General features: G+C 37.5%; 5 protein-coding genes and 1 long non-coding RNA gene across 7 annotated transcripts in view; all 6 read right to left on the reverse strand.

The window, feature by feature from the left end:
• Nucleotides 1-7,387: 7,387 nt before the first annotated feature.
• On the reverse strand, nt 7,388-20,407 carry LOC103703613 (protein pleiotropic regulatory locus 1-like). The gene is made up of 17 exons (XM_008786522.4): nt 20,196-20,407; nt 19,999-20,023; nt 19,417-19,537; nt 18,305-18,386; nt 18,151-18,213; nt 16,148-16,232; nt 15,261-15,353; nt 14,618-14,681; nt 14,422-14,507; nt 14,221-14,322; nt 13,969-14,052; nt 12,518-12,578; nt 12,363-12,429; nt 12,163-12,240; nt 8,244-8,308; nt 7,992-8,069; nt 7,388-7,884 (listed from the first exon to the last, which is right to left on the reverse strand). The coding sequence occupies exons 1-17, from the start codon at nt 20,336-20,338 to the stop codon at nt 7,712-7,714; spliced, it is 1,470 nt and encodes a 489-aa protein (XP_008784744.1). The 5' UTR covers nt 20,339-20,407; the 3' UTR covers nt 7,388-7,711.
• A 3,343-nt stretch (nt 20,408-23,750) lies between these two features.
• On the reverse strand, nt 23,751-24,939 carry LOC103703614. Its single transcript, XM_008786523.4, has 3 exons — nt 24,785-24,939; nt 24,565-24,655; nt 23,751-24,207 (listed from the first exon to the last, which is right to left on the reverse strand). The coding sequence occupies exons 1-3, from the start codon at nt 24,852-24,854 to the stop codon at nt 24,063-24,065; spliced, it is 306 nt and encodes a 101-aa protein (XP_008784745.1). The 5' UTR covers nt 24,855-24,939; the 3' UTR covers nt 23,751-24,062.
• An 11,979-nt stretch (nt 24,940-36,918) lies between these two features.
• On the reverse strand, nt 36,919-37,480 carry LOC120110077. Its single transcript, XR_005510833.1, has 2 exons — nt 37,440-37,480; nt 36,919-37,328 (listed from the first exon to the last, which is right to left on the reverse strand). It is a non-coding gene; the product is annotated as an uncharacterized LOC120110077 (long non-coding RNA).
• A 1,245-nt stretch (nt 37,481-38,725) lies between these two features.
• Nucleotides 38,726-39,552, reverse strand: LOC103703705 (pectinesterase inhibitor 6-like). Its single transcript, XM_008786654.4, has one exon. It carries the CDS (start codon nt 39,506-39,508, stop codon nt 38,921-38,923), a length of 588 nt encoding a protein of 195 aa, XP_008784876.2. The 5' UTR covers nt 39,509-39,552; the 3' UTR covers nt 38,726-38,920.
• A 3,498-nt stretch (nt 39,553-43,050) lies between these two features.
• LOC103703612 (putative E3 ubiquitin-protein ligase LIN-1) lies at nt 43,051-55,959 on the reverse strand. 2 transcript variants are annotated; one of them, XM_039124540.1, is made up of 17 exons: nt 54,639-55,959; nt 53,855-53,927; nt 52,533-52,793; nt 51,828-51,895; nt 50,545-51,720; nt 49,593-49,734; nt 48,777-49,022; nt 47,741-48,038; nt 47,163-47,284; nt 45,268-45,387; nt 44,733-44,864; nt 44,520-44,642; nt 44,183-44,293; nt 43,902-44,048; nt 43,698-43,823; nt 43,483-43,599; nt 43,051-43,390 (listed from the first exon to the last, which is right to left on the reverse strand). In XM_039124540.1, exons 1-17 carry the CDS (start codon nt 55,343-55,345, stop codon nt 43,373-43,375), a joined length of 3,987 nt encoding a protein of 1,328 aa, XP_038980468.1. In that variant the 5' UTR covers nt 55,346-55,959; the 3' UTR covers nt 43,051-43,372. The 2 variants fall into 2 exon arrangements, with proteins under 2 accessions (XP_038980468.1, XP_017697411.2); XM_017841922.3 differs by lacking the exon at nt 52,533-52,793 and having other exon boundaries at nt 54,639-55,956.
• An 11,325-nt stretch (nt 55,960-67,284) lies between these two features.
• The window catches only part of LOC120110208 (mitochondrial zinc maintenance protein 1, mitochondrial-like), an 8,680-nt gene continuing 3,875 nt past the window's right edge, over nt 67,285-72,089 (reverse strand). The window contains exon 2 of the mRNA XM_039124543.1: nt 67,285-67,875. Within this exon, the coding sequence (XP_038980471.1) occupies nt 67,799-67,875 (77 nt within the window). The 3' untranslated portion in view covers nt 67,285-67,798. The remainder of the gene's footprint in view (nt 67,876-72,089) is intronic.

Below are 72,089 nucleotides of genomic sequence, written 5' to 3' on the forward strand. Positions count from 1 at the left end.
TTCTTTTTTTTCTTTCCCCCCAGGTTCTCTTTTATAGAAGGATATTATGTTACCTGAGAGGTGACGGGGTAGATTGTCTCTTTGTGATAATTGGGCACGATCATGCTCATTAATGGCGTTGTGGAGAATAAGACTGGATCAGACCGGAGTCAGCGAATTGTCATGGTTGATCGGACCTGTTGGAGTGGTTGAACCGCCGGCCATGGTGGGCCTGGGGTTCGTAGATGGCAAGTGCATTGATTGCTGAGTGAACCGGTGATCAGGGAGAGCCATACGCTTTGATGGTCCAGTGATCCGGAGATCATCTTGAGCCGTGTTCATTTAATGGTTGAGTGCATCGGAGGCCCGCAGGGGTCACATGCATTAATGGTAAGGCGTGCCGAAGGCCTGCGGAGGTCACGTGCCTTAATGGCTTGAGGACGGTAACAGAGTACGGTGGAGTCGGGTATCTAGTTGTCAGATCCTCTAGAGGATTAGGCGGGGGTTAGATATTTGGTTAAGGCATGGGCTCGGCACGGGTGCCGAGCCGTGCCAGTTGCTCAGCGGGGTGTCTCTAGTTTGAGCGCTCCTTGGTCGGGCGCCTTTCCGGTCGGCGCTCCTTGGTCGGGCGCCTTTCTGGTCGGGCGCATTTCTGGTCGGCGCTCCTTGGTCGGGCGCCTTTGAGCTGGCATGACTTGGGTTTTCCCCCCAACAAGTTGACATTATGCTATCTAAATCAATAACTACATGGATCAAATGGACTGTGAAATTCATCCTGAGCTTGCAATTACAAGTTAATCAATCAAGGGGCAATGAGTTTTGATCTTTATCCACCCATTATTATCGGTTGTTCTTGTTGTTGCTGCTGTTGTCTTGTTTGATTAAGAAATCAAATTGTTTTCACAAGGTTGGATCTCCTTCCTCAGAAGTTAGGACTCAGAAGACTCTTCTATCAAACTAACAAAAAAAATCGCAGCAAACAAAGTCGAACTAGCTGACTTATGTTGCAGCCAAATTTCCCCATCCTCTAGTTTGAGCAAATGAAACATTATGGAAGAGACACCTACCCAGTATGATTCCCAATTATTGATACTATATTTCACTAGTGACTAGCTGTAACATGGCAATGCTTCTGATAATTTAAACTTAAAAAACATCCTCCAAGTAAACATTCCTTGAATATGTTGTTTTTTTTCCCCTGTGCAATAGAAACCAATACACGAAAGTTGCAACCAATTTTTTACCTCCTAGTTTAGGCCATAAGATACTAAGTTGGAATCAATTAAAGAAGCACACAAGGTCTGCCACCTTCCTACCTCTTTCCCCAACAAACATTTATTCTAAAACTAAAGAAATCATAGGTGGGTTATCATCATCCTTTCTTCTTCTTCTTCTTCTTTTAGAGTATTCATGTTCATCTGCAACATACATAAGGAGTTGGTATTTAGTATTCCAAACTAACAAACAAATTTGAAGTCTTCAGTGAGAACACAGCCAATGTGTTTGTATAAGGCCAGTGGATTGGAATGTAGTGCAAGTAAAGAGTCATAATAAACTATTCAGTCAGCAGAGACGGCACATTCTCGGACAGCTCTGGGAGCAGTTAGTTCTAGTACTCTTGATGAATGAAATCTTCTGTCTCTGAACTGGCATTTCTAGTCGTCGCTTTTAGATCTCTGCATGTCAAAAGAGAAGGCTCACAGGTCACCTTCTTAGAATGTCTATATTTCGGGTGGACTTGGTCTTAAAGAATGCAGATCCTTGGTCTTAAATTATAGTTTCGGAATTGAACTCAGAAGGGATGAATACATTTAACTCCAATCGTTTAATTTTCAATCTTCTGCATTGCATGGTCAAAAAAATATGACGACTTCAAAAGTTATGGATGGTTGTCAGAATTGAGTGAACTTAGGCACTCAAATACAAGATAAATTTAGCATTTTGGCCTTTAAATCAAGTATATATATTTCCTTCCTCTTCTCGTTAACTTTGCACCCCCTCCATTAGCATTAACTTTCCCTTCATCATCATGCTAATACGACGAAATTTTGAAGCATTTTCTCGATAATTTTAACAAGAGTACACCAACATATGGTCTGGTTCGATGTCGGTTCGGTAAACTAACATTGCCATCTGGCTTTGCAAAAATTAAAACAAGAGATGCTTCATAAATATAATAAAGGATTGTACCGAGGACAATTACTTTATGTGTAATAAGTTTCAAAATAAAACCATATGATCCAGAGCCTATTTAAGATATATACTTTGGTCCGGTGGGTCAGCACGTCGGCTAATCGCCATATTTTTACTCACATGTTAGGTGCTTGTACATATTATAATGATATATAAATCGTGATGGACATGATTCTTCGCAAACTATATGATGATGCTTGTGGAAGATACTACCACAAACTTGTTCACTTTATTCCATATAATTGCAGTGAGGGCTTGGCTTCCACTCTCTCATATCACCTGAGGCCACTTGATATTAAAAGAGGACTCTTGTTTAGAGTCCAGTCCAAGCTTTAAGGCCGTTTTATTTGATTGTTTTCATGCATCTCTTTTGTTTTGGCTTTAAGAATTGTAATAGAAGGCAAGAAAGAGATGGGGGTATTTGGGGTTGTTATGGTATGTACTTGGGGGAGGCAGCAGCCCCAAGTATATTTTCCACTATAATGTCTGCATCATGATGAGGTTGGGACTTGGGAGTTTTACTCATTGCAGCCAACTGTTCCACGCAATAATTATTAAAATTTTCACATTTCTAAATCATTAGGACATTGGTTGGGAGGTCCCATCTTTCCCTTTCCTCCACCTTGCAGAAAGAATTCCTTCTTTGAATGTGATTAATGTGCTAATGAAGGTGGCTCAGGTAGTACGGGTCCAAATCAAAATCTAGTCTGCAATATGGATTCTATTTAATGGGTTTACTTAACAAATTTGTGTTAGATTAGGTTAAACCCTTCTCCAAAGTTTTCTTAGGGATGTAAAAACAGGTCTAGCCTGGCCTGACCGCATTTTATACGAATGCTCGAATTAAGATCTAAGATAGATTCGAACACTAACTATTTATTAAATTTAGCTGAAATTAGCTCCGGCTCAAAATATGGATTAGGCTTAAGATTAGGTCTCATCCTCGTGGACAATAATTGCATTGGTGGCGATTAGCAAATTGAAATTTAATCCTGAGCATGAAAATAAAGGTTTTTGATTGACCGGCGGGACGTCTTTTCTTCCCTTTTTCCTTGTAGTATAGTAATTATTGTCCATGTTTGGCCTAGCTTAGAAAAGCTTGGGAGGCCATTCCAGTTGGCAGGTTGAATCTAATTTGTGACCTACCCAGACACCTAGGCTTACGTCTTGAGTCAATTATATGAATTCAAAGCGATGTCCATGTTTCACCATCCATGTGGCACATGTTCAAATCATTTTCTTATGTCTTAGGTGATTATATATTTTATATAAAAAAGAATTTCTAATGCTAAAGAAAAGGAAAGTGCAAGGCGGCAGGGCATTAAAATATTAACGTTAGTTAAGGTGACCTTTTCCATGCAATTGTATTGGACTTGAGAAGCTTCCAAGATTAGGCTTAGGGGAAGAAAATGTGGCTCGTGGTCACTGGTCAGGCACTCCAACCTACCTATCGTATTTATAGGCAAAAAAAAAGTTTGCTTAGTTCTCTCACAATGTCAAGCATGACAGCCACTTTGAAAGGTGTCTTTGAGCTGTGTTTGAGAACCCAGCAACAGTACTATTTTTAACATTTAGCAAATGCGCATGGTAGGTTGATGAACCAAGGAGTGTTTTCAAAGATGCGAAGGAGTTAGTTCGTTTAAAGCTGCCAACCTTTTGTCGTCATGTTGGCATTTGACTAGTTACCTAGTTTGTCCGCACAAATTTATGCAGGTCACTTAAGGCCACGTCTGTCGATGTAGTTGATGGAAGAGACTTCCAAGTGAAAAGAGTTTAACAGATTTACAGTACAAACTACAAAGAAAGGCCCTCCCGAGAAGACGGGGAAGAATCTTTGACAATCCGGGCATATGGTAGAGTTTGATAAGTATAACAACCTAGAATTTTGCACCAGAATTTTGCACAAAATAGCTAATCGAAAAAAATTATTTAAGTTTTTTGATTATGTATAAATATTCAAGATCTATGCAATGAATAACCGATGTGAGACTACATACACGCTCGCACGGATCCTCACATACTCCTCTCATTTAAGCCCTGACGTTCTTATCAGGCTAAGGGTTCAAATCCATTCAAATCTAATCACAAGCACCACGATCGGCCTATGGTCAGCCCCAATGAATCTGTGCTATAGTGTCCTCTAGTCCACATAGATTTTAGATCAGGTCCGCTCTAATACCATTTGTAATAATTCAGGATCTCATCCAAAATTGCTAGTCAGAAGGTATTGTTTGGATTCCTTGATCTTGTATAAGTACCCAAAATCTACCCATTGAATAACTAATGTGGGACTAAACACATATTTCAAGAACGAAAATATCTTAAGGGGAGGGGGGAAATGTAATAGCCAATTTTTTTTCGACTAATGGGCCGGCCCGAGAGGATCAATCGAGCCCTTGTTGCTCGCGATTGGGAGAAGGAGAAGACTCCCGACTGGAGTCTTCTTCCTCCTCCATTATCGCCGGACTCTGGGAGTTCTAGAGCGATCTAAAAACCAGCCACAAACCCTAGGAATCATCTATTTAAGGCCTTTTCCTTTGAGTTTGAGTTTGACCATCGAAATCACCAAAGATCGTCATCGATTCTAAGCATATTTTCTGAGGTTCTTCCTCCGATTTTCATAAGAAAGAGTCGCTAGAACGCCTCGCCGAACTGAGATAAGAGTAGTTCATCTTCTTCTCCTCCTCCTTTAATGTTTTAGGCCTTCATTCCCTTTAGTTTGAGCCGGCAATCGCCGGAACTTCTTCCAAAATAAGGCACCCCTGTTTCGATCTTCTTCCACCGAATTTGACCGATCTTCCAAAATCGCCGGAATTTGCCCTCTGTTGCCCGCCACCGCGACCATGCCGAACCACCACGACACAACCACCAGGTGCCCCCTTTCTCTTCTATTTTGCCAAGAAAGAAGAAAGAAAAAAGAAAAAGAAGAGTAATAAAGAAAAGAAGAAGAGGAGGAGAGAGAGTCATCTCTCTCTTTCTCGCTCTTGTTTTCTCTCTTCTTTCTACTTTCTCTCTCTTCTCTACTTCTCTCTTTAGAAGATATATGGAACCCAGCATCGGATTTTGTCGACTTGATCTATGAACCCAAGTTGACCACTTGTAAAGGGCCCTAATCTGCCCTAGTGTCCAGATCACCTAGTGGACCGATCCCCCGACCTTATCAAGTGTTTATGGAACCCATTGATGATGAATTATATTAAACAACCTTGGCTCTGATCGAGTCTATGCCCTATAATTTATTGATCGAATCGTCCAGGCCTGACCCACAAGAATCGTCGAATGCTATAATCTAACTAATTGACCTTGTTTTTTATTATTTTAATTCAATTACAATCGTCAAACAAAAATTAATTTTGCTTTCAATATTTTAAATAAGGTTAACTGGATTGTCAAGTCAAGTTTGACGATCTAATATAAAAAAGGTAAATAAATCTGACACTTCTTATTTTTTCAATTTTTTCTTATTTTTTGGTATTATGAAAATATAAAACTAGTATTAAATGTTGATGATTTCCTATTTTCTTAAAATTAAAGATCAAGCATATGATATTATGAAACTCATGATTTATTGCAAAATAATTGTTTTACCGTTAAGCACTATTTATGAACTACGAACTCCATATTTATGAAATTTGTATTTTTGTTATGAAAATAATAATTTCATAATTATTCTACTGTTAAATACTTATTTATGGGTTACAAACTCTATAAAGCTATTTTTGTTTTATTCATGTATAATTCAAGAAAATATGATTTAAGAATCAATTGTTTTAAGAACTATGAGAAAAAGGCTCTTAGAAAGCTATGTATGGTCTATGAAAGTAGGATAGATCGATATTCAGTTCCACATGACCCTATCAGCGGATAATAGTAATTAGCATACACAAGAGGCGACCAGGACTCGATCAGAGCCAAGGTCGTTTTACAGAATTCATCATCAGTGGATTCGATAGACACTTGATAAGGTCGGGGGATCGGTCCAGTAGGCGACTCGGGCATCAAGGTAGATCAAGGCCTTTTACAGGGAGTCAACTTGGGTTCGTAGATCAGGTCAACAGGACGACCCGATGTTGGGTTCTATAGATATCTAGAGAGAGAAAATAAAGAGAGGAGAGAGAAAGTAGAGAGGAGAAAGGATCTGATGCTAGGTTCCATAGATCTCTAGAGAGAGAAAGTAAAGAGAGCCGACCCATTAGCCCTAAAAAATACCGGCTATTACTAAGTGCATTCTTGGTGGTTCTTTTTTGAATTTGCTTTTCACTTAAAATCAATAGATCCATACGTTGGATATGCCTTCGAGTCACGGAGCTAATTAAGAAGAGATGACTCATCGAGCTTATTGCTGATCCAAGAGTTTACAAGAATTTGGATATGAATCCAAATTTTTCCATATTATACAATTCAGGCAATAGGCCAGGTTCAGACCAGGTCGAACATGCTGCAGCTCACACATGCCCAAATCCGATCGAAACCCAATGCCTGATTTCTTTCAACCTGAACTCCGTGCACATTATTAGCGATATAAATAAGAGAAAATTAGTTGGACCGTGCTAATCCTACTGGCAACGATCAGCCGGGACAAAACAGGTTAAACATGCAAGCAGAATGATTGATTTGTTGTCAAGATTTGAAACATCTGAGACGCTTCAAAAGTCATCGATGATAAAATGCATTTGTTTATGTCTCGCGATTCTACACTACTGAAATTATGAAGAAAACAAAGCTAGAACTAGATATCCTCATCTCAAACCAGACATCAGGTTTTATCCAGTACATTAAAAGGAACCGAAACAAAGACTAATAAAAAAATTGAGAGCTCAGCAGCCATTCTGTATGCTAGACAATTTGAGCTGTGCATATAACTTATTTCGGGAAGTTTTTTAATATATGAATGATAAGCATTGGCACTCTCTTCATAAATAAAAAAAAAAAATGCTACTCAACCTAGCGATCATTTATTCCACAAAAAGGACTCTCAAATCACATCCACACTTATTTTCCATACACAAGGAAACCTTATCAGCTGTAGATATCAATCGTAGAAAAGATTGGTCATTTTCATTGTTGATCTCTAGCCCCCGTCCCAGCTTAACAAAATAAAAAACTTAAAACAGAGCATCTACAGACTGGGCAGCTGCATCGCCATCTCTCTAGTGTCGTGTGGCTGCTAAGCACATCATCAAGAGTATATTCATGCAAAATTATGCACACCATGTGACAAGTGCTGTTTAAATCTTCGTGACTTTCAAGTGAACCCTTTTTTGCTGGCACAAGCTGCAATTTTAGATTTCTTACAACTCTACTGATAAAATCATGATAAATGTAGTCCATCCTTGATATTCATCAAGTACCAGCATAGTTAAATTAACACATACAGCTTCATAAAGCTGATAATTCCACAATGCAATGTATAACCTTCTGAGCAAGTAGTTCTGCATTTTCTACTTAAATGTGGAACCATTCCATCACGCGCTTAAGTTGCAGGCAAATAAATGGCATCGCCAATGCTGCCAACCTGAACTACTGGCATAGGGTGCCATCAGTACCTCCGAAATTCTTTTGGAGGCTTGAAGTTTAGTGGATGAGTTTCTGGTGTGGCAGTTGGATCTTCTTTCCACATCTTAATAGTTTTGTCTGCCTCACAAGTAACAAGCCTCGAGCCGCTTATATCATATGAAAGAGCATATATACATGCTTCACTGTCCAGTGAACCTAAAATTCCAATTTAAGAACACAAAAGCAACCATCATTGATCTATTTTTAAGTATTACCAAATAATGAGGAAAGGCACACAGTTCCCATCAATGAAAAAAACTCACCAGGCTGGACAATAGTCTGGGCTTGCTGGAAGTTATGGCCACTTTTCCAATCCCAGAACCAAAGGCTCCCATTGTCACCTTCAGGAAAAGTTGCAAAACAGTTACACCAGATAATGGCTATTTATTTCACTGTTAGCTAGGTAAGCTAGAAAATATGATATGCTACAGCCAACTTGAATTTAACATGTAACCTAACATAATTTAGTGCATTTTTGGTCCATCAACTATTAATTCATTACGTATACAGCATACCTGCAGTTGCTAAGACACCATCTTCATTAACTGCCATCGAATTTATTATTGTTTTCTGCTGGGACCTGCACAAGAAAATAGTGGAATTTAGAGTTTAAGGATGAATAACATCATCATATGCATCTTACACACACCATAAGACAATATATCTTGTCATAATATACTGTGCATTGAAAGATTCTCACCATTTTCAGTTCTATCGTAGCAAAAGACTTATCTTTTAAGCAGAAAAGACTCAAAACATTACATGGACAATTCTTCAGTATCTTATGTCAGAAGATAATAGTTCTTAAAGCAAAAGCAGTTGTTAATTTGCTAGGACACATTTTCTCCCTTTTCACCAGATCTTACAAAATGAATGCCTGTCGAGCACTCACCAAAGCCTTCTCAACTATGTTTCCCTCTAAGACAATAAAAAGTGCACCTAATGAAGAAACAGCTTAGGTCAGCTTCAATAATGCACTGTAATGGAAAAGGCAAGAAATCTCCTCCACTCCATGATGGATTTGGTTGAATATTCATTTGCTAATAGATTCCAAAGTTGGAATATTTTGATACAGTCTTTACCACCCTATATATATCAGTACCTCACTTCTTTCCACTTGAAGCTTGCAGCTTGGACCGCAATACAATTTCAACGGGGTTCCTACAACTATTAAACAAACAACTAGTAGATTCCAAGATATGTCCTTTCAAGGTCTTCTATTCATTCACGATTATCTCTTGGCTTGTAACTATTCTCAGGTTTCCAAGTTGTAAACCTGAATTTCTGATTACTAGCTTTTTACAACAGCTAACTGGTTGGCTCATGCCAAAATGTCTAAGTTGGTAGAATCACAAGTCTATTTTTGTTTACTAATTATGCCTCTAAGCTTCATACATGCATCCTTTTTCATATTATATATCGCCTTTTCATGCAACTTTATCCGTGTCCAAATCTTCCCTATGTTTATCATATACACATTTACCGTCTTTTTGAAGCCTAAGAAAATTTTAAGCACTATAATTGCTGTTTAAGTATATCTTAGCAGGTTACACTTAATCTAAACTTTTAGGAGGGGCTTCATTAAGGTATCCAGAGAGACAATTCCCTGAGGAGAAAGGGGGGAAAAAGTCAAGGTTGACTTCATCTTTTCACACATTACTAAGAAGCTCATCAAACAACATTTTCTGCTTCCATCTTGTCACGATATTCTGAAAACTTGGTCTTTGTTCAATGACAACTGTTTTGCTCCAAGGTAGCACACGATGAGAATTCATCACTAGTTTCATTGGTTGTTTACTGGTTTTTGTTTGAGTTAGTTTGCATTCCTTGAGCCTGCGTTAGGTTTGCACATTCAATTCAATATTTCGAGGTCATTCTGATTCTGTAGATTATATATTATTATGTTTCATTAGTTCTATTTCATCATGTTCGAGCACACCATACTAGCTTCCGCAATTACAACTTTAATTCTCATGTATTTATGGTATTCTTAATGATTCTGTTTTGAAAATACACAAAAAATAGCTCCTATATACTCTTTAAAAACTTAAGGAGAGACCAAAACATGTGAGAATAAATATAGAACAGATAGCCAAAACAGTTCACTACAGCTTATAGATATGAAAATGAGAATAAGAAATAGATACATGTAAGGAATGTTTAAATATTAGATTGTTTTAAGTGTCTAATTGTAGATGAGGTTTAATCTATGCAGGCACATAACATCCATGTAACAGATAGCATAATGTCTAATGCAACAAATAAACCTTATAAATGGATTTCGTTATATAGAAGATTTTGGCCATGTTAGGTTCCAGTGTAGTTTTACCCAAGTTACTTGAATAGGAGCAATAATGAGAGCAAAAATGCAGGAAGAAAGCTGAATAAGTTTGGGTAAAATTATTTGACCATTTTTGGTCTAATAGTGTCATCCAGGTTTAAGAAGAATAAATACCTGAAAGGTTGTTTTGCAGCATAAAGCTGAGTAGCAGTTTTTTCGGATTCATTCCAGCTTACTGACTAACCAAACAATTCCTTAGATTACTTGGCAACCATTATAGTTCAAAGAAAGCTCCTCATTAATATGGATTACATTGCAAAAATTTCTGAGAAGCCAAGACAATTTTATTCTAGACAGGATGAAACTGAGGTCAGCAAATCAGCCTAGAGAAGAGAAAGGCACTAGGCCTTTTACCCTTCTACTAACGGTTTGGTAGATATACCAATTCTTCACCCCAACTGGCAAAAGAAAATCCTGTCTTCATTTTTTTTAAGATCAATATTAGGGGAATTTGGCAAATTAGATAACAAGATTTTATGGAAAACTTGAGCTAAAGGTTCCTGATAATTATTTACGGGTATCGTCCTATCAAGGACCTTCTTGGCCAGGATTTTAGTACATTTGTAGAAAGAGAAATTAAATTATAGAAAGGTAAAGGATCTTAAGGTGGTTTGACTTCTGTATTATATATCTGTGTGTGTATATATAAATATGTATATATATGAGACATTTAGAAATTTGATTAACATATGAATCTCCATGGAGATTTTACCCATGGATATCACAAAGTATTCCTTCCAAACAGTAGTGTACATTGTATGCATTACAAGAAAGGTCAATGCTAACTTTGGAAGCTCAAACTATATGTGTGCATGTCATGATGTTCAAGTCTTCTTATGCAGATGCTAGCGCAAAAGGGAAGTGCAAAAGTAGAAGATATTAACACCGTATGTCCCTTGTGAGGGCTGCAGACTGTCGATTCACAATTTCAACTCCACAAAACTCCAAGCCTATGTTCATTTAACCTTCCACTGACATGACACCACTATAAATATTCAAACCTATCTTCAGTGGGACCTGTCAAAGTTTTGCTGAAGAACATCATTTTCTAAAAAGGTTTTCCAGCACTTCACTAGCTAAAAATGAAACTTCTACATTTCTTCTCATATTTTTAATTCCAAACAGCAAAATTACTCAAAATGGTTATTTTGCAGGCTTCTGTTTTAATCAGAATGTATTTATATATACACCTAACAAATTACATTTCATGTCCATTCTATGAATTATAATTTTTTTTCTAGAGAGATAACTCCATAAATTATAATATGAATCTTTTCTATATAGCATTGATATAATGTTTAATGTTGTTACCCATATTATCAGTCATTAATATATCATCCTCAAATAACATACAATAATGTATCTACTCCTAAGTATTAACAATAATTATATATAAAGAGAATGGGAATGTGAACCTAAGGCCAACACTTCCTTTAGGCTCTCTGAAGTGAAACTGATATTTCTTGCCACAGCTCCCTTATCCTTAGTGCTCTCAACACGCCCTTTCATAATTCCTTTTTCTGCTTCAGATCTCATCAAATTAATAACTCAGATGGAACTTCCAAGTAAATTCATATGTAAAATCATATGCAAATTACTACTTTCCTTCAAACTTTGCATAAAAAGATCTCCCAAAAAATATAACAATATTACCACAAGGAAACTGCAGTCAATTTGCTAAAAATTGTTCCATGACCCATTCTTATAAACTTATTTTTAAGCCAACAATATTCTATAATTTTTGTTGTCACTTTCATTCTTACAAATTGATATGATAATAATTCCTTAATAGCATGGCATCACTTTAATATCAAAATCCATTCAGTAAAATATTCAATCAAAGGAGGCATACAAAATGTATGGCCATGTATTACTTCATTTGATATATCGATTTTTAAGCTTGTACTATGATTAGATGTTATGATTAGATATCCTTGATTTTAAAGCGATAATATTGACTCATAATCTAAAGCATGTGAGAAACTATAAGCTACATTGCTTGAACATATGTTTTTTTTTATCTGTCATTTTATCAGTAACGTATTATCAATTCATTGTTCAAATAGAAGATGCACTTTTCAGTGATTACTCACAGCATATTGTGCAAAAATTCTCCTCTCGGAAGGCCAAATTTTTTTATGTTGTCTGCTGATGCTGATGTAAAAGTTTGCCTGCAAAGAAAAATGGAGAAAATAGCATAATCCGCTAACTGCAACATTAAGAATTAAAGAAAGAGAAAAAAGAAAGACGCTTTTAAAAATGAGGCTGACTGCCATGAGTTAGAGGGACATACTCTTTTGGATGAAATGCCATAGCACGCACAGATTTCTTATGATGGGTGAGAGTTAACATTGATTTTCCTGAAAAAAGGGATTTTGTCTTCAGAAGATGAAAATTAATACAGATAAATAATGGACATTGATTTTTTAACAAAAAAAAAATCATTACCAGCTGCTAGATCCCAAAACTTAATAGTGGTGTCATGAGAGCCAGTTACTACTTGTGGATCCTGAAAAAGGAAAAAAGTATTGATTAAACTAACAGCCACACAGATAATTCTGCATTTTCTATGACCTGACAAACATCCATGACATATCAAGAAAAAAACGAGGGGAGGAAAAAAAGACAGCCAGGATTCAGTAGATGAGAAAATATGAACAGAACTGTAAATGATGAGAGACCAACCTAAATTTCTTAAATCCTAAATGCAGGCATCATCAATGATAATGCATAGAGCGGAAAAGTAAAAAGTCAATTAAAGGATACTGACTGAAAAGAAAGGTTCGTCACATTAGAATTTAGATTCAGGAAAATCTCAAACCAATTGATAAATCTGGTTTTTCTACTAGCAGTATTTTAGAAGCAGTACTTAATCACTCAGTTGTGTTGTTGGTAAAAAAATGATTCCCTAGAACTGAAAAAACAATAACAAGAATAATTTTGTTTACCATTATCTGTTACCCAACTTCAACTACCCATTGGCTGTTTCTTTGAAGGCCTATCAAAAAAAAGTTCTGCATTTGACAGGATTTGTGGCAAGAAGTATTTTAATTGTCTACTCAGCTTAGACTGCTACCTAATCTCCCATATTGACATTGATTGGTGTGAACGCCATAATTTTATTCAAGAAGGCTGCATTAACAAACAGTAATTACTCTTAGTTCCAAATTTACAATCCACTGCCTCCATTTACTCTCTTATATCGAATAGCATCTATCCCTTCTTGCCTCCTCCTCAAAACCTATAAGGTCTTAATAATATTTAGAAACAAATGAACATACGTAATTTATTTTCTTATATGGAGAAAGCATATTATTCATTATGCACGACTTCACTCTCAAGGGGGAAGTCTATTATTGAACAGCCTGGAAAGAGAATATGCCAAAAAATAGCTCTTAGCAACAATTTTATGTGACTTATGTCATAATGTAAGGCACAAAATTCAGGTTCAATAAAGGAAAAAATGTCAAACAAGAACCTCGAGTCCTAAAAAAATGCTCCAACCCACACATATAGATCTATATCACACTGCTTCACACAAAAAAAAGAGCAAGAAAAAAATTAGATTGTTTAAGTATGTTGATGCTGGATCTAAGATGGAAATTTAGTTCTGCCTCATAAAGAAACGAAACCTTGTGGATGGACTTGCTTCAAATTGATCATTTGGTTTATTACACAAAACAATGGGCAATTATAGAGATTATGCTAATATATGTTGATGAGTCCATAGAAATTGCAATCTTCATAATGAAACCAAATCGCATGTCTCTGTGATGCAAAATTTACTTGAACTTCAACATATTAATTCCTGGATAACAAATAATACACTTTGAACGCCCAATACGATTCTAGGCAAATATCGATGAACAAATGTCCTGACTAAATAAATGTTTGCATACCGTTGGTCGAGCAAAAACTGAACACACAGTGTTATCATGCCCGGATAAAGCAAAAATCATTGCCTTAGTACGAATGTCCCAGACCTGAGAAAAAGAAAAAGAAGACAAATCTGCAATGTCAAGCATATGTTCAGATCTACATCAAAACAACTTGACACTGTACCACAAATTGGTTCAACAACTATCAACACAAAATATACGATGTAGTTTAAACTTCAACAATATCTCATTCCAATTCATATAAATGCATACCCGACAGACAGAATCTCTGCCACCTGTTAGTAAAATATCGAGAGATGGATGAAGCGCCAAACAATACACGCCACTCAGATGTCCATGATAAGACCTAATCACCTATTCAAAAGATAAATGAAATGTAAATTACAGGTCAGTAGACACCTCATATGGTGTAAATTTGTACGTGTTTATAAATAAGAGTCTGCAGTAGACAACCTTATTCTGTTCAAGATCCCAACATTTAACTTGTTTGTCATCACCAGCAGAGAACAAATAAGTATGACGTTGACTGACAGCAAGCCCTAGAAATATAAGCACATGTTCGTATCATTATTTTCCAATATTCTACGTAAATAATACACAAGAAAAGAAACCAAAATAAAGCTATCAATATGTATTGAATGCAACTAACCGCGTATTTGTTCAATATGTCCTGTCAGTGTGAGCTTTAATTTTCCAGATGCAACATCCCATATCTTGAAAAGGGAGAAACAAAAAAGTAGTAGCAAAAAATTAAGCAGCCAGTTGAAATTTAAATCAAATAAAAGGACGTCCCTTTTTTTTGTTAAAAATTAAATAAATAGTCATAGCCATAATCAAAATACAAAAGGGTAAGAATGAGGGGAAAAACACTTCTTGTCCTTTTCAACCCAAAATTAAACAACTTCAAGTTTAACATACATAAAATATGTTTTGGCTATCATAGAATCTAAGAAGCAACATTTGAATCAACATAGTTCAGAGAAAACTTTAAACATGGTCAGCAGGAATATCCTTACAGATATCCCTTGTGAATCAATCAATCTATGCATTATCAACCTTCAACGAAAAAAAAGGAGAAATAATCTGAAAGCTCAGATCCCAAGTGTAGAAAATGAAGTACAAGTTCATTGTGCATTCAAGAAATGCCACAAGGTCAAAGACTGACCCACTCATTGAAATATATGATGATGATACATCCTAACACATAATGGCAGAAGGAAAAAAATAATCATAATCACAAAAACAACAAGTATCTACAACATTAATATAGCCCTATATCATGCAAGGTGAACCTTTATTGTCCGGTCTGCAGAACCAGTACAAAACCATGAATTGCTCGGATCGAATGCAATGGATCTCACCCATCCCAAATGACCACTGATAACCTGCATAAATTCAATGAAGTAAATCATACTGAAAAAAGTGATAGAAAAGAAACTTAAAGCAACAGAACAGAGAAACACCTACCACTGCAACTATAAAAACTTGGGTTACTTAAAGCCCTTTAATCCATAGATTATTACCCACCACTGCAACCATAAAACTCTAAAACTCTCCTAATCTGCTGAAATTTCCTAATGTTTCAATTCCCCCACACATTATGGTTAGTTTTTAATCAATTTTAAGTCCCTCAAAACGAAAAGCCCTCAAAAACCCATCCTGTAAAGTGGAAGACAGAAAACTAGTATGCCATCTCATAGTTTGCTTATAATCATCCATATGGCTCACATGAGTTCAGAAATGTGTGTATTAGGCTTCCTCTATATCACAGTGGTGCAGGGTGTCATATAACTGACATATCTCCTAAATCCTTTATCAAATATGTAGATGAAGTAAAAACTGAAAGAACTGAAAAGCATATTAGTAGCATCATAAGAGATATAAACGTCTTAACATATATTCCAGTTAGGGAAGTAATTTCATACATCAAACTTCCACTAATATATTATCAAAATGGCTGCACAGCATGCACAATTCAAAGACCTTTATTGAGATTTTAACTATAAACTATAGTTACTTTGTGCTAAAATTCCAGTAATTAAAAATTATAGAACCTAGAATAGTAATTGCTTGCTAGAAAAGTGCACCAATTCATTCAAGAATCGGAATTAATTCTCACACAATTAAAAGTAACAGCTAATAATAATATATTATAAGGCCAAGAAATAAGCAAGCATACTCTATAATTCTTCCATGGAGGATGCCAGGTAGGACGAGGCCATCTACTTGGTATCCTTTCCATCAATGCCGATGTGGATTGATACCTGACAGCAATAAGAACTATTGTAAGAATTTCTTCCTAGAATATTTAAAGCATTGTAGTAAGAGTGACGAATTATGTTCTATCAAAAAAAAGGAGTGACGAATTGTGCAATTGAGCATATTCCTTGCATTCATAAATCAAATATCTCAATTTTTGCTTAAAGAAAGTAAAACATTAACCAATTTCAGCCATATCAAACTTATATGTAGCTCAACTGGTCAAGAGTACTGACAGCATGTTATCGCTGGTTTGTGTTGAATAGGCACAACTGTGCATAAGAAGATAGCCTGTATATACAGATTGTATACAACAACCCAGATAGCATTCTCCATTAGGTAATTTGAAATACATTGCTAATTATAAAGGTCTCAAAAGAAAAATATATCATTAATTGGTGAACTGGATCCAGACACTCTGTCAACTTCATTTGGCCTCTTGTTCAAACTTCAAACTTGGATAATTTCCTAACTTTGGGCCTGCTTGGGTAACTTAGCAGGATTGAGCAGGATTTCCTCCTGGATTCATGAATTGAGCAGCTCATTTAGGCATGACCCATATCAACTCAAACACCCAACCCCCCCCCCCCCCAAAAAAAAAAAAAAACAAAAACTTAATCCTACAGGAGAGCAAAAGGACCCCCGTGGGTCTTTTTTCTCTTTCTGCAATTCCTGACATCTTCTCTCCTCATCATTGCCAATCATACATCCTCTCCCTCTCCTCCCCTCTTCTTCCAGACAGGTCCTTAAATTCTATGCAAGTTCAATTTTGCTGACTAAATATTCCAACTCCTTGATATGGGATATAATTGAATATTTGGCCACTTTCAAGACTACTTATCTATTAAATTTCAGAAAGGCTGGTTCAATCAATTACACTGACTATTTCAATTTAATTAATACAGAAATACCAATATTCCAGTGTGACTGGTCACCTTCCAAATTGCTAATTTCCTGTAAACAAAGTTTATCATTTTTTTCCTCAACAGATCAACTCGAGGAGCTGGAACAATTCAGAGCACAAATTGGGTCAAAAAAAATCAAGGACAGCTACAATCCAATATATAGAGGTACCTGGGCATCCAACAATGAAATAATAGGCATAACTTTCTATTGGTGAAAGTAACAATAAGAGTAGAGGTGACTTACAATACACTGGACAAATTACCATATTATATTCATGTAAGTAGTAAACTACAGTGAAGAGCTCAGGATAACAGTTCTGACAAGAGGCGGTACAAGTGCATGAAGCATATTCTGTATTAACTAATAAAATGTTGAGAGAGGACTATATGACAATCCTTCAAAGTGCAGATAACACAAGACACAATCTTTTTCGCTGCTTAAAAAGGCTTTGAAATTTGCGATTTTTCTTACAATAATGATAACTAGTAAAATTCATGGACCTGATGAATAGAAGCTTCAAGTTTCTATAAAACCTTAAGGAATTTTTAACACAAGCAAATTATTTATTAAAATGAAGTTAACAAGGTCTATCTCTAATGTTCAAACAATATTAACTACAGGAACTACCAGCAGAAAAATTTTGTTCAGATATTGCTAGTACATCAACGACTATAAAAGAGTCATCATTCATAAGACTCAATACTAGAGAGACATCTCAGGTTCAAATCACATGGTAAAAGGAGAAAAGAACCACATCTGTCAGAAGAATCCACTCACTTTATGCACAACCCATACTGCATTATGATGAAATGACAACTACCATATGCAAAATGTGAAGTTTTTAATTTATATGAACATGAAGTGTCTCCCTCCTAATCTGCAGCTAATCATTCTAACAGAAAAAAAATAAAAAAAATAAACTTAACAACCATTTGAGAATTGTTTTGAAGATGATCAAATGTAATCCTTTTGCATTAACTCAAGCAAGGCAAAGGGAAAAAAAGAAATGTATATCACCTTTCTGAAGAGCCAGGAATCGATACTACAGCCCCTGTATTTCTGCTTGGAATACCAGGTTCCCTGTAAAATATATAGTGTTAGCTAATCTGAGTAAAATTTGCAAGTATTTATTGTAGTACACAAACACAACAAGATAAGATGGTAGACATACGGGCCCTTTGGTTGCATTGTTGGTGCAGTAACAATAGCACTTTGGCTGCCCTCTTTCTGAGAATTTCTGGAATCCTGGATGCCTGTAGGAATAAATTTCGAGACCGTTACAAAAGAATAAGCCCAGAACAATGTTAAGCTAGCATCAAGAATTTTCAAAGACTATTGGAAATATCAGAAACAAAATTAACCATTTGATGTTCTTATGTTACACTAGTGCCAGGTCCTAAATATAATGGCATACAGCAAGTTTTAACAGTAAATTTTAGTGGACCATACAATGCTGCACATGAGAGTCCACATCCTGCAAGGTAGCAAGTTAGAAAGGACAGTAAGTAGGATAATCACTAAATCTAATGAATAAAGGAGGCCTCTATAGTAATATATGGTAGCGAAAAACTTAAACCTTTCCTTGAAATACATATTAGAATACAGATTCTATTGGTGTAACTTACTTGTGCCAATGATCTAAAGAAATAAAACATATACCCCACAACCAAACAAATCAAAACCATTTCTTCTCTGAATCTTCAAATGACCCTTCTACTAAAAAAGGAAAAAAAAACAAAAAAACAAAATCTTAGTGCAATAAACTCACCAGATTAATTGTGTGCATTCCATACTATATCTAATCAAACACCACAAGTAATACAAAAATAACAAAAAATAATATTACTAATAGAAAAGAAATGAAATCTACTACTTGCTGATAAGCTCCAGCATGTTGAATATCAAAGCAGTTTTCAGAAGCCAACAACATTTCCTACATTTTTGACATTAGCTGGAAGAGATTATTAATAACAAATTAGTATTTTAATTTGCTGTTTCTAATTTCTTTAGGGACATAATATAAGCAGAGAATTGCAAATCCTTAAGTTCTTCTTTTCCAATGCTTTGATGAATGAGTACCATCACGTTCAGTCTTTCAAGGGTCATTTACAATACACCAAGTACACATGCTACAATGAGGCAACCATCTTATAGCCTCAGACTCTTAGTTTCACAGAATATAAAAGCTTTTAAGGGAAACCAAAAGGATTTACTGAATGGTTCATGAAGCATGTAAAATTTCAAATATTTTGTGCACTAAAAAACGGAACAACCACCACACACCTGGAAGAGCCAATGCTGTGGAGGTCGATACTAGGTCACCTTTACCCTGAGCACCAGCGCCACCACGGTCCTGTGCTTGCTCGATAGACAAGTCCATAACTGATCCATATTCAGCATGTACCTTCAAATCAAGCAGCTGCAACGTCAATACTTCGTTCACTGCTCAGAATTAACACTACAAATATCCAATCAGACAATTTCACTGGCAGCATAAAACACAGTATCTTTGCTGCAGTCATCCTTAAGAGGACGATGAACCATAATCAAGAAACCAACAGCCAAATTCAAAACTTTTCCCTGCCCTTTTTTACTAAAAATTTAAAAAAAAACTACCAGTTAAATTACATTTTTCCCAGGATATATCATGTTCAATTGCTCTCCAGTAGTTTCACAACAACGTGAGCACTCAGCCCCTTTAATTTGACCAGATGATTCCTTCTTAACTCGAGACCTCGAAAAAAAAGCAAGAAAATCTTGCACAAGAAAAAAAGAACCCTGAAGCAAGCCTTTCTCTTACAGACCAGATTAATAAAAGAAGCTCGATAAGTAATCGAGAAAGAAAAATAAAGAGAAAGTTCGAACCTTGTAGCTAATTCGAATCTTCTTGCTGCAACGCCCCGGGCAAAGACGAACATAGAACAAACCCAAAGTCAGGAAGAAAGAAGCGATTCAAAGATATTGGAGAGAGATAGAGAGAAAAAGAGGGAGAGAGCAGGAGAGGAGACGAGAAAGGGGAAGAGAAGGGAAGAGGGATTGGGATTTAGGGTTTATGGGAGAACCTCTCGGGATCGGGGGGAGTGGAGTGGCCGTGGGCGGGGGAGAAGAGATCGAGGGCACGCTTTAGGGATTTGAAACTAAGCTTCTTGAGCGACTGCGGCTCCACGGGCTCCATCGCCGCCGGTGCCGCCATCGCGCCCGGCATCGACCTCGACCTAAAATTCCCCTCCCTTATGAGCACAGCTTTCTGCTTCTTTTTTTTTTTTTCGCTTTTTTTCTAAATATCGGTTAGGGTTCAAACCCCACCCCACTGATCCTACACCCGCACCGTCTCCACGTGCTGATATCTCGGCGCGCCATCACAGAAATCAGCGGTCATGATTGACTGTATGTACGGCACTGCTGATGCACGTAGTGTGGGCAATAATTCCTCCATCCTGAGAGCTAATATGCCGACTTGAACTGCGAAGGTATGTTAGTACAAAAAATTACGGTCAAATCCCTTCTAAGGTTTTAGATGAATTATTTATAAATTCTTAAGTGACAAGTCAATCTAGCATGCTGCAGTAATATTATTTCTTACTTTCTAGTTGAGATATAAATTAATTTGGAAATCCCGATGCAAGTAAAATCTTGAGCATATTTAGAAACCCTAGTAAGCTATAACGAAAACATAGCAATACATGATAGCCAACGGAGAGGAGATAACAATGGAAGAGGAAGAGAAGAAAGAATTAATTATTTAAGAAAATCATTAATCAATGAAGCTCTAGAAAATAAGGATATAATAGATCATGTCGGGAAAAAAAAAAATAATATCCCTATTTTGTAAGATTGCGATCGACAAAACAGACCATTAAGTTAGCATTAACTTTACATGAGATGAATGTGGAGGGTAGCTTGCTTCACCTCTGTATAACAATTGGTATTGGTTAATTAGCAACCTTAAAACAATTACATATCCATGTAGAAACCTGCTAATATTTTTTTTGTTGTTGTTTTGGTAGGGTACATAGTGACTCTGTGATCACTATATGAAGTCTTCAATTGAAGGACTTATACATGATTTAAAACAAGTTTCGCTTTGAGGTTAAACCTAGGTGAGCTGGTGATGCTCAAACCTCTTGTTGAAGCTTCACTCAAAAGTTCGTTTTTAGTGGTGGAGAGGTTTGTTGAGGAAAAAATATTTCTAAGTTTATAGTTGAGGCTTAAAATTGTTATAAGTCCTTAAGTAGTGCACAAAGTCAGCTAATATTGTTGACTTTGTGAGCTTGACAAAAAGAGAAAATTGGCTACAGGAGGAAACTTTCTTCATTGCAAGGTACCATAGAAATATGTATAACATATATTTTCTTTAGTTCCAGGCTTGCGCAATTCACCTAGGAGGAAGTATCAATAACTTTGGTTCCATCTGATTAATTTTCCTCGGTTATTGATACAACTCAATAAATATTATACCACTTTTGTATTTTATGCATCCCTTGAAACCTACTAAGATGGAGGGTTGCAATTGTCAAAAAAAAAAATGGGGGGTGTCATCAGCATTTGCTAACTTCACATGGAGCCAAACCAATTTCTTAGTAAAGTATTATTTGTATATGACATGTGCAATATGAATGACATATCCATTAGACTGCCAAGGGTTGCTTTGACTCCATTCTTTTTCTATTATGCTCGTATTTTTTTTTTCTTTATTAATCTTAAACGTAGAGGAACCTGTGTAATTGTGCATTTGAAAAAAAAATATACTATATATTGTTTAATTTTTTCTTGAGATATATATGCATTTATATATGATCTCAACAATTTAGCCCGCGGTCACGTGCGAACGCCATATCAACGTGGTTAGATAAGTCAAATCAAGTGCAAATGGACTAGATATGGTTCACCTGTAATAAATCATATTAGGTGGGTAGGTGCAAGTCGAAAGGTAGCTACAACATGAATAAACAGGCTGAAAGATTAAAACTTGGCCTTGATCAACCATGATACATGGGCACGAGCTACAAGTCAGAGTATCAACCACAGTCTTGAACTCACTTTCTTCACTAGCTTGGGTTTGCAATTACACTACATGCAGGATTATAAGAGCAAATCTTCGAAACCACTAAGGATAGTGGCGATGTGGGCCATTACAAGGACCAATGATTTCTATTACAGTTATTATGTTTCTAAGTATAAATAAATATAATTATATTTTGTAAAAAGAAAAAAAATGAAATCTATATCAATAAATTTTATTTTATCTTAGCTTTATTTTATCCTACACTTTACTTTTCAATACTTTGATATAGTATTAATACACCCTTATACTTAACCAAATCCATCTTCCTCAAATGATAGTATCATAATGTTAAAAATTCTTGATCAAGATACTTAGAGTCACGCTACTCTCGTATCTTTCCTTCAATTATCATACTTCTGACTACTCTAACGATGGTGGCACGCCTATGTATGTATTTATCCATATTATAATTGGCTTGTCAAATGAGCTTTCTGGCACGTCCATCATTAAACAACGAGAAAAACCTTGTGCACAAACAATATGATTTAGAGCATTGAAGGTACAATGATTTTATGAAGATGCTCAAGAGCATCCTCATCGCAATTCTTCTCTTAGTCACATGGCAATCTCCCAAAGATGGTACATATAAAGTTAATGTGGATGTAGCTATCTTTTACACTTGTTGATTGAACGGATTGGGGCTTATTATAGGAGATAGAAGAGGAGAGTTTGTGGCTACATCTCCCATCACGGTTTCTTTGAAATCACCGTCCCTAATAGAAGTTTTGGCCTCGAAGGAAAGAGTACAATTTGTGGTAATGTAAATATCTTAATGCTTAATCTTGAAGGAGATTTCATAAAAGTTGTCATTGCTCTACGAAAACATCTTAGAATAATTGTAGGATACGAAGCATTTATGTTTTCAATTGTCAACTTATTCCTTCAATCCTGCAAAAAAGAGAGAGAAGCTTTTGAAACATGGATAGAAGAATCCTGCAGAGCGGTTGCTCATCAACTATTCTTAATTTTATTAATAAAACTTCATTTTTCTATCAAAGGAAAATCCCAATATTTTTCTCAATATCTTAGGAAAGGAAAAGAGGCACACTTGCATCTTTAACTAGGAGGAATCAAAGTTGTTCAAACTTTCACCCTCATGCATCACACATGCTAAACATTTACATAAAAATGCCAACAATCCATGTTCAATAGAGGCCGGGTTCCTCCAGAAAATTATTTGCAGAACTAAGCTGTTTGACACCTCAAGCATATCATAACGCACTTAAAACACTTACTAAATTGCACTAGCAAGAAAAAGAAAATGGCGAGATAGCACATTATATTGGACACAAATTATGAAAATTGTGCAAACTAGTCCCACATCATTGATTCGCTAAATAAATTTTAAATATTTATACAGATTCAAAAAATTTAAATAAAATCTTATATCTAATTTTTTTAAATAAAATTCTGAATTATTATAAATAGTATCAAAGCAAATCCATCTTACACTATAAAAAAATTTGGAAGAATCTATACAAGCATATGTCTAGTCTGAAATCAGTTATTCACTAAATAGATATTAGATACTTATACAGAATTAAAAAATTTTAATAATTTTTTTTGATTAGCTCTTTTTTATTTTTTATTTTGAATAAGGTTCTGGTTGTTACACAAATGGCGTACCATCGTGATCAAACAAAGATTGCAGGAGGAAGAACTAACCTCCCCTAGTTTTCTTTTTTCATAAAAATAAATGGAAATCCACCTTATTTCATCAATAAATGAAATGAGAAGGAGGACTCGGACACCAAAGATCAGCCAAAATCCAGCATTTATTCCACTTCTACGTACGTTTTACATGCAAAATATAAACAGATGGCCTTAGAACAGCAGGGGCAAGCAGCTGCTGCTTCCTCTGACTTCAATCTTTCTGTGGGCGCGCATCCATTGTGAAGAACTCCTTGGCATATTGGTTCACCTTGGATCCTGATCCCGTCCGATGGTCATAGTACTCAACCAACGCTGCTCCGGCCAAGGCAGCCAGAGTGAGAGCCTGAGCATGTAACCTTTAAAATAAACACAGCCAAATGCCAAATCTTATTACTCGAGATCGAAATGATAAAAGAAATAATCACAAACATGTCAAGGAATTATAATAAACCAAAAAAATAAATTATAGTTTTTTTTTTTGTGTGTGTATGCAGAATTAGGGGGTGACCTGAAATTAAATCATGTTTAAATCCAATATAAGCAGTAGAGGAATCTTAATAGGATTCATTCGGTAATGGTTTACATATGATAACATTGTTTGATAGGATCTTTAGTTTGTCGAGGAGAATGTGGCAATAATTAAAATAAAGTAACTAAACTGAATAAAACTCAATTTTAACAAAGAAAAGAGAGTGGGTTGGTTCCAACCAAACCTTGCATGGATGATCTTAACGCTGGGTTTCATGCTCGGCCGAGACCAATTGTACGCGATGGAGCTCCCTATGCCGCTCAACCACAAACAACCTTTAAAGAGGGGGTTAAAAAACAAAAGAATTTGGCCAATGTTAAGAAAAATAAAGAAGATATGTAGAGAGGAAACTTAAAAAAAAAAAAGGAAAGAAAAAGGAGAAATTTGAGAAATCAGTAAGTTACCAACGGTTCGAAGCTTGTGATCTATGACCCACTTCCTCATCGATTCAATCGTGCTTGGGCTCTCTGCCATTTTTCCGGCTTTTTTCTTCTCTTCTTCAATCGAAACGCAGAGGATTTGTAAGGGGAGGAAGAGTTTGGCCTTCCGTTTAAAAAGGTAAGAAGGGGCACGGATTCTGGCTCCGGAACAACAATGGCTTCTAAAGAGGAGTCTTGCAATTATTGTAATTAGTTGACACGCGTCAGATGCCGATGAGTTCAGATACGTGTAGGTAAGATACTGGTGGAGGAGTCGCTTGTGTGTTGCTAGGATCTCATTCGAACTGCTTCGGTTCCCGTGGTGCTTGAAACAGGGGGCTGCCCCGGTTTTGGTTCACGTAGATTGCGGTGAGAGGGGGAATGAAATGCTGCAAATTTCGTTGCATGAATATTATACTTGTGGAATAGTTCTCTGACGCGTGTAATTTTTTGGGTTTGTATCTGAACCCAGCATGTAACTATTTAAAATACCATGTGTTTGCTCACTGATTACGCCCACCGCGCATTTGGTTTTGAATTTAATTAAGGCAATTGTACCTGGTTCTAGATAGATATGTACAGATTTGTACTTCATGACTTATACAGTTTATCTTTTCTATTTTTTTAATCATGCTCAAATGCTAATCCTAAGGTCCGTTTTAGGTGTGGGTCACACTTGCTCTTTATGCTATTTTAGAGAAAGCTGTGAGGTTTGAGGCTGAGAGACTGAGAGAGGAGGGTCATCAGCGGTGACCGCAGAGGGCCATGCATGTTTGACCTAGCAACATGTACATTACTGTGCCATACGTGTATTGTGAGGGAGCAATACTAATCGTCCATTTTCAATATAGGTTGTGAGAATCCGTGCAGACGTGTGTTTAGTCCCACATAGGTTATTTGCTGGGTAGATCTTAGAAAGGAACCTAAATAATACCTTCCGGCTACCCATTTTGGATGAGGTCCTGGGTTGTTACAAATGGTATCAGAGCGGACCCATCTTATAACCTATGTGGACTAGGTGACACTGCAGCACGGATCCATTGGGGCTGATCATGGGCCGATCGTGGTGTTTGTGAATAGATTTGAAGAAATTTGAATCCTTAGCCTGACGAGGACGTTAGGGCTTAAACGGAGGAAATATGTGAGGATCCGTGTGGACGTGTATTTAGTCCCACAATGAACCTAAATAATACCTTCCGGCTAGTCATTTTGGGTGAGGTCCTGAGTTGTTGCATAAGCGATGTGTTTTTCATCTAAACATGCGTACCTCTCCGCATGACAAACATGCATCATAGAGGTTACCAAGTTGGGTTTCCTCTGCTTTGCACAATCGTGGAACTCCCCTTACCTCTCCATCTCATTCTTAGCATTTCTCCTCTTCTCCTTTCTTTCCTCTCCCTCTCTTTTTCTCTCCTCTTTTCTGGGCTGGTGGAGGCTAGAGTTCATGGTCGATAGTGACAAAGAGGCCGACATCGGTGAGGAAGCCAATGACGCTCTTGACCAGCACTTTTAGTGGCAAGATCTAGCTATAGAGCTAGCAAAGTCCTGCTGATGAAGCTACAGCAAGCAATAGTCCCCAGCAAATGGATTGATAAATGGAACAAATGGTGCTAGCAGTATATCTCGTTTTAACAATTGAAAGATGGTCAAAAAAAAATCTATAATTGATAGGGCTTTTTTCTATACCTATAAATTCGATTGGATCTGAAAACCTAAGGAAGGTTGATCAGTTGAGTAGCTTCAAGCTGTCGCTAGAGAATGCCTACGATATGGTAGAGATTCTTGCTTCATTGAGTGGTGGCTTGGCAGGGGTCCAGACCACCGTTAAGACGAGTGAGGCTGATGAAAGTCATTAGAGTGATGGGACATTGCGATTGTGTGAAGGCTAAGAGGTAAGTGGTTGGGTCGTAGTTATGGAGGCATGAGATATCAATAAGTGGTTGGTTTGCGGGCATGCAGGCGTGGAAATTTAGCAATGGAATTATGGGCATAGAGGCAAAGTGTTTATTTCTCCAAAGGTTAGGTCATGGCTGCAGAGGTGAGGGGCACTAGTGTTTAGTTCATGATTGTGGAGGCGATGGATGTTGATTGGATCATGGATGATCAGCTCATGGCTATGGAATATGGGATGGTCCATACTTTGAAGAGAATTATGGTAGTTCGTAGAGGTGGAGAGAAGTCCATCGACCCCATCCAGCACTAGCTAGGGAGCTCGGAGGCATAAGGGCAAGGCATCTAATCTAGCATGTTTTAAATATAGGGTGAAATGGGTTGTACGTCAATGGCCTCTAGGTATTCCATGTTTCAAATTTTGAATTAAGAATGGGATAAACAAGCCAACTGATGTTGGAACCTGAGGTTAGTTGATAAGTTGGATTGGTCCATTAATTCAAGTGGCTAAGCTGCTTTACGTTGTAATTGTGTTCTCTATGAGAGATGAGTGTCCTTTATAGGGCTAGAAATGGTTTTGGACCGACCTGAAGCCTATCGGGTTGGGTGAGCTCCAAGTTGGGTCTTGAAATCGACTTAAGAATGTTTAGATTGGGATTCAAAGAATTTTACAGAGAATTTTATAATGTATTTTATTTTTTCTATAGTTCTTATTGGAGTTTATCTCACGAGAAGTCTTACTGGCTAAGCACAAAAGCTTTTTCCCAACCAATAATTTTTCCTCTAAAATAGAGATAGATTGATTGAGAGAGAGAGAGAGAGAATGATCTTCCCTAGCCAGAGTCATAAAGCAAAACTCCAAAACCCTCTCTACACCTTAGGGCTTGTTTGGTTCGCGGGAAAAGAAAGGGGGAAAGTGTGGTCAATTGGAAAGTAATGAGAATACCTCTGGTTTGGTTAGATTTTTCAAAGGAGAGAGACGAGAAAGTTGTATTCCCATGGGAATATGATTCCCACATTTCATAGAAAAGTTTTTCCCATAAGAAACATGGGAAAGTTACTTTCCCATGAGGCGAAAATCACTCTATTTTTACTTTTTCCTAAAAAGAAATATTAAAGAGGCATTAAAGACCTAATTTTTATTAAGGGCATAATAGGAATTATACATAACTTTTCTAGAAAAGTGGATGGCCAACCAAACATAAGCACTTTGGAAATTTGTCACTTTTCTATGGTCAATCAAACATGCCAAAAGTACTCTCTTCCTGGAAATTTGTTTTACAGGAATCATATTTCTAGGAGGAAAAATGCTTCCCGCGAACCAAACGAGCCCTTAATATTCACTCATGACCTCCCATGATGCTTCCTTGAGGTTGCGAAGAAGAGAAGAGAATTCAACCGATACACTCCAACTCAACTACTAATCAAAACCTAATCTTTTCAGTTCTTTTTGAATTGCATTCACCATTGCATCCACTTCCAAGAACTTGAGGTTTAACCCAAACTCCATGCCCTTGCTGCTTTTCGAATGCCAACAGTGTGTAAGCCATCTCAATCCTAGAATCTCAGGTCCAATGAAGAGAGGAGGAGAAGATGGGATGGCGAGGCGCAAACAAAGAAAAGAGGGCGAAAGGGAAGGCAATAAAACCCTAACTACGTCGTTCCAAGTGCACAAACCCGAACCTCTTTTTCTTTCTTTTTCCCCTCCCGAGTCCATGGAAGATGGGTGTGCAGAGCACCAGAATAATCAGCAAGGCTCTACGATTTTGGACGAGCATGAAGGGGGAGATCAATCCGAAAAGGAAAGTTTTTCTCTAGGGTTCCTCTGCCTCAGCTCTCAGGAGAATGAAGAATTGGGACTCAGGAGTTAGGAGCGATGGAGTGATGGATGGGCTTATAGTGATTTACGGATGGGGCGATGGATCCCCTTCGAAAGAGAGCGAATGGGCTTATGATTCTAGCTAGCCTGAGCTTCAAGCAGTGAATGAGTTATGAGCCTGAGGACTCCTCATGAAAAACCGATTGACAGAGCGATTTTTCCTATAGGTTGCTACTGCGGCCTGTGGGCCGCGGGTCTAAATGCATAATTCGAGTTCAGGTCGGGTCGGACGGGTCGTTGGGTAAACGATCCAAAATTGACCCAAAAAAAGTGGGTCGTGTCTGGTCCGGGTCGGGTCCAAATTAGGTTGACCCAGACCTGACCCAAAAAATAGAATGGGTCCAATTTTGGAACTCGACCCAAACCCACGGGTCTTCTAAAATGGGTCAGGTTAGGTCTAACTGGGTCGGGTCACGGGTCAACCTGACCTATTTGCAGCCTAACTCACAAAGCACTAGCAGGGGTTAAGGTATGAACCAGGTGCATGAGCTTACAAAACGTTCCTTAACCCGAAGGACAAGACACTTTTCTGTATTATGGAGGTTGGTATATTTGTGGCCAAAACTCGTGTGTTGACCATGACATCTTGGACTTTGCTCTTGAAATGGAGCATGGTGGTCTAATAGATTCTAATACGAGCAAGGGTCAGGCTGTCTAATATGCAAACCATCAAATTGGCATAACATTCATATTAAAATAGAAACATACTTAGATATACAAGTCTTGAGGTCCACGTAGCAACTTGAAAAGATTTTGAAAATAATTATTTTACTAATTATTTTGACTAAAGGTCTAACAGTGCCTTGTGTTATACGGACATCAGATTGATAGAAGACTTAATTGCAGGATGTGGCTGGTGCAGGGATAGAGAGACCAATGGATTTTATTCTACTAACCAAGAGGTTCAATAATGCGATGTGTACTTCGTATTCCTATATTGGACTATGCAGCAAATGTATAAGCAAACCTGAAGGGGCATATCTTTGATAAATGGGAATCTGAATTGACCTATCCCAGTAATGCAATGAAAATTTAAGATAGATCCATTAAGATTCTCTCATTTATTGGACCAAGAAAGATCCAATAGTTCAATTAAGATAGATCTAATTGAAGATTCTCTCATTCATTGGACCAAAAAAGATCTAGATTATATTGGACAAGAGATTGGGCTAACAAATTAGTCCGGTCATATTGATTGGTCTAAGCCAGACTTGGTTTGGTTGAGTCAAAGGCACTCGAGTTGGACCTGAGTGGAAGCCAACTGAATGGGCTGGTGCCCCTACTCTTTTGGTGCACTACCAAAGGCACCTACCTGTGCCTCATTTGGAAGGGGCGCCCTCATTTAGGGCCAATGCCCCTTTTCCCTCCTTGGCATGGACTAAGAGTCTGCGTGGGACTCCAGAGAGAGGGGTGGCCTAGAAGGAAAGGTGACATGCCTCTCTCTTACCTCCTACATGCCTCTCTCTTACCTCCTACATGCCGATTACTTCTAGGTCTCAGAGAAGAGGGCAAGGCATCCTCTTCTATAAAAAAGGAGGCACCCATCCTAGTACAATACCAAGAGGCCATAGAGAGTGTGTGTTGGGGGCAGAAAGAGAAGGGCCGAAGGTCTTCTCCATCAAGAAAAGAAAAAAGAGGGTCTTCTTCTCCATCAAGATAAGAGAAAAAAAAAAAGTTTGTGGGACAAGCATCTCCAATAGTGCATCACCTTGACCTTAGTTTCTAGAGACTTAGAGCCCATTGAGCTCTAGAAGATAGGTGCATGCACTGAAGTGGTTTTAGGATAGTAATTCTTAGAGGATTGTATACTTTTGCGACCTCGGCATCTCCCAAAAATGTAAAAATCTGCATTCAATTCATCACTATTGGAAAGTACAAATTAATTTAACCCTTATGCATACTTTTTTGTGCGGTAATATCATGAACAAATATTCTTATCTTTCGCTGTAAATACTTTGATGATCCGTACGATACCATCACAAACCCCTCTCAGCAACCTCCTCTCTTTCTTTCCTCTCAGTCCTGATCTCTCTCCCCCCACATCTAGTGCCTTGGCCCAATGGTCTAGCTGGCCCGCCCTCTCTCTCCCCCCTCCACCTTATGGTTTATAAGATCATGATGCCCTAGTCCTACCAGTGGACGAAGGTAAACTCGCTTGCTTTCAATGGAGAGCATGGATGCCCTTGTCTTCGTTCTCGGCACCGTCGTAAGCTTTGATCTATAGCCAGCTTAGGCTTGATCCGGGTAAGGCATATTTTGGCTTTGGACTGGAGCCTCACCAGATTCCATTCCTAATCCTTGACAATGCATTTTGGCTTGGTTTTTTAGCTTCCTTGCCTTTCTTGCTTCATCTCCCTCTTCTTTTTTTTTTTACTTTTGATTTTCATCTTTCTCTCTTATTTTTGTAGTTATTTTATTTTTTATAAGGACGTACGTACGTACGTATACATACATACATATATCAAAACAAAATGTGTCCACTACAGGAAAAAGGACTTTACCCGACGCTTTCGTGGAGCTTTGGCGACACTAATTAGCGTCGGCTAAAATACCCTCGACGCAAAGCCAAGCGTTGGCAAAGCGTCGGATATACGAGAGTGGCAAAAGTTTTTGCCGACGCTTTACTCAAGCGTCGGCAAAAACATGGCTTTACCGACGTTTATATAGCGTCGGCAAAAACATGGCAGAAACATGGCTTTACCGCAAAAAAGCGTTTTCCCCGACGCTTTTTTGCGTCGGCAATTCCTGATTTACCGACGCTTTAAAGCGTCGTCGGTATTAAGCTTTCCCCGACGCTTTTAAGCGTCGGCAATTGCTCAATTGCCGATGCTTTTGAGAACTTGTACTCCTCTGTATTATGTATAATATCGTAATTCCTTTGTGGTCGATTAAAAGCAGTTTCAACTCCTTCAAGGTATCTCGAGCAGAATGTCAAACACTCATCAAATCCCTCGGGATAGGCTCGATTGCGTACATATTCCTTTAAGCGCACAAGATACCTTCAACAGTAAATTTTAATGCTCAACATCAACATCGAGGAAGATAATAGGATATATATTCATATTAATAATAAATATGGACATTAGAGTTTAGAATATCACCTCTCAATAGGATACATCCATCGGTAGTGAACCGGTCCACCAAGTTTAGCTTCCGCCGCTAAGTGAATGAGTAGATGAACCATAATAGTAAAAACCCAGGAGGAAAGATCTTCTCCATATGGCACAGTGTTAGTGCAACATTAGACTCCAATTGATCAAGCTCCTTGGGATCTAGAACTTTGGAACATAATGCCTTAAAGAAGGATGATAACTGAGTCACAATTGCAAGAACTTGTTTCTGTGTTGATGATCTTAAAGCCAATGGGAAGATATCTTGCATCAAAATATGGCCATCGTGACTTTTAAGATTCGTAAGTTTTCGCTCTTTAAGATTAACGCATCTTGAAATATTCGATGCATACCCATCTGGAACCTTCATATTTTTCAAAACCGTTAGAAAAAGATCTTTCTCTGGAGTAGACATTGTGTAACATGCAGGAGGTATAAAATATTTATCATTGGGTTGTTCTTTCGGATGAAGCTCTTGTCTTATGCCCATGTCTTTCAAATCAAGACGCGCTTTCAAGTTGTCTTTAGTCTTTCCTTCAAGATTTAACATTGTTCCAATCAAATTATCACAAACATTCTTTTCTATATGCATGACATCAAGATTATGTCGAAGAAGATTATACTCCCAATAAGGTAATTCAAAGAAAATGCTCCTTTTTTTCCATAACTGCTTCTGTGTAGATACCGAGTTTGTGCCATCGTCATTTTCCTGTTCATAAATACTGTCATCATTCTCGAAGTTGTCAGCGTCCTCAAAAACCTGTGTCACTGAGCTGCCAGCATCCCCCCTTCCCCGCTTCTTTGAACTGTTGAATGCCTTACCAGGTATATAGTTAGTGCCATGAGTTTGTTTAAGAACTTCAGTTCCAGTTGGTGGAATAGGTGCAGATCGCAACTATATGGTACCATCAAACTGATTATTCTGATGTCGAAATGGATGATTTGCTTCTAACCATCTTCGATGACCCATATAACAGAATTTTCCTCCATGTTTTAACCAATATGAATGAGTTAAATCTCCACAAGAAGGGCATGCAATACGCCCCTTAGTGCTCCAACCGGATACATTAGCATATGTAGGAAAATCATTGATTGTCCAGATAAGAGCTGCACGCAATTTGAATGTTCGGCCAGTGAAAGCATCAAATGCATCAACACCCTGCCATAGCCTTTTCAATTCATCTATTAAAGGCTGTAGAAAAATATCTATATCATTACCTGGGCTCTTATCACCGGGAATAACCATTGACAGAATGAGTGAAGACTGATTCATACACATCCATGGTGGCAAATTATATGGAACCAAAACAACTGGCCAAGTGCTGTATGTAGAACTCATCGTTCGAAATGGATTAAATCCATCCGTTGCCAAACCCAGCCTTACACTGCGAACATCAGAAGCAAATTCGTGATGCCTATCATCAAATGCTTTCCATGCTAAACTATCCGCTGGATGTCTTAACATTCCATCCCTTGTACGTCCTTCATCATGCCATCTCATTAAGGAAGCCGTCTTTGATGATGCATACATCCTTTTTAATCTAGGTATGAGAGGAAAATACCTCAAAACTTTAGTCGGAATTTTTTTAGACTGTGTAGCATCCACTTCATTCAACAAATCATGCCCGTCTTCATTTTGTTTTTTCCATCGTGAAGACCCACATGTTCGGCACGAATCTTCATTAATATTATCACCACGATATAAAATACAATCATTTGGACAACTATGAATCTTCTCATATCCAAGATTTAAGTCTTTTACTAGTTTTTTGGCTTCATAAGAAGTTGACGGCAAAATAACACCTTCTGGAAATGCATCTTTTAATAATTGAAGAAGCATAGTAAAAGACTTCCCAGACCATCCATTCAAATATTTCAAATGAAATAAATGCACCATAAAAGAAATCTTCGTAAATTTCTTACAACCCGGATATAGTTCTTTATCACAATCTTTCAGCAAGTTATGATACCGAGTTGTGTTATCTTCAGAGTATATAGGTTCCTCAACATGTATAGATTCAGTAACGGTATGCTCATCACCTATTGGAGCTCCTTCTTGCTCTACATTAAAATCTGTTAAATTTCTAATATTATGTTCAAGAGCATCTCTGAGTAAGCCCCTCATATCATCTTCTACAACAGGATTTCTGTCTGTGTTACTAGATCCAATACTAGCAGTGTGTTCTATAACTAAGGGTTGGTTAGATGAAGACGACAATTTAGACTCTCCATGAAATATCCATTCTGTATAACCCTTCAGAAAACCATTCCATACCAAATGTTCTTCAACAATTTGTGGAGCGATAACATAACAATTTACACATTTTTGACATGGACAAAAAATATTCCCATTCATTTCAGATTTCTCAGAAGCAAATTTAACGAAATTCTGAATTCCATTCAAATATTCGGCACTGGATCTCGACTTATTTATCCAACTTTTGTCCATTCTATTAAAATACTGATTGAACTGCAAGTAATATAAAAAAATAATAAACGAAATTAGGGTATGAATCACCAATACAAAATTAGGGTATGAATCACCAATTTAAACAACGTGTTTGCACAAAAACCTAGTCTATTTGTATATTGCCAAAACAGGTCACTTTTTTTTATTTTTGCAGAATTTGTCCATCTAAAACTTTACTAGACCATAATGGCCCCATACACAAAGGAACGCACACATTTAGCTCAATGATGCCAAGATACTGCTAATGGGTGCACAGATTAATACAAGCTAATTCACATGTAAAATTGTTATTAGCATAGTCATAATAGTAGGCAAGTAATGGTCCGGCAAAGCCAAAAATGAACTTTTCTAGTTTAAGAATACTTGAATAGGATTTTCTGCCAAATTTTATGTAAAAATAAGAATGTAAAAACATACATTTGTGGTACCCCATTTATGAATTTAACATGTGTACAAATACATAGATCTAAACATAATAGATTATTGGCAGCTGAATTTGAGGATCCACAATGTTGATCATGAACTACAACATTGAAAATATCCAAAACCCAAAAAGTATGTGTCTTTAAGAACAATTACCCACGCATCATTGGTCAGAAAACATATGATATCAATAATTCTATCATGTTAAAATGGATAACAGTGCATACAGATTTTGGTTACACAAAAGATTATGAGCATATTAAGACATGCCTGAGCCAAAATTCAATAAAAACAAATGATTTATTATTTCTGGGTATTTTTTCCTTAATGTTGCATATCAACAAAGGATACTCTGTTCAAAATATTCATCATTGATTTTGCACTGGAAGAGACTAGTGTTCCTCGCTCTCTACACAGGCACATGCATTGGATTCTGTATGCAAGCGCATGCACATATTTCCAAGTTCTTGCCACATATCCTCTAAGCAAGGTTGTATTAATATCTGAAAGCATCCATATCCAAAACTATCCTAATGCATCCAATACACACACTCTCAATTCTCTTAAAGAGAACAAGACATGAATTGTTATGTTTGTTCTATGCTAGATGTAACTAGATTGTTCAATCATCCCATCTCACAGCAAGTATCCTGCGTAGAAAAGTGCAGAAGACTGGAAGTATTAGTCTTATTGTTCATGGACATGACATCTTCAATCTAAAGTAACTATCAAGTTGCACACTTCATAGAAGGGCATTCACCATTTAATCATTTCTTTCACGATAATCTTTCCCAAACCAATGGTCTCACCTCTTAATGATCCTCAATTCAAAGTTTTATTCACTTCTAGTTTTGCCAATTTACTCCTCATCTGCTGACAGTGTTTTTAGAAGAATATAAAAGAAATAAGCAAGCTATGTCAAATCTACACAAAGAAATACTCCAATGGGGTAGATTCAATTACATCAAGAGTTAGCGTAAACAAAATTAGTCAATGGAAATCATATCGTATTGTATATTGTATTACAAGCAAATACCCAATACACCCATATATAACATACCAATTTTCTCAACTTGAAAATACCATACAGACTGACATCTTTAACATTAGCAGTAAAAAGAAATAACTAGGACAAGAAAAATGATGGTCAACCAGGGTAGCACTTCTAATTCCAAAATGTGCAAATTAGGAGATAGTTCTTTATAAATTATTATAAAAGTTACTTTCATTTCTGAATTTAGCAAAATGTTTTTAAAAAAAAAACAGAATGGAAAATGCCTTTGTTGTATAATTTTCCAACATTAAATGCTACAATATAATTATACCAAGTGACTCCATCTAATCAGTATGAAGGTACATACTCTTTGTTGTTTATTATAGGCATTTGAGATTAATATATTTTAGAAAATGTAATTTGGCTAGATGTCAATTAGTTGAGATTATCGCAATGTAACTTTCACCATATAAAATTCAAACGTTAGATTTAGATGGCATCATAAAGATCATTTATTTTTATCAAAGTTTCTTCTCGCAAGTTCATTAGGAGATACAACATCTGAATTATTCCTCATGATAATAGTCCTAAATGCTCTCCTTGAGATGATCGGAGAAGAAACTACTACAAAATCTAACATTAGTTGCTTAAACTGTTGAACCCATGACTTAGAACAAAATCTTTCCTTTTGTTTATTAAGTTCGGATCTGTTTAATCATTGAGATATATTACTATTATTGATATATATCTAGGATGTAAAGAACTGAATCGCTCCTTCAAACCTGGACTGATGGATCTGAGCTCATAATGAATATATTAATATTTTTAATGTAATATCAGATGACTTTTATCAAAGATATTGGATTCGGCTATCAATTTAAAATTTCGTTATCTTCATACCACAAGTGCCAGATATGCAATAAGGGTTAATTTAAAGCATACGCCTCTAGTTCCATGCCCGATGAAAACAAAACATCAAACCAAACAATTCGAAATTCACCAATATAAATATAACTATTTTTTTCATAGCCATCACTACTGATGTTGCATGAACAAGAATACAAGCATCGGATTCAGATTTGTACCTAGCTAGCTAAGACAAAACAGAATATATGTATATATATAACTGAGACTCAACTAGAAAAAAACGGAGAGAGAAATATCAAAATATAAAAGATAATATATAAATTTAACTAAATTTAAATATTAATTTTTTTGCAAAGACATATATTTCTCCTTCAAATTTTCTAATTAACTTAACAAATTTATAAAACAATATTTTAACAAGTCATTTTAATATTTGTAACCTTAAAGAAACGACGACTACCCACCAACTCTTAATATCACAAATTAGAGAATCAAATTCATTATTTAAAGAGGCGACCATCATTTATAGAATAGCAATCATAAAACAAGATGAAACTTAAATGCAAATAACATAAAGTAGCCCTTCAAGAGCATAACAGGTTAAAATCCCCATCAAAAGAATGACCCATGACATATAGCAGCCACGGATAGCCATAGAAAGTGCTCTGGTCTAGAAATACTACTAGTCTACCATCCAAAATCCCTTTACTTTCTCATCTACTGCTCAGCGCTCTATCTTCCATTGTTCATTGTTTTGCCTAACCCCAATAACAGGAAAATATGTATGAGGATCAAGACGGAGAGTATGAGGATCACTTACCTCAGACGACGGCGATGTCGACGACGACGGAGTAGCTAGGGCTCGCTCGGGATGGAGATGAGCTGTCGGCGCACAGCTAGGGCATCGACCGGCAGTTGATGAGGAGACGGGGCCGGAAGAGAGTTAAAGACAAGAAGAAAACAAAGAGGAGGAGGAGAAGGAAGAGAAGGAGGAGTAGGAGGCTTACCTCAGACGACGGCAAGGTCGACGGCGGCGGAGTAGCGGAGTCTTCGATCGCCGATCGGGGCTAGGGATGGAGGTGAGATTAGTTTGAGGTGGAGGAGGAGGAGGAGGAGGAGAAGGAGCTGCCTTACCTCAGAAGGAGAGGTCGACGGCAGCGGGGAAGTCGGTGCGCTCGCAGATAGGAAATGAGGAGAGGGGGCCGATCTAGGGCTCGCAGATAGGAAATGAGGAGAGGGGGCCGATCGAGCGAGGGGTTGGGGTTTTAAGTTTTCTAACGACGCTTATAAGTGTCGTTGTTTCTTAAACTTATAACGACGCTTTAGAGCATCGTTGTTTGTTTCGCTTTTCCAACGCTAACCCAAAACGTCGGAAAAGGTTGGCGCTGAGCCAACCTTTACCGACGCTTTGGGCTAGCGTCGGGAAATGTCAGTCGGCAAAACCAACATTTGCTGTAGTGGTCCTAGTATGTACGCTTAGCATTGATGAGAAGTTAAAGAGTTCATATACATATACTAGATGAAGGGTATAAATGAAGAGAGGTAAATGCTTAACAATATCCAAGAATTCAAAAAAAAAAATTATTTACTTATCATTATGACTTAGGTTAGTGATTACAGCACCACTTCATCACAATCAATTAAGTTTTGCATAAACTTTTGCATGGCATGCATAGTTAAATTCCCACCCTACTTGTGTACAAACTTGAGCTCCTATCAAATGGACCTTATCTAAGATATTCATTAATTATGCAGAAAGAAAAGGAAGATTTGACCTAATGTATCGAACAAAGTCCCGGTTCATTCATTCCATGCGCTACAAAATATGATGCATCAATCTAAAATTTCTTTTGTTAGATTGTTAATTCTACTGTGTTAATTTAGCGAGATAAATTGAGCAAAGTTTTGATCTCTTATGGTACAAGATATCTTTCCTTTTTTTTTTAATTGGAAAATCTTTAATTTATCATATTTCTTCCAAATACAAGGCATAGCACGAAAATCTTGTTTTCAGGCATCGATAAATCTAAATCATGAAACCTTCACCTGAACGCAAGTTAAAACATTGATCTACGAATCACGAACGTAGCTCAAAAGTAAAAAAAAATATATTCATTAACGCATGGGGTTTTTCATGTCAATGATCTGATCCTTGCTAGTGTCAGAGTCACTCAAGGGCGATCCTCTTGCTTGGAAGACTCTGAGCTAGGTGGACACTTCAATACGTCTTCACCTTGTCAAAGCTGCATATAGACATACATGCCAAACTAACATGTCTCTAATATCGGTCACATTAGCACAATTACCATATATATATCTTAATTCTCCAATTAAAACGTAACGTAGATCACAGCATCACTATTCTCCTCAGAACCATATATTCCCAGCATCCAACGACTGCACCTTTGTATACAACATGAAGGCATAAGCATAAAGGCTAGTATATCCTCTTGATCAAGATATATAGTAGTTCTTAAGATATCATTAGCTAATTCCTCCAGGCTCCAGAAGACGCCAGGTTATTAACCAGAGCCAATGCATTGCTAGTGAGATACGTAGCATTCAGGACCTTAGCCTTCACCTCCCCCACCTCCTTCCCCTTGTACCCACCAAACCCATCAAGACAAGTATCCTGGTTGGTGAGCGCTGCGCTGACCCAGGTCTCCACGTTACTCATCTGGTACTCGAACGTCCCCCTCTCCAGCCGCCGGAGCTCCCCGAGAGAGCTGCGGAGCTCCGCCACTGCATCCCCGAAGCACTCGACGCAGTCCGCCATCGCCCTTCCGGCCCTCCCCCCTCGCGTCCTTCCGCCATGCTTCATCTTTGCGAGGTAGCGGCCGATGTCGTTGGCCTCGGTCAGCGTGACGGCGACCGCCCCGCGCGCCCACCAGGACGGGTTCTTCTGCTTCCAGGCTGCTGAGTGGGAGAAGGATTCGAGAGAGCGCATGCAGAGGGCGCGGTGCCGCGTCACGTTGCATGCAGCCTCGAGGTAGTGGGCGCTGGCGGCAGTTGAGGAGGCGAGGTGAGATGAGATGGTGACGAAGAAAAGGAGAGGGGAGAGGGGTAGGGTGGCCATGGTTTGTGAGTGGATGAAGAAAGAGAGTACTGAGGGGGTCAACTTTATAGGTGGGTTGGGGGTAGGGTTTGGGCTTTACAGGTGGGAGCTATATGTGGTGTGTGGCGAGAAGGTGGTAAGTGCAATAAAGGGGGGAAGAGTTGGCGTACGATATGGAAAGGGGGAGGATGGAAGGCGTAGGTTCCAGGGAGGAGGTGAGCTTCTCGTGAAGGAGACGTAGTGGGCCTGTTACGTCCTGTCATACTAGGATGACAACAGGAAGCGATGGAAAGGAAAATTATGGTTAAGAATCGAGGAAGATTGGTGCTTTTGCTGAGGCAAGAACAGGTACAGGGGTTCTTTTCTACGTGATGCATGTGAGTGAGCTGCATCACGAAGAGGATGGGCTTGAGTTGCTCCGACGAGGTGCAGATGATGAATTGATACTACGGATTTTGCAACAGCTTCCAACCGAGTGATGTATGGGTTTGGTGGCAATTTACACAAGCACTTCTGGAATCACTGGGAGAAATATGTGGAACGAATTAATTTCTGCTATCTTAAGGATTCCACAGTTCAAACATTCCTCGCAGATGATTTTAATTTGTGCCATCTTAAGGATTGCCATTTGTTGATGATTTGGAATCAAATGAAATCAGAGAGTTTCTCCAGAGCAATGGTCCTGTTGAGGTGTGTTGCTCCAGGCCAAAGTTCGCATGGTGTAACAATCATGATGGTCTGGCGAGGATTTGAGAAAGATTTAATATTGATTGGGTGGTGGTTGAGGTCATATAATTACCTCTATTATTCCAGATGATGGAGTGGAGTGCATACTTGCCCCGTGTAGGTTGATGCATTGTCCACAGAAGATGGAGTTGGCATTTGCCCCGTGTAGCTTCGCATCTTTTTCCACATACCTTGGAGGTCTTTGCCTTTCGGATTTTTGAAAATATATAACTGCATAATTGTGAGGATTTATGCCAGCATGTATTTAGTCTAATATCAGTTATATATTATAAAGATCTTGGATACTTATACAAGGTTAAGGAATACAAATAATATTTTCCATATAGTCTTTTTGGACAAGATCATGGATCATTGTAAATGATATTAAAGAAAACCTGACCAATGGTCCTTATAGACTTGGGGATAACTCTGGGCCTATTTGGTGTTTATAATAAGATTTGATTATATTTAAATCTTTAGCCTGGCGAGAATGCTAAGATATAAGCAGAGAAGTATGTGAGAGCTGATGCAAACATGTATTTAGTCCCACAATAATTGTGTGCTGGAGAAATGTACAACCAAAAAATTCAAATAACATCTTCCAAGTAGTCTCTCTCCCTATTCATATAGTTATAGAAAAACTAATTTTTATACTTTAATACAGAGTTTGATGAGGTAGGCTTATATCAAAAGAGTTGAAGCACTTGGATCACTCATCTCTTAGTACCATATACTTCTTCAACACAATAGATTTTGGCAGCAGAAATCCAGGGTAGATTGGATCAAAAATGGAGATTGGAACACAGATCTATAATCTTAAGGCACGTGTGCAATAGAATCTTATCAATTTCCAATGTAACAGAAGTTATTGAAAGTGAAAAACATATCAGAGTTATTAGAATAGATTTTTTCCCCCCAAGAAAGATGGAATCAGCTTGATACAAATTTGACCTGTAAAGTGCCACAAGTGACATGGTTTAAATGATATTGATAGGACGAAGCATTGTGCAGATGCTACATATGATGAGATTTAGTTGACATTCAGATCAACAGGATCCAATAAGGCCCTAGAGCCTAATAGTTTCCACCGGGTTTTTTCAGGGCATATTGGAGAATTCGGCCAGATATGTGTCATGCAGAGAAGCAACTTTTTTACGTCAGGTAATAAGCCAAGAGCTTGAAAATCCCCTCTCACTTCAGGCCTAATAGTTTGTATAATACGTACGTTGCATAAGTCTTTGGCCAAGATATTTTACACTGAGGATAAAAATAGTCATCCATATATAAGCTCGTATTTGAAAACTAGCAGCTTTCATCTTAGGCAGGAAGTATTTTGGATATAACTTGCTGTTGGCTCAAGAACTATGATTTAGTCATAATTTTTCCAACATTTTTCTCATGGATAACAGAGGATGAGATGCTCGAGTCCATGATGATGTTATAGCAAAACAGATTATTTTGCATGTCTTCAAGGGTACTATTTATGGAGCATGTAAATGGATTTGTTATTTTTGGAACAATAAGGTCCGGTTACACGCCATGCATTGTGATGGTTTATTCTGCTTATTAGCTTTAGCTCATTGTTAAAGCATAGATACACTTGCAGCTTTTTTTTTTTTTTTAGTACAACGGCGGCTCACATCCTACGAGTGTGGATGGGGCCAACAAAATTAGTAAACAACAGGGCAGATAAAGAACCCAGCACTATGTCATGCTCCATCCATATGAAGCCTCCAGATGATGAGCCGTATAGGAGGCAACTCAATCAGCTGCACCATTTGCTTTTCTATAGGCATGTGTGGTCTGATAAGAGGCACACTCCTGCAGCTTTCATTGTGTTACCTGGTTCATCACTTTAGCATTATTATTCACTGATATTAAACAAATTTTTTCTCTGTTTTTTGACTCTTTTCTTTATAGGGAAAGAAGCTACTGAAGCAAATCAAAAAGTGGATGAAGAAGAAGCACAAGAAGGAGAATAGTTTCTGAACGACCCTTCTTTGCAAATAAAAAGCTACGAAGGGTACCTCAGTATCCAAGACATAATTTAATTGCATGATGAGCCAGCTGAGCCATCTCTTTATGCTACCTGCCTACCTGAGCATGAAGGTATTTAATTTATCCTCTGTTCCAAGGAAAATTCCTATGACTGCTTTATTTCTTTCTTGGTGAGAAGAACTACCGGGCAAAAAGAAACATGTGCTGTAAAAAATCCTTTTGGATTATTTTGGTCATATGATTCATTTTTATGTGCAAAAGGAGAGTTTGTCCAACTGTCAAAAGAGAGGCTTTCAAATCACTTTTATGTCCTTCTGGTGTACCTGATAAGGTTCTTCTTCCCTGTCCTTCTTCCCTCTTTTTAAGAGTTTATCGTTCTTATCTCTCAATACTTTTCCAATAACATTTAATTTTTTTTCTCTTTCTTGCTAGGAAGCATTGCCAATCTGTTATTGGTAAGAAACTTAACTCACATTGCTTGGTCCCATGTTTGGTAGAAAACTCGAGACTTCTTTTGCCTTTTTTTCATCCTTTTCATTTTCCTTTTTCTGACATACAGTAATGGTTTAACAGAGTTATAGCTTTTCTCAGTTCACATATTCTGTCACTGGATTGAAGATAAAAGTAACAAAAAAGAACAATGCTTATGTAACTGGTATTAACCATTCAAATCAAAACCAGTGGAGTTGATTTTTGTTACATAGCCTGTTAAAACAGTATTCACAAGCTAGGTTTAAGTATACCCAGGGGGAGCATGTCAAGGTTGATATCATCATTCCAGTGGCCTCGTTGAATGAAAAAATTTTCCTCGCTCAACAAGCAGAGGCATGATAGATAAGTTTTATCTTGTCTAGTTGCCAAACCATTCTATTTCAATATCCATCCTTGATACACATATAAGCAACTGCATTTTCAATCTTCAGCTTTAATACACATACAGTTGAAGCTTAAGAAATGCATGCCCATTATTCATCAACAACAAAGCAACCCTGCAACTTTTTTTTTCACTTACACTCATTCGCATTGCTGGTCATGAAATACTCTATTTATGTCTTGTGAACTGAATTAACTCACAATATCCTATCCTTTCTACATTCTCTCTGCCTAGTTGTATTGAAAAATTTACAACCTGTAGCTCCCACATTCATTGTTCCAGTGTATTTAGAGAGGAATCCAGCCCTGTCATCCATGTGTAATTAGGGTAAGAATATTAGCAAGATACGCTATTTGGAGGTTTAATTTTACAATGCTAATTAGCTTGCTTAACGCACCTTGATCAACCCATTTTCACTACCACAAAAGATAATATCATTTGCTGTCAGGAGGCTTGTTATCTTGCTACCTGCTGCTAATGTACCTACTTTCTGTTGCATTCCTCTCAACCAAATCTGTTGCACATTACCTCATCCAATTATAACCAACCAAATTGCAAGTATATGACAAGATTCATATTAAGAAAATTTCAATAAATAGGCTTGACAATCACCTGAATAATACTTGGCGATGAGCTGCAGTTCAAGTAAATGAAGTCCTCCACTACTGACATGGCTTGCACATTTGTTCCCCTTTCCATCGCTATTGAAATTTGAGGTCGGCAGCACTTTCTCCACTCCTGAGTTTTTCTCAGATTAAATTAGTTGATTGCTTTGATCCTTTTAATTGTTCCTATGTTAAATATTATAATACGTACCTTTATACTCGATCCTTCAACAGCAACACCTGCATGGTAAACCCATCCTTTATAGACCAGAATAGAGTTTATCGCTTGGTTTTGCATTCTCCAGCTTTTTGTAGGCGGTCTGATCTCTGTTTTATAGTTTGCCATTATATCTACTTCCTGAAGGAAATTTCAGTTACACTTTAAATGGTTGGATCTTCTGATGAAAAAAGGCTTGGATGAATATAATGAAACGATTCTTATATGCTATGAAATATTCATGAATTCATATGAAGTCCAAACATCAAACCAACCTGTATACTTGAATCTGTGCAACCAAGGTAAACTTTTCCCTGGACAACTGTTAGGCATTTAACATGCTTTTTCTTGCATGTAGTCTCGATGCTTCTTGATTCATGGCAGACCTATAAAATATTGCTCTAACATGATGTCAAATTGCATTTCTCAGTCCTGATAGAGTGAAGCACGCTGAACAATTATCCAAAGGTGACAAACAAGGAAAAAAAGAGCTTCTATGCTTATGGATGTCACCGTAGCTAATCCTGAATCTTGAATGTATTGATTACAGAATCTGAACCCTGTAGTACAAAGTGTACACTTTAGTCGCAACTAGAATAGGCTGACCTTTACCTTGAGACCATGGCTCTGTGTAATTACAAGAATTTTGTCACCACAACTTTCTACTTTTTGAATGGGATCCTTCATCTCTATAACTTCAACACATTCTAACTTCCTTTGTAGCATTTTCCAGACCTGTAAATGAAAAAGAGCTTTTTATTACTTGTTCTTTTATTATTTTTTAATAATGAATCCTTAGTCTGTTTATATGATGGGATCAGTTACCTTAACAGTTTTGTCAGAGGATCCACTTAAAAGGCTATCCCCTGGTTCAAAAAGTGTTAAGCAGGTTACGGGCCTTTTGTGGTCCTTGGCCTCCCATACGAGCATTGTTCTTTGTCCCTTGATGTCCCAGACCTGATTTGATTCATCAAATATATTAGAGTTTCATATTTTGATAGGCATTATAAGTTGACATATAATGACAGATGAAATTTTCGCATATTATTTTGACAAGTAGCAAATATTTCTGGCATAATAAAAAATATGTCCGGCTCGTAACATACTTGATATAATCTGTCATCATTTTGACATGATGACTTTGCATTTCTTTTTCCATTTTTGTTACAAGATAACATTTTTTAATAGCAATAAGATCAAATGTCTGCTTCTGATCAAATCTTTCATCTTGGCTAGAGCTGCATACAGCACAATTCTTTTTCCATCTTTATAGTATTTGGGAATATGTGATATTGCAAAGTAACTCTGAACTTGTCAAAAATGATAGCTACATAACATTCTGTCTCAAATATATCCTTACTTTAATCGAGCCATCTGAGTATCCAGCACAAAGCTGTCCTTTGTAGAAAATAAGAGCAGTTGCAGCTCCGCTTCCAACATGGCCTACTTCCAGAATTTGTGTATGTGCACATGACACATGCTGCAATTGCCATCGTTAGATGGATGATGTGCACTAGTGAGTCAATGTCATATATTCTTATTACAGAGTAGTAAAAAAGCCAATGAATCTTAATTTGAGAATTAAAGTAACAGTAAGATGAAGAGGAAATATGCAAGCATAATTGTAGACCTTTAAAATGTGAAACAAGACTATTTACTTTCATTCATCAAAATATATTTAACATAAAAAAACATGTTGCAAGGATTTCATGCTAATTGACAGATTGATCTGTGCTTCGGAGGACATTAGTAAGGGTCTGCTGCTAATAGTGTTATAGTAACTACAAAGCATGGAAATCACACTTATATGTACAATCTTTGCGCAAATGTTATCTAAGAGTTCCTTCATTATATATTTCTGTTACTATGTTGGCATCTGAGCAGGTGTTTAGTTAATGCCTTGCTAGTGCTAATGCACCGTTATTTTTTCAGAAGTAGAGTGACTTATGTATTGCTTTTGCAGTAAGAGCCTTCCAATGTTATCTATATTTATGATAGAAATATCTTTAACAAGAATCGCATAATTTCTTTGTATTCTTATTATTGGCATCCATTGGACATTTGAAGGCTTGAAGCTGATATTAACAAAATAACTGATGTCATAAAGGTAATCTAAATTTGAAGTTCAGCATGTTTTAAAAATATGTGATATTCAGATTTCTGTGATTTCAATTCAGAGGTACTGTAATGCTTTCAAGTTCTAATAAAGCTTGGCATTGCAAGAATGGTGAATTAAATCAAAAGTTCTTTGACCTCATTATGGGATCTAGAACCGGCTAATCTGAGTAGGCTGTTCTGCAATAAGCTAACATCTTTCATCTGGAACAGTTAATTCAAGATTTTTCCCCCCCTCGAAGTTAGCTATCCTTTATCTAACCAAACTATCAATCTCAAAAAGTGCTTTTTTCCTGTTACTTTTGCCCTGCTTGAATAAACTGGGAATTGCCTATCATGTTGTGTCCATCATTCATAATTCGAGGTAACTGTATTTTCATATATCAAATTATAATATAATAATAAGTTAAAGGTATATTTAGATGACACTACATTAGGATATCTTCAATTATTTAGCCTTTCATACTATAAGCATTCTAATTTCTTTTACATTCTCGTGATTCTGTTGGCAGTTCTAAGTATTATGCCAACAACTAGATCGGAAAGGTAGATTCTTATAAGTACCCTTATTAATTTAAACAATTGTTATGCTTTATCTGAGGCATTATATATTTAAGGCGTTTATTTGGCTTTCTTGAACAACTGTGTGGGATTTTTCAAGTACTAGAGTTTGCTGGGAATTGTCACTTATAGAAGACCATATAAAAGAATTTTCAGTTTTCTGTTTCAAAATATTTCTAATTCTCCATATCTACATGAAAGCTGAGAAGTCTAATGTGTTTCAAGAAGATAGAAATGCGGTTGATGTGAGAGGACTAGAACCTCTTGGCAACAGTTGATGTTTTTGATTTACTTGCTTAAAGGACCTTATACATCCTTAATTTCTGTTAGTTCCAAGGATAAAACTTTAAATGAATTTGTTTCACTTTCAAGTAGTTTCTTGCATGTATGTGAAGTTAAACCATAGGCCACAATTTCAAATGTAGTTATCAGACTGTTGTAACACATCATATGCAGCCATTACTACTATGTAATGGTTATCTTGCAGTGTTTCTTAAGTTTGCACTACCAATGTTAAGAGTTATAATCTCACTTTTCCACGTATATGTAACAATTTTAAAAACTAACAACTGCACTCACTGGTTTGGTGGGAAGAAAATAATCTGTAACTTTTAGTAATTCCTCAGCCATCCATGTGTAACCTGAGAGACGTCTAAGTGATTCTTGTAAACCTTCTGAGAAGTTCATTAATTTCTGCTTTCCTGCATATAGAGAAAATCCAGCAAAGGTTACAGTTTCAATATGGAAAACAATACGCTTAATCTAAACAGAACGCATGAACTTTTGAAATCACCACTGTGGCATGTTAAAATTTTAAAGGAATCAAAGTTAGATGTATAAGGTTTTTGAAGGTATTTTTGATGGGTTAAGTTGTTCTTATCACCTCAAGGTTCCTATTTTCTTAGTAAATGAATGCAAAACCATAGTAATAATAGTTTTTTTTTGGGGGGGGGGGGGGGTGGGTGGTTGGGGTTATGTATCTCTTAGGTGGTAATATGCTGCTAGCTTTTTACCTTTGAGGAAGTATGTAAATCATAACTATAATAGTCTAGAACTATTTGTTTTTAATCAGAAGCATTTTCAGTGTAGAATTGAGTTATTGAGACTTTGCTACTACTCTGTGCATGAGGGACTGTAACTGTCAAAAACTCCATTACCTTTACCAGATGTGTAATTGTACACACAAAGACATGCTAGAATTCGCTCATCGAGCTCTGACCCTGGATGGAGGAAGTGTGCTATTTCACTTAACAAAATCTCACAGGCATAATATCTGAGGCTACTTGGACCCATAACTGCCATTTCACTTCCAAGCCATGCAATGCATATAAGACAGCCATGTGAAACACTCTTTATCTTGCTCTGAACTCCCCTTGCCAAAGCATTAAAGATGGAACAACCAAATTTGATGACATCTTTTGCAGTTTTGGCACTCCATGCATTTGTTTCGGAGTCCTGCATGAATATCGTCTACTATATCAAAAATAGACACATATGTTCTATTTCAGTTTAATGCATCACCAAATTGAAGCAACACATTATGTACGTTAACCAGGGTCGGCAAAACCAGTACTAGGCACCATACCAATTGCCCGGTGGCACAAGTCGGTACAGGCTGCTCCGGGCCTGTACCGATACAGTAGAAGAGGCGAGGAAGAGAGAACGAGAGAGAAAAAGAGAGAGAGAGAGAGAGAGAGAGAGAGAGAGAGAGAGGGGGAGGCCGAGAGAAGCTGACGAAGAGCCAGTGGAGGGCCAGAGAGCAATTGCACGAAGGAGGCGGAGGCCAGAGAGCCGCCCCACGGAGAAGGTGGAGGCCGGAGAGCCGCCGGGAAGCTGCATAAGAAGGCTCCGCTCCAGTCCCCTATTTCGTTCGAAACAGGGGCCAGAGTGAGCTCTTCTTCCAAGGCTCCCTTCCCTGCATGGTGGCTCGCCGGCCGGCCTCGACCTTCCTCTCCCTCTCCCTCTCCCTCCCTCCCCCCCCCCCCCCCCCCCCGCTCTCTCTCTCTCTCTCTCTTTTCCTCTTTTTCCTTCGTCTTCTCTCCCTCCGGTGCCAGTCTCGTTTTCGTCTCCGGAACCATCCCGGTCTGCGGTCAGTACGGTTTGGGATGGTTCCGCCGACCTTGACGTTAACGCTACAATATGATGGTTGGTTCTAGTTGTAAATAGGATGGATGAAAATTGTTTGACTAGTACCTGTAGACAGGGATCAAACCAGTCAACTTTTCTGATCATATTCCTATGATGTACTGATGCCAAACCTGCCCTTTTTACTAGCCATGCTGCTGTATATGGTTCCCCTGTCCAAGAATAAGTCCCTCCAAGGTTTGAAAAAATAAATGCTGCCAGTGTCTGTGTGCTGCAATTTTCTTCTGATGCAACTGACTCTAATAGGATTTCAATTGCCTCTTCTCTGAATGCACTGTTGCCACTTGAATGTTCCTGCGATAGATTTGTTTCTTTAATGTCAATTCCTGCTTCTAACATTTTTTCTATTCCTAGAAAAGAAAACTTTTCTCGTTCGTGAATCATGTAGACAATTATAATGTTTAAAAAAAAAATGATATAGTTCTATTATATGTTCAGAATATTAATTTGATAAGATATCATATAAATTGTGGGTATAAATTGTGGAAGAGGCACTTCGCAGTGGTTCACTGTCTGAGACAACATGAAAATGATTCAATGAATCACAAATCCTTCATGATCATTATAATGGCTGAGAACTGCCTGATTAGTTTACAGATAAAATTTTCAAAATATTTCACTCTGATCAAAATGCATGGATATCTACAAGGTGGAAAAATGTTTAGAATTTGATCTGCAGAAGGCCAAGATTTTCAGTGTTTATAGCAAAGAAGTCTCAAGTAACCATGAGAGGTTAGATTTCTAGTGAACTGACAATAGAAAATTATAGTCTACAATCTGTTGATGGAAATTGCATTTCAATGATGTATATATCTTCATATGTTTAACTGAATGCTTTGAAGTATACCACTGAATAAACTATACCAGCATGTCCAATTGAACCAGAAGATTTGCTGCCAAAAGTCGATATTCAGGTTCAGCTTGTTGGATACACGTCATTAACGTGTGCATAATGCTGAAGCTTCTGTGCTGTCGTATCTGATGGAGCAAATGAATGGCTGATGACCTGAAACATTAGGATACTAGTACTTAGCAAGTTCATTAATGTCAATTAATTATAGATGTGTACTCTGTTTTGATTTTGTATTTTAAACTCAAAAGGTTAATTTTTACTGGGTTGAGTCCTGCGGCTCATTATTTGGCTAAGATATGAGGAACAAAAACAGTTTCCAGATAAAACAGAAGGAAACCATAATGGTCTACAGCCAGCTGTATATTGCTAGAGCATCTAATATTCACCCCACTCTTTTATGTCTTGCATTGTAACATTTAGTTTTTTGTATGTAGTTATAAATTTTTGTTGTCATTGAGACATGCAGAGAAGCAATCACAATTAATGTAGAATTGGATGGTTTTGGATTTATGATTCACTGAAACCTTTTATTACAGGGATGCAAATGGACCAACTGAGAACTTTACACTGTTTGGTTTGAGTAATGGGGCTGGCCGTTGAAAGTTTTGGAAATCCATATCCCAGAACCATCCTATTCGCATATCTACCTTTATATGAATTTGATTAGTTATATTATGCTGCTAACTTGTATTAAATATTTTATATACAAAAATTGCAGTATTCTAAATGTGTACTATGTTTAATATTGTCATTCTTTTGATTATCTGAGACAGCTATTTCTGTTTCTGGTTGATGATTTATTTTTCGAAAAAAATGAATAAGCCTCAAGAAGAGTTGAAATAGTCAAAAGCTAAACCTGAATCATATAGATAACATATCCCATCTATGAAATACAAAAACATATGGACACAAGTGAATTGAGATTAGCTATTGAAATAAGCAATTCAAAACATATGAAAATACCTGGGCATGCGAAGAATCTCATGGAAATATTCAAGTGCAGCATATTTGGCACGTTTCTCATTTCTTCTAAGAAGATAGAGGAATGAATCCACAGGAGTGACTTGTGACAAAAACTTTTTGCAATTCCCGTTCAGACGCATGCACCTAACAAGAATCGCTGCCAAAGCCACACCTTCTTCTAAATTCTTGTTCATGGCAACATTTACAAGCTTAGAGAGAATCTGAGGAGAACTAATAGCTCCCAAGTGCATGTTATTTGTTACATAGTCAAAGGCAGTTACTAATACTTCAATCATGGCTATTGATGCTGATGTTGGTGTTATAGTAAGTGACAAATACCCCTTCTGACCATTTGAGTTGCAAGCAACCTCAACTAATGCTGGTAGAAGCTCTAGACCTTTTATCTGTGTAGGTGATGGATTTAGCAAATAGATAAGAATAGCAGCCTCTTGCACATTTCTCTTCAATGCATTGGCCAAATAATTCAGAAGTAAATCCTTTTTCTTAATGTCTTCTATAACTGCTTTGTCTTCTGATATTAGAAGTAAGAGCATAGATACTGATTCCCTAATGACTTTCTCCGTTTTAGAAGTTGAAATGATGTCCAGTAATTGGTCAAGGATTCCTTGCTTTACTGAGCTATATTTAACCTTCTTCTTAGTGTTGAATATTTCCCCTATAGTTGTAACTTCCAAATCATCATCTTCATATTTTCCTGGACCTTCCGAGAAACATAGAGTTGAAAATGCCTTTTCAAATCTTTCCAGCAGTTCCATGTGATTATCTTTCCTATAACTCGAGCTTTCATCACTCCGGTCTTTCTCATTGTTTGAAAAGTTTATTTTCCTCCTTGCAAAACTTCCTCGAGGAACTGCTTCAGATATGCTATATTTCCTTCTAAATTTAGATGAGAAATTGCTAAAGCATCTTAAGTCTTGTGGTGGTGAACTTCCTGAAGGTGTCCCATCTTCTACAGAACAATAGGAAAATGGGCATGTCTCCCCATCTCCCCGATCCAAGATTGAAAATCTTAAATCATTAAGTGAACTATGTGATCTGCTAGATAATAGACAATTTGCATTTGCTTTGCAGACTTCCAGATTCATTGAATAGCTTGGAGAATCAGGAGCATATAACTCTAGACACTGAGGAGATGAATAACCAGGTTGGTAGTTCCTATAATGATCATAAGAACACAATATGATTGTATCATAGTTTTTTCATTAGGAACTTGTTACAGTAATAGCTGATGATAGTTGCTATATAATAGGGTATGGACATACCTTTCACCATGATTGGATGCTGAAAGATCTGCATCTGTTGACAGAATCTTTTCTGGACTTTCTTTACCCTGCATTCTCATCCGATTCAGATGAATTGTAATCATTAAAAAATAACAGATCTGGAAACTATGCTATTCTGTTCAATTTTCTTTTATTTTTAGAATAAGTCCTTGTCCGATGATAGCAAGGTTGGTTTTTTATTGTAATTTTAGTAATGAAATTTATCATTGGATCCTAGAATCTAATCTTTGCCACAAAGATGTGTATTTACATCACTGTTGTATTGACTCCACATGCAAGTGAGTTATAATTACTGAAAAATATATATTGAATAGCAGGCCTTATCTCATCTAATTTTGAGTCTGGTTCTACGGATCAAGTTGTTTTATCCATCAAAATTTGAGAACCTCACACGAACAGCTCTCAAATTGTCCATTCTGAATTAGTTTACTGGTCCTTAACAAGCCAACTTTACACAAAGGAATGACTTCTGTGAATGCTAGAAGATCAGCAGGCAGGACAAATTTTATCTTATCGGCTGTGTTGTTTAAGATTAAGCAACTCGCAGCTTGCAAAACCTACCTTAATAACCTAGCAGTTTAGGCCCCAGTTATCTTACTATTATTTTTACAGTTCAAAGATAAAAATCATGCAAATTACATTACAATGTCTGTATATGTGTATCTGGATGTCCGTATGTGTTACCTCTGAATCACTTGTTTCTGTAGAATCAACATGTGAATAAAAGGAAACTGGTGAATCTGACTGGGACTCTTCTAGCATCTCTTGGAGGCATCTGATGTCAAAGCTTTCCTTAATTTCTTCATGAAAACTCTTATCCAGATTTGTCACAAGAGAGTTTACATTTTTGGGTTTGGTAAAATCTTCACATTCCTCTGAATTGGCCGTGGAGGCTTTATTTTTTTTTATAACTATAATTTCTTTAGGTTGATATACCATCTGAGCCTGCATGAAAAACAAATTCAGAAGTAGTGATAAGGTCCTTTCGGCAATTTTTGCATGCGTAAATTGTTTATAAAGTAAATTTTCAGTTGGCTGTGTTTATTAGTTTGCTAAATTGAAACAAGAGGATTAGGATATCAGACAAACTTAAGGGTGACATAGAGTTCTTTGTTATTTTCCATCAACTGGACATGTCAAAAAAATTTATTTTCCAGTGCAGCTTGCATGTGAAATCATTTTTTAACAAAAAAACTAGTACATGACATTTATGTATATGGATATGCAGCCAACTAGCTTCCCCGACTGATAATTGTAGCTAGAACAGTGAAAATAAAGGAAAAGTTAGTATAGCCACCTTCTTGGAAGAGGCTACAGAACCTTAAACAGAGTATATGGCAGCCTTTCATATGGTGCCAGTCTGCCAGAAGAATTTTAACGGTATAGTTTGACTTTGTAGTTTGGGGTAAGTGTCAGACTGCCATATACCATGTTCAAGGTTAGATCATGCCTTCTTCCTGAAGACAGCATTTCTCATTGCGAACGATTTTCTTTTGGAAACTAGCATCAAATCCTCTGGTTATTTCATATAAATAAATAGTGAAACGAAAAACAAAATTAGAAATGCATTTTCTGGAGTGGATCTTCTGCCGTTAGTATGGAGTGATAGATACTTAAAGTATAAACTTCTGACTGTATGATCAAAATAGGCATGTGATCTGGTTTCCACAGCTTATGACCCTAGAAAATCTCTAACACCAGCTGTATACCATCTAGGATTTATGCCATTTTCCTCCTCCATGCGTGATATGAGTCCTTTGAACTGGCCCCAAGGTGCTAATTTCTAGGACCATAAGATTGACATTCCTGAAGGCAAGTAAGGAAGATGAACGCCAACATTTTTTTAATAAATTCATGTATTATGTTCTTCACTTAATACACTATGGTAACCTTAAAGTTCTTATCTATCTTCCTTTCTTTTCAGAAATCATTGTTCGCAAATTAGCAGTCTATTTGTCAATTCGTCTGATTTCAATACTGCATTATTCAAAAACATTCATACTTACCATCTGAAAACTTGCCCAGGTAGGTGCTTGTTCAAGGTAGTTAAACCATTTCGTACTTGCAAAATTTGTGTACCTGTTTCAAGAACAGTGACCAAGGATAAGAACCAGCAGGGAGTAGTTAGCTTCTCTAAATCTCGTTCCACCATTTTCAGTGCCCAGATATTCTGCTTGCAAGATGTTATCAGAGGCAACTCAAAAGCTGAACTGAGAAAAACATACATTGTGAGTATTGGATTTCATGCTTTCAGTCTTCAGTTCATGATTGTAATTTTTTTTCTAGGGGTTTCTAAGTAGCAATCAAATTCTAGGATCTTCTGCACTATATAACACCAATAGTAGAGGAAATTCTGTAACTATAGTTATGCATGTGGTGAATCAACTGTTGAATCTCCTCATGAGGTACATATAGTACATTTGCCTGCTTGGTGCCAGTACTGCAAGAATATCTTGAGTTGTGGGATTTGCTACCATGAGAATTTTAATGCAGCTACAAGTTTTAACAATTTGGCAGCATTCGAGAAAGTTCAGAAAAGAAAGAGAACTTTTGAGGGAAATTTTTTTTTCTCCTTTAAACAACTTTTCCTCAAGAAGCTTAAAGCTGATTAGTGGGTATGAACATGCCCATGGTGCCATGTTATGTCAGTAGGAATCATAACTTGCCATTTTAAATCCTAACCATTATAATGAAATGTGAGATTTATCTACATTTAAGCCCAAGCCGGTACCTAAAAACCAGACTCCAGTTTTCAGTCTGTGGAATGTTATAGTAAATTGAATTACTCACTGTTGATTCTCTGCTTCCCTGTTACAGGTATCGACCAACGAGCATCCCTTAATCTGTGGAGGAGTCTCCCCATATGAAACCACCTGATAGTACATCAACCAATCCTTGTACCTTCTCCCCTGCTGCTTCGCCGCCTCATCCACCGCTTCCTCGGTATCTTCAATTGTCATCAGAGAGCCAAAAAGTCTTCGCCACAAGACCGGTGCAAGCTCTCTTCGAACCAGCTGAGGGAAGACTAACACTGACTGGAGGAAGTGCATGGTCATCTGCCACCCATCCCCCCTAAGCTTCTGAACCAATGAGAGGTAGAAGTAGGAGCAACAAACTATGAATCGGTTCTCGATTCCAGCCGTGCTCCCATCCTCCTCTAGAGATGCTGGTACCTGTAACATCTGCTCAGCCTTCGCAAGCCAAAAATTCCTTTCTTCTTGGCCATTGGACTGGATTGCAAGCTCAATGTTCTCAATTCCCCAGTAGAGGTTCGAAAGGACTGATTGCTCGGAGAATTCAAAGTAACCATGGTCGGATATGGTAAGACTTGAGTTGCATATGAGCTGGAGAGACTTCCTAGCAGCAGGGTCGGAGAGGAAGCGGCGAATGTGGAGATTAACCAATGATACTATGGACAGAATGGAGTCTAAGTCTAGTCTGTTGTCGAGATGGGAATGGGTGATGGAAGAGAGTGAAGACTTGGAGGCAGAAGCCATGGACTTGGGAGCTACAACTGTTGGAGAATTGGGATACTGAATCAAGTTTGGAGAAAAGATATGAGAGAGAGAGAGAGAGAGAGAGAGAGAGAGAGAGAGAGGTGTTGGGAAAGGGAATGGAATGTGGGATGGAACATTCGCTCGTGACTGCCTGCAGACAAAATCCAAAACTGATGAGGCCCGCGCCTTCACAAGGCTAACACACCAAAAATGTGACCGTTGCTTGGCTGCCTTCTTCCCTCCAAGAAAGGGAGGGGACTTTGTATATTTGTTTCTTTTCCTTCTCTAAAGGAGATTTGGATGGAAAGACACGACTGCCCCTATGAAATTATTTTCTAATCATGTGGATATCTGTTTTCCAGCTCTCATCTTTCCTAATTATTTCATAATTATGTTTTCCCCCATCTGTTCTCATATTTCATTGATTGATTACCTGTCAACTTTGACCCTGCTACGTTTTCTTTAATTTTTTACTGTTCAAGGAAGTTATTTATCATGGCTCATTTATACTTTTGTTCTTCTTATCATCGTGCTACTCACGTTATACACGGAGACATTATTCTAAAATTTTAATGTCATGGACAAATTTCTTTCTTTATGTACTTTATAATATTTAATTTTAAAATTTGAGCATTTTCTGGCTTGCTTAATTGTAATCACTTATTGATTGGGGAGTTCTATGCAGCAGAAAGTAATCCCTGAGAGATTCTATTAGGTTTTTTTTTGCTATTACTGTTGCAACAGATGAGCCTTTTAATGCAAAAGCCATTATCAATGGCAGCTCAAAATTCCTCATCCAACTTCATATAGGTGAGGAAATGAAGAGGCATGTTTGACTTGGAACTAAGACTCTTGGGTTTTCTTGTTGTTACCATATATTTCACCAGGTTATTTTGAGAGTTAGTAGGTTCAATAAATTACTGTCATATTAAATGAATAAACAGGAATACGGCACATGATGATGGTCATACAATAATAATGCTATTGCAAATCTAAGATTTTACTTAAATTAAAATTTTCATCTAAGCTTAAGATGTAAACCTCTTCAGTTTAGAAGACTGTTTGAAAGAGCCCGATAATAGCACAAATGGGCATGGATGTAACATCACGGACCCTTATTTCTGTTGTTTTTCTTGGACTGATATGATTGCCGTCACGCAATAATAATTCTGAAGCAATCTAAGATTTTACTTTAAAATACAATTTTTCATCTAAGATTTTTCGTTCTAAGTGAAAACATGCGACAATAGCACAATGGTGGCTATGGACATAACATCAGGATCATATTTCTGTGGTTTCTCTTGGACTGACATTGAAAATTTAATAGATTAGAAAATTCGAGATGCGCAAATTTGCTTGGCATCAATCTCATTTTCTTCTTTCACATATCCACTCCCTGCTTTTAGATCAGTTACTCTTTAATTCCCTACATACTGTTTCCCTTTAGAGAGTATTTGTTTGCATGGAAAATTACTTAGAAAACTTATTTTCCTAAAAAAATAGTTTTTATTTGTTTGTTTCCATAGAAAATCAATAAATCTAGAAAATTTATAGCCAGATGGCTGCAGAACGTTTTTTTATAGTTATCATTGATTTTTGTTGCAACCAAGATCCATAAGCTTGAAGTTTGAGTATGGGATTTTCAATCTTAACTAATAGAAGTCAATGCACAATGACATTTTGTGATAAAAGTTGCAATTCTGTCTTAATTACATACTGTAAGCTTGTAGTACAGGGTATGGGATCTTCAATCTTATCTAGTACAGGGTTGGTGATAAAAGTTGCAATTCATTTTTAATTACCAGTGTTACAGGATGCAACAGAGGTTAAAACTAGTTCTGGTTTTGGAGGACACTTAAAGACTCCCTCTGCCTTTTTTTTCCTATGGTAAAAAGAAAGAAAGAAAGAAAGAAAAAAAACCATGCTTTTCAGTTTTCACGTATCGTTAGCATATTATTGGGTTGCCGTGCGGCTGCAAAACCATGCCAACTTAAAAAAATTTGGATACCTGAAAATTTTATGGTGCGATCTGACAGTCACCCAGTATGTCATCGTCATCATGAAACAGATGTCTGTACGCTGAAACCTACCACATTCCCGTGAGCTATGCACGAATTAGAGAGAGGGAGAGAGAGAGGGAGGAGAATTAAACAGCTATTAATCAACTATAATAAATGATAAAAAATAATAGACTTATCAAAATTTAGTTAATTGTTTCTATTGTGATACTTATAAGTTATTTCTGGCCATTTGTTGGTCACACAAGAAGCTACATGTGGATGATCTGCTGCTGAAATTAACTTTCTAGAAAAATTTATCATGATATAGCATGGTTATTTGCAAGAACAACCATCCGAAATCGAGTTATTTATGTAAGAAACAGTTGGTAATCATCAGAGGAGTTACCATGATAAGAAATTATCTCTTAAAGAAAGTCATAATTGAAGATAACTTCCAATCTTACATAATAAAAGAAAACAAGTAGTTCACAACCTGGCCATTTGGTCCTATCTAAGAGAGGACTCCAGAATGGCCACAATCTTTTTAGTACTGGGTTTGTCATCTTATAACACAAGGTGGCTTACAACAAGAAGTACGCAGGGTGTGATAATAAGGATATGCCGAGCCCCATTACCTAACTTTTTTGGCACAGTAACCTTCACATTCTGCATCAGTGACAGCCCATTCCCTTCCCTATGGCCATAACATTCCAAGATCCAACCTATAAGAATCTAGTAGTGCTCAGAAAAATTAATAGTCCTTTCAGAGAAGGTGCAGATATTTAACACTTAAAAATATGAACCACTTTTGACTAAAGTGGTGGTGTCGGCTATGAATGATACAGTTTGGATTGGAAGCTGACCTGTATCACTTTCATTAAGGCATCTGATTAGATGTCGTTGGGATCGGCATTATTAACCTCCACTGTTCTATATGGAAGAAGAGGCATGCTTAATGGCAATTTGTAAACCATATGAAAAAGTATAATACAGAACTCATGTAGGTTTTGCTCCTATGTTCCAGATCTCCAACGAGCTAAAAGCTAATTTGGCAGCAACTTTATTTGGAGATGATATCATACAAGGGAATTGCATCAAGACTGAATGATTTGAAAGCACCAATGTAGAATCAAGAAAATGTCTTTTTCACCAGGTTCCCTTGAGCTGCAGTTAAGAGCTTATGATCTAGATTAAGGTAATATCAGCACTAATCATTTTTATTATTTATCAGAAAATATTAGAGCTTATATCTATCTCCATGAGCCAACTTATCTTGCATGGGCAATCCAACCAGCACTTGAGAGTGGATGCTCCATAGTCATGCCAAAGTTCTTATCCATGAGCCTCAGAACTGCAAATATTCTTTGCAACCAACTCGGCTTTGGGCCAGAACCAGCTATGGCAACATATGTCATCCAATGCTGCTTTCTCAAGATTGCAACCCTCTGACAGGACCAGAAAGTTTCAGGACATGGTCCAGAATAAAATTCATTCCTCAAAATGGTTCAAAAAACACTCCATTATTGCTTCTCAGAGAACAGCTCCCCCGTGTGGCCGTGTCCAAGCAAAGATCCAAGATTATGAGAATTTTGACCTCAGGCACAACAAATGACCCACCTCATGAGCAGAAGTATAGCTTGCAGAAACACAATTTCATTATTTCCCATCAGGATGCTAAGTATTTACATCCCACGACAGAAAAAGGATGGCTCTGGGAAAATGTTCCCTTAAGCAATTCAACATTCTCAATGTCGTTGTGTCTCTGGTAACGCAATTACGATTTCTTTTTTTTCAGAAACCCAACCGTACTATAATTATCCAGTCTCAAATACTTGGACGCACCACCCAAGACTCAAATCCAAAACCTCTAGTAACAAATTTAGGAGTTATATTAGTGCAATATAAAAAAGATCTAGTTAAGCTTAAGGAGCATAATTTGTTTCACAAGAAAAGTAAACAATTAAATGAAAAGTTTGTGAAGTTGAAGTATTAAAGGGTAAGGTATATGTAAGTTATTAAAAGAAATTGAAACTTTGAGCCTCGTCCCATCTAGAAAATTATCATTTGAAGTAGCCATCATTAAGAATTATTGGCAAATGAGTATTCATACAACATGCCAAATAGATGGACAAAGCTGGATGGTTATGTTATGGTTAAATCGAGAGAAGATGATAATAAAAAGGAAATTGTTCGGTTTCTGTGCGATAGATAAATTTAGATATAGAAAAACAAAAAAAAACTGAATTTGGTATTTAAAATGTCATTTGTTTAAAAGAATAAGAAAAATATACCTGCTTTATATAAGATTGAATGAAGCTTGTCCATTTTGCTTTGTAGAAAATGCATAAAGGAAGAAGAAAAAAGATTGATAGCACATGGTTGTGGAGTCCACCACGGGAGAGAAGGTCCAGCATCTAAACAATAATATCAGCAGAAGAGGCAACCAGCCTCTAAGAAAGCCTCTATCCTTTTTCTGTAGGTCGTACTACGACAATACAATTAAGACTCATGTCCACCAACTTGAAATAAGAAAGTCCTCTCTATACAAAGACTCGTGACCCTTGCCTAATAAAAAAACAAAGTTAATTTCCTCAGGCAGTCAGCCAAATTGCTTGGCTTAAGGAGGTTGAAAGGCTTATTCAGAAGAAAGGAAAAAATGCAATACAATAAAGACAAGCTACTCAAATCTAGGTAGCAGCTGTTCTCAATAATGAAGATTCCATAGAGACTGAGCATGATGAGGACCTAGACCTCATTCCGTGAACATCTTATACCAATTTTCTGATTCACAATGACTGACCACACCCCTAATCTATATCATAGTTAAGGGGAGTACCATCCTCATTTATAAGCCTGACAATTTTCTTTCTTTCTTGTCACCTTAACAGTAATTTAATGGCCTCTTAGTTACAGTCAAATTAATGGCCTCTGAGTTTTCACCATTTCAACATCCCGCTTCTGGTTTGGAGACTAAAGGATTTCACTGCACCACATTCTGCCCTTCTTTCATACAATCTAAAACTGTGTCAGTGGTGGCACGATGAAATAGATCGTTGCAGTCTAAAATTTCACACCTAAAGGAAGCCAGAAATGGTACCATAATCAAATATATCCCATTTAGTATGGAAGCATAAAAAGCATTGCTGTTCTGAACATGGACCACGCTTAAATGTACAGCTGAAATTTATTATGAAATTTAATCTACCTGTACTAATTGACCTGACAGAACAGCTAGAGAGCCAGTGGCATGTAGGAAAACAGCGTAGAATTTGGGACACCCCTCCAAAGTTGCCGTAAATTTGGAAAAGACAAGAAAGATGATGAAGTCCTATCAGGGAACTATATATGTTAATATATGAGGCATAAATTATAAACCGAAGAGTCAAACTCAAACACAGAAGAGGAGTTTTCATTGGTAGTTTGAATATGATGAAAGGGAGACATTTCTATAATTGGAACATAACAAAATGCAATGTGAAAAAGCTAAAGCTGGAACAATGTGATAATGTTACTGACTTGAATTAACAAAGATGATGGGGAGAAAATTGCTGGAACAAAAATGATTTGAATCAGAAGGATCAATAAAGCAAATAGAAAGGTTGAGCCCTTGACTGTTCTTTAAAAATCTGATCTCCTTGTTCGCTAGCCTATTCTCTCAATCTTTTCTTAATTACAAGCTCTTTCACATTTTTTTTATTTAAAAAACCTAATTATAGTAATTTAAGTCTCTAACTTTCCTTCTGAGAGTATACATTTCAAAGTTATCTCATAATCTCTTCTCTGTGGGTTTGTGTATAATATCTCAGTCATCCATCTCATCATGTCATAATCTTTTTAGGTCTTTTGAGTTGTTTGCTATTTGCCAATTCTCAGAAAATCTTTTCAATCAATAATCTTTAGCCCTCAATTTTTGTAGCAGTAGAATCATTTCCTATTTATAAATTAAAGGGTGCAGGAACAGTTTTACCCTATTATTGGTGGACTAGAAATTGACACTGGAGACTGGTGTGTTAATCTTTCTTCCAGTAACAGCATTAGATTTGCACATAGAGCAGCTAACTAGGATATAAAAGTCAACAATACATATTGGAACTATTTTGTAAATTCTAATCACTAATCTGAGCTAGTTTTTTAAAGCTGACCTCTAACCAAAGTGGGAACCGTTACAACTAATACTGACTGATATATCTTATTCCAAAGTTCGATTAGTGAAGAGCAATGAATCTCTTGTATATATTAACAAAAAGCTGCTCATATGAAAAATAGCTTTGGCCTAGAGCTGCAAAACTATACACGATTTTGTCTTCATTGTTCTTGATGTCTGACAAGTTCTAATTGTCATCAATACTAACAGTAAGTTAAGCATTCATTCATTATAATCAAAGATCACCAAACCATCCCAAACCGGGCAGTCCAGGGAATACTGAACTAGACATGATTCTGTCTTCATTGTTCTTGATGTCTGACAAGTTCTAATTGTCTTCAATACTAAGTTAAGCATTCATTCATTATAATCAAGGATCACCAAATCGTCCCAAACTGGGCAGTTCAGGGAATATTGAACTAGATTGAACGGTCACCGAGACGGCTTGGCCAATCGATCTAGTACCTTTTTTAATATATAAATGCCTCCAAATCCTCTCCCTCTCTATTCTTCATTCTCTCTCTTCCGATCTCTCAATTCTCCCCTCCCCATTCTACTCTTAGGAGCTTCCTCTTCCCTCACCCTTCTCTCTCAATGCTCCGCCGCCGCCACGGACTCCAAATGATAACACTGGGTAGGGTTAGGGTTCCGCAACGATGAGGTAGACCTCTCTCTCTCTCTCTCTCTCTCTCTCTCTCTCTCGATTCTACTCACAGGAGCTTCCTCTCCCCTCACCCCTCTCTCTCAATACTCTGCCACATTTGACGATTCCATGATGACGACACTATGACGATGATGTTGACTGGGGTTAGGGTTTTGCAACAACGAGGTATGCCTCCCCCTCCCTCTCCTTCTCCTGCCCACTCTCTTTCCCTCCCCCTAGTTCCAGTGCACCTCAACTCAATACGGTACATACCAGTATACTGGCATTGAACCGATCGTCGGCCAGTACGTTCCCCGATACTGATTCAGGGAACCTTGATTATAATAATCATAAATTTAATAATCTCTTTGAAAGTATTCTAGTTCATAATATTCTAAGATCAAAATATCAGAAATCATGTATTGTTGATCTAATCATCAAAGTAAAGTTTATATAGAAAACTGATCTTTTTAAGGACTAAAATCAGGTTTCTTAATAGATCTGGATTTTGAATCCATTTCGACTCGTCTTGATGGGGCTTCAATTAGACTCTCTTTGAGATGCTAAATTAGCTAGACTGCACATCTCAATCTTATTTAGGTTTATTTACTTATTTCTTTGCATAAAACCAATCAAGGTTTTGAGTTAAGTCTTAGCATCCAGCACCATACAAATGACTGATTTTTGGGTATACCCCCATAGACATGAGGCACACTACAAGAGCTGGCACAACACCTATATTTTCTCAGTATCAAGGCATACCAAGCCTCTGTATTGTACTAGTATCAAACCACGTCAGTACAGTACACCCCCTGCCGCCCAACACAGGTTGGTACTTAGAACCTTGGCATAAGTAAAGAGGGGTGTGGCTGCAATGTTGTATGAATTTATTGATGGTTGAATTGACAAGTACTTTGAGCTGTAATCTCAAAACTTTGAATGGAACTGTGCACAAATAAATGTGAAAGAAATAAGTCCTTGTGATATTTGTTTGGAATCAAGGTTCGCTGTACCGGTCGGTACCGGTCGGTACCGAGCGTACCGTACCCGTACCGATGGGTACCGGTATCGGTACACCAATGTCGGTACCGAGCGTACGGTACCGTACCGACACTCGGTACGCCTATACTAATGCGGCACCGATACGGGGTTCGGTACCGGTACGGCGAACCTTGTTTGGAATAATTGCATGATCATCTCTGCAAAGCATATAAATAAGAAAATAAAATCAATAAGTCCAATTAAATAAGCTGGAAAAGGCAAGCATTATACTGAGGCAGATAATTTATTTTTCTTCTGTTCATTTATTAGTAACTTTGACTACCCCATCCCTAATTTCACAAGAAAAGGTTAGTAAATGATGGCAAATGGGAAATGGCTGAGGACAAAGCCGTGAAGAGAGTTCTTATGAAAAAGATGAACAAGAGCCATATTACAGAAGGCAAGCCAAATTTGTTAGAGATTACTGTATTTTTCTATATATCATACCAATTGTCATATCATTTCAAAAAAAAAAAAATATTACAAAAATAATAAAAAAAATAATAATATATATATATAATAATAATAATAATAACAAAAATATATTTTGTTGCATCTAATTACCACTATATTTTTTTCAAAGAAATAAACATGTGCAGCTATTAAGGCAAGGAGCATATTATGACTTATCAGAGACCTATTATTAGATCCCCACACAAGTATTCAATGACAATAGGAAAGCCTCAGGAGTTCACTTGTGTTACCTATTTATTTGTTGACCTTATTCGCAAGAGAAGTACGAGTGTCCTTGTCTTAAAGTTCATGATTTGGTTTTCACATAAAGATTGAGTTTGAAATTCCCGGCTAGATCACCTGGGTGCCTTATGTTCTGACCTTGGTTGACCTATAGTCACAATACAGTCACATTACATAAAAAAAATAAAAATAAATAAAAAAAGAGAGAGAAATAATACTGTTTGTCTTCACTGAGTAACCGGGCCTCTTGCCTACAAAGCAGCGAGTGTTCGCGTAAAAAGGTGAAAATGACTGAAATAAGTGACTAGTCTGGCCTCGTGGCGTAGTCTGGTTCGAGTAATTAAGTCCGAAGGGTGTTTCACCTAATGCCTTAAGCCAACTGGATCAAGAGTCATTGACCCAAAGCTCGTTACATGGACCTTACTAGAGCCTAATGGAGTTGAACTGTTGTAGTCACTATGTGGAAAAAAAAATATATATATATATAAAAATAAAAAATAAAAAATAAATTAAACATGAGTGAGTTAGTTAAACTTAAACCAAGTGACATGTGGATGACTGGTTTGACTCCATTGTTTTAGAACTCTGTGTACCTGGGATGTCTAGTTGGGATTGATAGCTTCATTTTTATATGCGAACCATTCTGGATAAATAATATGTGATATTCGGAAAATTTAGTGAGTCGGGAGCTAACAAATGGTAGTTAACACTTGTGAATTTGAGTAGTGCACCTAGAACTCAAAGGGTACTCAATTGTGGTGGAGGTATAGGTATTCTAAGATGTCACATTTACATTTGCCTTAAGAGTTGCTATGTTTTAAAGTATCTTCTAACTTAAAAACGATGTTTGTGGGTAACATCACTGCAAACCCTCACGAGACAACACTCGTCCACTAGGGTAACCTAAGGGTTTAACGGCTTGTTGCATGTGCTAAGTGCAATCGTAATGCTCTACGAAAGTGAGTATTTATTTTAATTCATGCATATTGATATATATTAATAAAATAAATAATACTTTTGCACTCTCATTCTATCATTTTCACACTAAATTGCTAGAGACTAGCAATAAGCTAGTTGGGGGGTGTGATGAGAGTACAAAAGTGAAATCTTCATATTATCTTAATTAGTATTATAGTTAATTTTTATTAATAAAATTAATTAATTAATGTTTTATTTGTGTTTGAGTGAAATTAATCCAAGAGACCCAGTAACTCTGGATTTGAGCCCAAAGCCTGGCATTCCGAGCTCAACAAATCCTCAGCGTCTCATCTGAGCCTCAAGTCGCCCGTCATCCGCATGCAATCCATATCATTGTAACCACATGTTTCAGCTAGCACAAATGCCCGCATCGTGGAGCTTCTTAGCATCATCAAAACTGTCCATGTGGCTCTCCAAGCATCATGGTATCTCCTCCAAGGGACCTAAGCCAAACCGGCTCTTCAATTCAAGCCACATCTCATTCATGGTTTCGGATTCCCTATTTCAAGAACATTCAGCTGCATTCCATTCTTCCCATCATTCATCTATACTCAAACATCAAAACAAATTTCATGCATCCCCGGCAACGGCGCCAAAAACTTGCTACGATTTTAATCTTGCTCTTTTAAAAAGGAAAATTAAACGTAGGATACCCCAAGTATAGGGTGTAGCAAAATAATATTCTCGGTGAGTCCGAGATCGAATCCACAGGGATTTGACAGTGAACAAAAACTAAAGGCTAAATAATATTCGGATTGACAAAATATAACTAAGGCATCAGGATACAGCCTAGCACTTCATCATGCTTTTCTTAAAATCATCTATTATCTCAGTTAAATAGATTTAGTTTTATGGGCAGTATTACAGTAATTCTATTTTAAACTACAGGGATTTCTAAGCATCTGTTATACCCGGGGGAAATAACAAATCAAAGAAAATATATAAGTTTGAAATAATTTCTATAAATTTCCTGCACCATAAATTAAATCAAAAACATTAAAATCCCATTGATGATTAAATGAAATACATGAAGAAAATGCTAGGCTTTTCCCTAGCCTTAGCTAGAGAAGATTTAGCTACTCATATGAAATGGGAACATTTTATAAAAGGGATTAGCATAGAATAAATAAAACAAACATAAACCCTTTTTTTTTTCTTTCTTTGATAAGGAAACAGAGTACTATGTTTCCTTTCTTCTTCTCCCGTGGCCTCTTCTCCTCTCTCGCTCGGCTGGGAAAGAAATGGATGTTGGCTTCCCTGGTTCCGTGGCTTCCCCTCGCCTCCTCCTTTTCCTCCACCGTGTGGTTCTCTCCTTCCTCGTCGGCTGCTTTCTCCCTTCCGTTCTGTGACCTCCCCTCGCCTCCTCCTCTCTTCCACCGGATGGCTCCCCCTTTTATAGAATTTTCCCAAAGCTCAAGAGACGCTGGGAATCAATGAAGATCAAACCGGCCGTTTAATTTGCTCCCTGTTTTCGCGATGGAAGTCGAACCGAGATTGTTGGGTGCTTTGCGATGGACTCGGTCATGGGAAGGTTTTGATTCGGCTGGACTTCCCTGGACGAAACGGCTGTTGGGATGATGAAGCATCTGAACCGCATGGATTTGAATGCAGCTTGGAATGATCCACGTTTGCTTGAGATACGGGATGAATTTGAATCGCTTGGGACTCTTCAGCTGGAAGCGTTGCAGACGTTTGGGAAGTTAAGAAGACTCGGCTTGGGACTCTTCTCCTCCGATGGCTGCTGATATGCTTGGGAGTTACGCATGTCACCACAAATGCTTGGAGATCATGAATACACGGGGGCGACGCATGCTCTGTTCATTGAAGATGTGCTTCACGGGTAGATGGGATGAAAAACTGGGAAGACTTTTATGTTGGGTTTGTTCCTAAATAAAGGAGATGGGATGTTGATCTTGCTTCAACCCGTTGACGTGGATGCATGAAATTTGTTTTGATGTTTGAGTATAGATGAATGATGGGAAGAATGGAATGCAGCTGAATGTTCTTGAAATAGGGAATCCGAAACCATGAATGAGATGTGGCTTGAATTGAAGAGCCGGTTTGGCTTAGGTCCCTTGGAGGAGATACCATGATGCTTGGAGAGCCACATGGACAGTTTTGATGATGCTAAGAAGCTCCACGATGCGGGCATTTGTGCTAGCTGAAACATGTGGTTACAGTGATATGGATTGCATGCGGATGACGGGCGACTTGAGGCTCAGATGAGATGCTGAGGATTTGTTGAGCTCGGAATGCCAGGCTTTGGGCTCAAATCCAGAGTTACTGGGTCTCTTGGATTAATTTCACTCAAACACAAATAAAACATTAATTAATTAATTTTATTAATAAAAATTAACTATAATACTAATTAAGATAATATGAAGATTTCACTTTTGTACTCTCATCAGCATCGCAAAAAAAAAAAAAAAAGAATTAGTGAACAAACATGAAGTCTGCTACTGCATTGAAGGACAGAGCAATATGCAAATCCATTTACAGTGAGACACAAGCAGTATATTATGATGGTCTGCTCGTCTCATGGCAGAAGGAAATGCAGCAACCGTATCAGATAAGCTAATTTCTACATAAGCTTCAAGATAGAAAGAGCAAAGACTCAATTAAAAAATAAAAATAACAGCCACTTAGCTTCCTTCTGAACCTCTTAGGAAAATATAGATCCACCAGATTATGAGCCTTTACCCCTGAACTTCTACAACTTACAAATGAAAAACTAGTCCCAATAGCAAGTTTTACTTTCTTCTGCCCTTGTTAGTTCTGTTAGATAAACAGTTGAAGTGTAAAGTTCAACTAGAAGAATAAAATATTCCTGCTGGTTTCCTCAGGCAAATATAATTCAGATGAAACACTTATTCAATATATCAACTGATCTGATGCTTAACCTGCGATATTGATGGTTGTTGCCTTTGACATTCTAATTAGCTAAATTTTGCTCATGTCAACTTAGAGAGAATCTCTTCAGAAGGAATCTCTAGTGTTGCTCCAGCATGCTCTTTACCAGGCTTCACAACTGCAGTAGAAAATGTAGATAATTACCCAAAAAGGAAATAAGTTTATAGCTGGAGAGGTCGAGCAACATTAAACAATGTTGGTAATAGTTTGAAGCAACTACGCATATAAATATGGACAGGACATAAAGAAAGACACTAAATAGGTCAAAATGAATGAAAAATTAAATTTTTTTCCTTACAAAATATGACAATTTTGCTGAAGAATTTCAAGACATTACCATGGCAGGAGGCACAGTATCCACCTATATCTTCGACGGCACATACTAATTTTCAAATAATTGGTATTATATATGCACGAGAGAGTGAGCCTTGGCACAACAATAAGGTTTGTTATGAACCAAATTGATAACCCGGTTGGATCGGGTCAGCCCAACTCGGTTGGACACATGCATGCATCGCACGTGCAGGGCGTAGAGGAGACTCCTACTGGGAGTCTTCTTCTCTCCTGAGTCCAGCGGAGATGGGAGACCTATGACATGCCGGGTCTCGACTAAATTCCTAGGATCTCCTCTATAAAAAGGTTTCCTCTTCCTCCTGCGAACTCCATCATTGAATCCTCGAGCAATCATCGTTGTTTCCACCATTTCCGTGTGTTTTCTTTCCGTTAAGCCTTCCCCAAGCTCGGATCTTTGAGACCTCGCAAGATCGAGGTAATCATCCTTATACCTTCTCCTCCTTTTCCCAATTCCAGTGCTGCTGTTGCCGGCTGATGTGAACCGGCAAGTCGCCAGAATCTTATTGAATAAAGGCTCCCCTGTTTTTCCTCTTGTATCTTTCATCGTCAGTGATCCCCGCTCATTGCCGAGACCATCACTATCCCCCGCCCCCCTAATTCCTCTAAGGTTGTATGATGAGGTATGGTAGTCGACCATTGAGTCGGCCATGATCTAGGCCAAATTTTGATTTGGTTCAACACCTATTCTCATTTTTCTTTTGTCTTCTCTCCACTGGCCCACCACTGTCGAGCACCGCCCTATGTTGTTGTCGTCACCTAGCCAAGCCTTACATGCCTTCCTTTGTTTGAGAAAGAGGGAGAGAACTTTCTCCTATTTTGAGAAAGGAGCGAGAGTTCTCTCTCTTCTCTCTTCCTCTCACTCTCCTCTCTCTCTAACTAATCCAAGAGTTTGATGGAAAAGATTCAGGGGACTCAATGGTGGACCCCTGATAAACCCCAATAGAAGGTTTTAGATAGTTGATTTTATGGTTTTTATTTTAATATTGCACTTGGTTCTGTAGGAGAATAATCTTTTGGATAAAAAGATATTGAGCAGGATTCTGACATCCCAGTTCATAAATCAAGATGTGGGCTAGTACTTAAGTGTGTTAAGTTTGTTGTCAATAGAGGTAAAAATCCTTATACATGATCACCAGTATATGTTATGTATAGATTTGTACTATTGAATTTGTATTGTTGGATTTATATCATTGGATTTGTATCTATGAATTCAATTTTGCATGAGATGATGTCATTTTATATGATGTTTGGCATGAGTATATTTATGTGTTTATTATATGTGGGTATCAGCTATTAAAAATATGGCTATATCAATTATGATTCTAGTTATCTTGAAATTGTAAGGAACACATTGACAAATTGGAATCACTTTGACAAGAACAATATGCAATAATCAGATGCATAAGAAGTAGTTTGGACTAACCTCGTTATGTGGATAGCTTCTACGAGCTTATGCATTGGATAGCCTCCACGGGCTTATATGTGGAATAAACAGCTAATTGGAAAGCAATAGTCATGTTTGTAATCCTCCAAGCTACCAACAAATGAACTATACCATTTGATCCCTCCATTTCTGAGGTTTCTTTCAGTTTCTTAGTGACAATAGGCGATGACATTCTGCCTAAATAATCTCCATGGGTTTACATATGAGATAGCTACCACGAACTTATGCGCGGGATAGCCTCTACGAGCTTATGCATAGGATAGCCTTCATAGGCTTACTCATGGAATTTATATTTATCAATCATGGACTGAGGCATGATCTTGGTTAGCCCAAAATCGAAAAATAAATTATTATTGAATCTGGAATTAAGTTAATGAGAGACGGATTTTAAGGCATATGAACCCTTGCTGAATAAACAATTTAATTTGTTGGTATTTGTGATATAAATATTTCTTTTGATAAGATGGATACTTGATGATAATATGTATATGTTGTTTTGAATCAAATACCATAACAATATCTAAAAACTCATATTAATTTATTTTATTTTATTGATGTGACGGTTGGAGATTCTTACCGGGCTGAAAAACTCATATCTATCTACTGTATTTTTTTAAAAAACCACAAGATGTGTAGTTTCAGATGGGTTGAGCGTAGAGTTTGAGCATCAAAGTTATTAGTTAGTTGATTTTCTGATATCAGGTGAACATTTGAATTTTTATGCTAAACAAACTTTACTATTTGATAATGATAGGATTTATATAGTTAGATTAATATGGTTGAATTTTATGATTGATATGATTATTCTAGTATTATTGGAGATTTTGTAATATTTTATAGGTCTTACATGATCTCTAGGGCATCACTCTAGGGTTTACATCACCCTGTCACGTGGTCGACCTAGGTAACAGGTTCGGGGTGCGGCAAGATTGCTCCATCGTGACCTAAAGATCATGGGTTTGAAATACGGAAACAACATCTCCACACACAGAGTAAGATTGCATACATCTAACCCTTTCCAGATCCTGCAATGACAGGAGCCTCATCATTGGGCTACCTTTTTGGTATTATATATGTACATTCCATCCTTACATGGATATAAGTTTCAGTTTGAAATATTAGGCCATATCAAATAAAGATATACAATTTGACTCACTTCAACAAGCAAAACCAAGATGGTTTATGTGGATATAGTATAGATGTCCTCATTGCAGCATGTTTTGATTGATTAGAAAAATGAGGAGCCAGGCCACATACACCAACGGTTCAGGAGTCAATGTTGCGATGGCAACCATCGAGGATTCATGTGATGCCACAAAATAATTCTAAAAAAGCAATAGTTCAAGATCATACACCAGTGGCACACATACACGGTTGATTATGCAAATCTATAACAATATCTTAATTTTGAGGTTAAAAAAACCCCTTCTTTGGAGATACTTGAACATTTTTCCCTTTTAAATTATTGTTTCTCTTAGTTTAGGTCTAATAAACAATGTAAAAATTCATTCAAGTTGCATCTCTTCACCTAAAGTTGAAATTATTCTCTTCTTCTTTCCAAAACTCAATCGAATAGTGCAAAAGTTAAAAAAATACAAGATAACAATTCAATCTCCTTGTATATATGCATGACTTTATGCATGACTATAACATATAACAAGCTTCAAAAAAGTCCAACAGGCATTCCGATACCACCAGTACATGCATATGAAATTCAAACAAAAAAAAACAAAAAATCTTGAACTTCATAAACATGAAACAAGTTAATCAAGGAACTTGGGTTATTGTAGCACAATGAGGAAAGCATGTACTGAAGTCTTTACAGGAAAATATCTGAAGAGCACCTGCCACCTAGAGGCTGGAGAGGACGGCGAACGGGCGAAGGATAGAAGAAGTGAAGAACTAAGGAGGATGGAGGAGGAGGAAGTGAACTGTGAACCGAGGAACTAGGTAGCAGGAACAGGAAGGAAGAACCGAAGATTGAAGAAGAAGAGTTTAGAACTTTAGAGGGCCCTGGACTCTGGTTATCTGGGAAGACTGGGATTCTGGTGACTACGGCGGATGGAGAAGACGGGCTATGGTGGTCCTATGGGCTATGGACGGCAGCCGGCAGGAGGATAGAGGACGGGCTAAGATGTCTGGATCGTAGCCTCGTAGGCAGCAGGTAGCTATGCTGCCATGTTGGAGCAGCTCGTAGGCTTCCGAGTTCCAACTTCGACTCGGTTCGTAGGCAGCTATGTTGGCTCGTAGGAGACTCCCGGAGGCCTTCCTTTGGGCTGAGGCTTTAGGCGACCGCTTCGGTCGCCTAAGGCTTGGGCCGCCCCTGCACGTGGTCGACCTAGGTAACAGGTTCGGGGTGCGGCAAGATTGCTCCATCGTGACCTAAAGATCATGGGTTCGAAATACGGAAACAACATCTCCACACACAGGGTAAGGTTGCATACATTTAACCCTTTCCAGACCTTGCAAGACAGGAGCCTCATGCATTGGGCTACCTTTTTGGATTATATATGTACATTCCATCCTTACATGAA

This window comes from Phoenix dactylifera, chromosome 3, assembly GCF_009389715.1.
Source record: "Phoenix dactylifera cultivar Barhee BC4 chromosome 3, palm_55x_up_171113_PBpolish2nd_filt_p, whole genome shotgun sequence".
Lineage (NCBI taxonomy): Eukaryota > Viridiplantae > Streptophyta > Magnoliopsida > Arecales > Arecaceae > Phoenix > Phoenix dactylifera.

Coding starts and splice junctions, on each gene's coding strand:
- LOC103703612 (XM_039124540.1), bottom strand. CDS start 55,345: ATGGCTTCTGCCTCCAAGTCTTCACTCTCTTCCATCACCCATTCCCAT. Junction 48,039..48,776: donor GGTTTGATCCCTGTCTACAG/GTACTAGTCAAA, acceptor ATATTCATGCAG/GACTCCGAAACAAATGCATG. Junction 47,285..47,740: donor CAATTACACATCTGGTAAAG/GTAATGGAGTTT, acceptor CTCTATATGCAG/GAAAGCAGAAATTAATGAAC.
- LOC103703613 (XM_008786522.4), bottom strand. CDS start 20,338: ATGCCGGGCGCGATGGCGGCACCGGCGGCGATGGAGCCCGTGGAGCCG. Junction 14,053..14,220: donor GCAGAGATTCTGTCTGTCGG/GTATGCATTTAT, acceptor TCTTTTTCTCAG/GTCTGGGACATTCGTACTAA. Junction 12,579..13,968: donor CAGTTTTTGCTCGACCAACG/GTATGCAAACAT, acceptor TTCCTTTTTCAG/GATCCACAAGTAGTAACTGG.
- LOC103703705 (XM_008786654.4), bottom strand. CDS start 39,508: ATGGCCACCCTACCCCTCTCCCCTCTCCTTTTCTTCGTCACCATCTCA.
- LOC103703614 (XM_008786523.4), bottom strand. CDS start 24,854: ATGGCAGAGAGCCCAAGCACGATTGAATCGATGAGGAAGTGGGTCATA. Junction 24,656..24,784: donor TCACAAGCTTCGAACCGTTG/GTAACTTACTGA, acceptor CCCTCTTTAAAG/GTTGTTTGTGGTTGAGCGGC. Junction 24,208..24,564: donor GTTAAGATCATCCATGCAAG/GTTTGGTTGGAA, acceptor TTTATTTTAAAG/GTTACATGCTCAGGCTCTCA.